Here is a 72,089-nt window from a genome sequence, read left to right on the forward strand (position 1 = left end):
AGTTCCTGGAGAGATCAAGTTAAGGTTTTTTTTAAAAAAAATTAGCTGGCAGTAGGGCCTTTCATTCATGCACACTTGTCCATGATGCGGGAAATTAACTCTTACTCTTGAAAAATACAGATGCAACAAAGTGGGGTGTGTGGCAGAAGCACAAGAGAGCAAATATCAGAGTTGGGCTGTTTGCCAGCCCTACAATTACTTTTGTAACCACTCCAGTGTTTGCCCTAGTATTTAAGGATTCAGATATATTCATAGAAAACAGCTTTACATAAAGAATGGCTGGCATAAGGGCTGGAACAAGTTGCCTAAACTACAGTTAGGAGTGGAGGCCAATGATTTAAATCAATTCAGTCCTTCCTTCCTTCCTTCCTTCCTTCCTTCCTTCCTTCCTTCCTTCCTTCCTTCCTTCCTTCCTTCCTTCCTACCTACCTACCTACCTTTTTCCTTCTTTCCTCCCTCTCTCCTCTTGATCTTCTCTATTCCCTCCCTCCCTCCCTCTCTTTTTCCTGCTTTCTTTCTTTCCTTTTCCCCCCTCTCTCTATCTTTCTCTTTGTTCCCTCCCTCCTCCTTTCCTCTCTCCCTCCCTCCCTGGCAATTTGGATAAGACTAAATCTTTAGCTGAAATTCTCAAAGATGAAAGACACAGGTATCTTGCTTGGAGTCATGAAAGATGTGGTTTTTGGTCCACGGATTTCTCTTTGGGTTGTGACCCTTGTGCATGTTTTCTTGGGCAGATATCAATGGATGAACGTATTTGCCCATCTTTTTCTCCATGTTTCTCCTCTCTTAAGACCGTGCCAAACTCTGTCTTCCAGTTTCCCCGAATTCCGCTTTTTTGCGGTGGGTCTGGGTTGTTTTCTGCCTATCACCGCCTGTTTTGCCTTCTTGCTGTGTAAAGAGAGACACTCTTTCATCTGAAGGCAGCACACAACTTTCACTAGATGAAAAGCCTGAGAAGGAAATGGAAAGCCCATTGATCCTGAAATGCTGATAGTTGGGTGAGGGGGGAAGAGAGGAGCCCAATTACACAACTTTTTGCTTGGTTAATGAATAGTAGCAGTTTCCCATCATGGTGAGCTAGCATTTTAGCCATCCTAAAGAACCCTTCAAAGGACTCCACAGGTTTATCATTGAAAAAAACAGAAGAAAAGAGACTTGTGTCAGCCGCCAGCTGTGTTTTGTCCTCTGTTCTTAGGAAGGTAGCACCTCGGCTGCTGCTCTGCCTTTCTTTTCATTGTTACCTGCACGGCTGTTGGTATTTACTGCATTTCAACACACAGCAGAGAAAGGAGGACTGGGGTGGTCCTTGGCCTTACAGAAAGGCAGCAGCTGATGAGAGGATCTATTTCCCATAGGTTTCTGAGCTGGCGACTGAAAGTGTCTTGTAACTCTATTAGGAAAGACCTGTTGTGATCAATACAACCAACAGGGCCAGAGAAAGCAGCTTTCAGAGTGGGAAGAGATTGGCACATTCCTGGGAATGGTACTCAAGGGAGATCAACTTTTCTAGGCAGAGTCTTGCCTTCCCTATCCAGTCCTTTGTTTGCACCACCGTGCTGCTTACGGAGGTAGAGAAGCAGGCTGCGTTGTCTGCGTTGTCAGACAGATCTCCAGGCTTATTCATTCAAGGATGCCCTTCTGCCTGCTTGGCTTGGATGCCTCTTTAGCCACAGAGAAAAGCATAGGAAATATATGTGTTTTGCCAGCTCTTGGTCCAGCCAGCTTTGGGGGAAGATTGACTGGAGGTACGATGACAGGGAAGGAGTTTTGCTAAAAATGAGTACATTCGTTATTGAGCATTGGGTGAGCTATGGATGGTATTCAAAGGCAGCGAGGAAGAGGTTGGCTAGCGTTTCAGAGGCTGGTTCTCTTGCCTGCCGATGGTATAAACAAAATGGTTACTATGAACTGATTTTATCCACTGTTGAAAGGGGAATCCTCTTCCCTTTTTAGTTGTTCATTCCCATATCGAGAGAGAGAGAGAGAGAGAGAGAGAGAGAGAGAGAGAGAGAGAGAGGGGGGGGGGGAAAACAGAGAGAATCCCCTAGTTTTGAATAGCTAATTAATTTGTGGATGATCTCAGTTATATCTCTCTTAACCAAATCCCATAAGACTTCCTTGGCATTTCTTCAGTAGAAGGTATAACTTAATGCAAATTCTGTGCCTGGTGGGTTCTACTTGGGTTTTCAGGACTGCTGCTACATTCAGTGGTTTTCAGTGGTCCATGATAACCTTTTCACAGCATCACATTTTTTAATTTTTGCTTGGAAATCAGCAAGATTGCCCTCCTTTGTTTGTGTTGAACTTCCAGCTTGGATTCACTCACTCGGCATAGCTGTATTCTGCCAATAATAATAATAATAATAATAATAATAATAATAATAATAATAATAATAATAATAATAATAATAATAATAGTAATAATAATAATAATAATAATAATAATAATAATAATAATAATAATTTATTTACTTTTTATTTTAATTCCATTTATATCCCGCCCTTCTCCGAAGACTCAGGGCGGCTTACAAGCTTAGCAATAGCCTTCATTCTATGTATATGCCTGCTTATTAGGGCTTTCACACACACCCCCAAGCGGCATCATTACAAAGTCAGCTTATTGCCCCCAACAATCCGGGTCCTCATTTTACCTACCTGGGAAGGATGGAAGGCTGAGTCAACCTTGAGCCTGGTGGGACTCAAACCTACACTAATTGCAGGCAGCTGGTGTTACTTAAGGAGGCATTAGCCCACTGCTCCACCAAGGCTCATCATCATCATCATCATCATCATCATCATCATCATCATCATCATCATCATACTGTGTCTTGAGTTCAGATCCAGTAGTTATCTTTTCGTTAGGGTTTCAAGCTAGTAATTTCCAACTAAATGCAAAAAGCTGAGGGAAATGGCTTTGCAGAGATGAAACTCCAAAGTGGGGAGTATTAAAATTGACCCATTCCATTTGTCTTGAGATCAACTTATATAAATGGAAAAGGAATTGTTAACTCAGAGAAGAAGTGGCCTTGGCTTTGACTGCAATGGTCCAGATAAAGGGAGATTTCTACCAAGCCTATGGATTAATCCAAATAATCACAAGAAACTGTACCACCCACGTAGATATGTACTGTATTTGCAGGGTAGTTAGACTGCAATATATTTGAAATAATAGAGCAGTGATTAAAGTGTTGGCTTAGGATATAGCCAGCCAGCCATTGAAGCTCACTGAGTGATTTTTAAGCTATCCCTTAACCCAGTTTACCTCCTGGAATTGTTATTATAGAGAGAAATCTAAAAAAAGTAAATACTACAAGATCACAATCATTTATTGTAAATGAGCACAAGGACATGGGAAGACTTGCAAGTTGCAGAGAATGTATGAGGATTGCATACTATATAGAAGGCTTCTCTTTATAACATCTTACTTTTGGGGGGAATCAGAAGGCCTCTCAAGAGGATGAGATAAAAACTTGGGGGACAGAAACCAAAGTCTTACAATAGGGATAACAAAATTACGGGCCAGACTTGCCCAACTTCCAGTTCTCTGGATTTCAGCAGGTGAAATTTCCATCAATTCTGGCTGCTGGGCAAAACCTGGCAATTGAAGTCCACAGATCTGGAGGTTAGACTGAATTCTTTCAGCCAACAAGAAGGTTTGACCATTAGGCTTGCTTACAATCCTCTTGTTGTGCAGTAGGTATGAACAAACAAAGCCTTGTGTTAGCGTTTTTTTACATCTGTCTCCCTCACTTCAGTCTTGAAGTGTTGAATTACAGCTTCCACAATTCCCAGTCAGCGTGGCTGAAGGGGGATAGGTTGAAAATTGTCGCTGAACACATCTGAGGCACACCAAGAAAGCACCTGTATATAAGGTAATAGGGAGGGACGGAGGGCTTTTTAGTGAACAAATGCACGGAGAGAAAGAGTCTTCACTACAGGCTTGAAAGGACAAAAGAAATTGAGAGAGAGAGAGAGACGTACTCTTGATGGGGAATGTGCTAAACAAATTAGTTAATTTCTATGAGGGATTTATGGGTGGAGGCTTCAAAAGGCCCTGTGTATTTTTTTTTCAAAGAGGCCAACAAATTCTGTAGAATTTGGCAATATGTCCTCAGCCTGGCTGGGCCCTCTCCATGTACAAAGCCCTCATTATGGTGATGATTTGAAATCTTTGAAGAAGCTTCAGAAATGATGAAGCCAACGTGGAGGGATGCTGCACAAATGACACTGTGAGGCAGCCAAAACCCGAAGGGGAAGCGCGGTGGAGCACATCTCTTTTGAAAAAGAAAGCTACCCCAGAGGCACAATTACAGGCGGTAGATTTATGGAGTGGCAATGGAAAAAGAGTATACAGAATCACTACCCTCTTCCTCCAGTTCTGGACAGCCAAAAGCAAGCGAGAAAAAGACACTCTGTTCCCTCCCCCCCCTACACACACACACACACACACACACACACATTAAAACAGCAAGGCAAAACTTTCCATGCTCTCACAAGCATGGGGTATTAATTTATGTCACTGTGATTAATAACAGTTGCTATTCAACAATAGATGCTGATAAACTATCATGTTTATAATTGCATGCACAAAGCTATATCTAAATGGAAGGGGGTGGAAGGGTTGGGAGAAGGGAGAGTGAGCGAAGGAAATAATCCCTGTTACACTTCTACTCTTTTCACTCTTCTTGAATAGAGTGTCTGGGTTCGCCATGCCTCCGCTTCTAAGGTCTGACTTTTACTAGGGGTCTTAAGAGATGCCAGGTGACTCTAAGGATCCCAGTTCTATCCTTGGGAAGTGATTTTGGGTTTCTCCCCTTCTTGTTTTATCCATTGGCATTTAGTTCTGTGGTGTGAAGTCGCTGCTGAAACGATTCACTGCTCATTGAGGGATTTAGGTCATATTTGGTTAAGGGTGGTCAACCTTAACAGCTTCCCTCAGCAAGATTTGGTTTTTTTCCCCTCTCCACAATTTATCCCTTGGGGTCTAAAAATACAGGAACTGAATCACAGCAGGCAGGATGCTATGCCCTTCTAGCTTAGCTGTGTCTTATTGGAAGGGCAATGCTTATGGCTACATTACCTATGGCTCAGCATTCGCTGTAGTTAAGTATACACTTAACCCAGGCAAACAACAAACAGTAAGTTGCTATAGCTTGCCAATCCCCCCAACTACTTAGAGCCAAAGTCAATGTCACAGAAATTCAACTTGTGTGCCATCTTGGATCTCTTATCAAACTTTGAACTAACCAGTAGTCTCTTTCTCTTCAAGTGATTTACACCAAGAGAACATGGCAACTCAACTGGGTCAAGAACTATTCTATCTCTTTCCTCCAGCTTTTGTTTTCAAAATAAAGTTCTTTGTAGACACACCTGGGGGAACAATTCTGCTTTGGATCCAATCCAGCACTTACACTACTTTTCTAGAGGACCAGTGTCTATTGATTCATAATTTAATCGTAGGTCTCTAGGATCACAGTGGCTTGCTCAGTTAGGACACTGGGTTGGAGGTTAGCAAGCATGTGTTTCAGACCCGAAGGCTGCCATGAGGGGAGTTAAGCCCCTGTCCTTTGCTCCAGCTCTTGCCAGGGACATGAACTTGGCGTCCCCTGGGCAATGCTGTGTCACCGGCTAATCCTTTCAACCTGGAAGCACCTTGGTGATTCTGACATGATGCTACCATAGATCCAACAATATACCAAACTATATTATTATTATTATTATTATTATTATTATTATTATTATTATTATTATTAATAATAATAATAATAATAATATAAAGTTGGAAGGGACCTTGGAGGTCATCTAGTCCAACCTCCTGCTCAGGCAGGAAACCCTATACCATTTCAGGCAAATGGCTGTCCAGTCTCTTCTTAAAAACCTCCAGTGTTGGAGCATTCACCGCCTCTGGAGGCAGGTTGTTCCACTGGTTAATTGTTCTAACTGTCAGGAAGTTTCTCCTTAGTTCTAGGTTGCTTCTCTCCTTGACTAGTTTCCATCCGTTGCCTCCAAAGCCTTTAGGTGCTTTGGAGAATAGTTTGACTCCCTCTTCTTTGTGGCAGCCCCTGAGATATTGTAACACTGCTATCATGTCACCCCTCACTCTTCTCTTTGTTAAACTACACATACCCAATTCCAGCAACCGTTCCCTATATGTTTTAGCCTCCAGTCCCCCCAATCATCTTTGTTGCTCTTCTCTGTACCCTTTCTAGAGTCTCGACATCTTTTTTACATCGTGGTGACCAAAACTGGATGCAGTATTCCAGGTGTGGCCTTACCAAAGCATTGTAAAGTGGTATTAGTACTTCACGTGATCTTGATTCTATCCTTCTGTATTCATCTTAATCAAGAAGAATGGTTATGAAATAAGGTTAATTTTTATAACCCCGTGTAAACATGCTTGTAAGTATGGAGAACAGAGTAAGCCTAACCAAAACACAGTCAATGCTTCTTGGCACAGATCTTGAAGTTACAGTATCCTTTTCAATGGAAAGGAACAAATAGGGCAGGTTGGGAGACCAGTGAACACAGCTGACTTGAAAGGCTTATTGGAGTGCAGAAAATGCCATCTGTCCGGTCTGCTCCAGTGCTGTGGGTTCACTGGTCCTTTCTTCATGGTTTCTTCCTTTGAACAGAGGTTCAAGATGGCACACGAGTTGAATTTCTACGTGACATATGCTTTGATTCTAGGTCCCAGCAAGATCCCAGAATTCTAAATTCTGTCTAAATTATTGAATGTAGGTGTTTTTCCATTTAGAAGAAACTGTGGCTTCACAAACCATACCATGCAAACCTGTGGCTTGCTTCATTCATTGTGCCTTATGTCAACCAATTTATTTATTTTTATTTTATTTATTTTAATTCCATTTATATCCCGCCCTTCTCCGAAGACTCAGGGCGGCTTACAAGCTTAGCAGTAGCCTTCATTCTATGGATATGCCTGCTTGTTAGGGCTTTCACACACACCCCAAGCGGCATTATTACAAAGTCAGCTTATTGCCCCCAACAACCTGGGTCCTCATTTTACCTACCTCGGAAGGATGGAAGGCTGAGTCAACCTTGAGCCTGGTGGGACTCGAACCTGCACTAATTGCAGGCAGCTGGTGTTACTTAAGGAGGCATTAGCCCACTGCTCCACCAAGGCTCTTAAACAAAGCATGGCTTACTGAATTACATAAACACTATCTAAGCCTCCTTCCATTAAGTTGTTTTAAACCTGTAAGTTCACTGGGGCAATATCAATCTTGGTTAAGACAGTTGTTGTTTCTTATCTCCCCATGGTTGTGGGAGGGGGAGGAGAGATGCAGGAAAGTCACAAATGAAAGAGCATGAATCATGACATTACAGTGCAAAGTCTCCCTGTTTCTATCTGCGTCATGACATTTTCCTAAAAACTAATTCTGAATTTTATGGAGAATGACGTGGGGAAGGAAGGAAGGCTGCCCAAAGCTTCTAGGGTAGCAGAGGTGGTGATTCCTCTCCACAGTGCTTTAAGCAAAATGACTCTTCAAAACTCTTTTCCTAAGCAATGACTTCTGCTCCTGTTGACTAAATGAAACTACCACATTGCTTCCCTTTTCATGGCTTCTGAACCTCCAACGTAGCTAGTAACCAAGACAAAACAACTTCATCTGCTTGTAATGCAGCAGAACATGTGTAGAAAGTCTTCTAAGACTTCAATTTCTTACTGGAAAGATCAGAAAGTGGTTTACACCCATGTTGTCTAGATGCACACAAGTCTCTTTTGCCTACTAGATATGCCAGATACATCCCAGAAGCACCAGGGAGCATCTTGGTGAAATAAATTGTGTCTTCACTGCACCTTGTCAGAATGAATTGTGTCTCCTTTGTGATGTGGAACACTTCACTGAAGTGAAGTCTTGCTGCTTCAGAGATACTGTTTGGGCAATCTCTCTGAGAAATATCCATTCCTATTCAGACAGAGGCTGAGAATGTGAACGGCACATTTTCTAAAAGGTCTGAGTGACTTAATATGTCAGGTGTGATCGGAAGGTAATGTCAGGCCCAAAATATGTCTTACCTTTCTCCTTTTACTACTTCTGGTTCCATTTGATGAAAAAGAATGCAATCTTAATGTTTCTTCCAAAGTTCTTGGGAGTAAAGAGTAATATTTAAAGGGTAATGACCTTTAAAGCCCTACATGGCATGGGTCCGGAGTACCTAAGGGAGCACCTGCGGCTGGCATCAACTTCCCTCCGCCCAGTGCGCCCCCACAGAGAGGGCCTCCTCAGGGTGCCACCGGTCAGAGAGTGCCGACTGGTGACCCCCAGGGGGAGGGCATTCTCTGTGGGAGCGCCGGATCTGTGGAACTGTTTACCGGTTGAGCTCCGGATGGCTCCTGACCTTCGCTCCTTCCGATGTGATCTAAAGACCTATTTGTTTGAACAAGCCGGCCTGGTCTGATGGGTTTGGGTTTTATTACTGTTTTTATGTAATTTATTTGTTGTATTTGGGCATTGTGGTTTAATCTCTTCTTAATTTTTCTATTTTGGTATTTTGGTATTTATTGCCCTGTTCACCACCCTGAGTCCTTCGGGAGAAGGGCGGTATACAAACAAAATTAAATAAATAAATAAATAAATAAATAAATAAATAAATAAATAAATAATAAAATATTCTTGCCCCCTTTTTTGGCAGTGAAAACTACAAAGTCTGTGGCAGCTCAGCCTTATCTCAGACCTGTTCCAAGACTTGTTTGATCTGGGATGTTGTCTTCTAACCCAGCAGTCTCCTAGGATAGAAGTCAGAAGGACACAAGTCTTGTCTTGACTTGGCAAGATGACCACAGATGTCTGGTCATCTTTTGAAAGAAGAGAAGTAATATGAGCCCCTTAAGAAGAAGGCTCCTACGACATCCGGTGGTTCAAGTGACCACTACAAAAAAGCTCAGCAGATTCCCTTCAGCCCCAAGCAATAACATGGTTGAAGTCATGGCCAATAAAAGAGTGCTCTATTCAAAGTTTCAGATTAGAAACTAAGAAAGGAGAAAGGAAATTTCCAGTTGAAGTTCTTCATATCTCATGTGTGACCTGATGGGAGAATTAGATAATCTAAAGGAAAATGAGAGCGATCTGGTGTATAAGTTCTGCATAGTCAGGGGGAAAAATGCTTCTTTGATTGGAATGGGTCGAAAATTCGAAAGGGACCCAGACAGGAGATAAACAGAAACTATGGCACCGTAACAGCCTTTGAAAATTGGAATCTCTTGCTTCTTCGCTGTACTTGCTGAGTAAGTTGCTATATAATCATAGTCAAACCACCGTTTTTTCAATGCTTCCTTGGAAGGCTTCCAATATTGTTCTATAAGCTATTCATCTCCCAACTGGAGATTTCCCATTGGAGAAAGCTCCCTTGCTCTCGGAAGTAGATCAGCAAGTCACCCTAAGAATCCTTGAGCTTGAGAGAAATTCTCTTAATATCACTTCCTCTGGATGGAGACAATTTGGGGAGGGAACTGCCAGCCAGCTCATGGTTTAGATTTTGGATTTGCAATTGAACAAAGGCTACCAGTGAAAGACAAGTTTGTTTGTTTGAAAAAAATCTAGCAGGAAGCAGAACTTCTCACGAATACAGATTTACTTAGGAAGAGGAAGTTTGCAAAAGCTTGTCTAATAACTTCCAGCCGAGCTTTGGATGAAGGTCTCGTGTTTAAAAACCTTTGGTTTCCAATGAGAAAAAACCTGCTTGCTGGCCTTACATGATGCCTTGTTGGATCCACTGAACTTTATCTGGGATTTGCTTGAGCCAGATAAGAACTGGGCCTAAAGCATGACATGGTATGAAAAATGGTGCAAGAATCCAGAGCTGTTGGGCAAAAAAAGGGAAACAAAACAACAAAACAATCTTCACCCAAAATTAACTGGAAAAGGTTCAACAGTAGGGTTTTTTTGTTTATTTGTTTGTGTGTGTGTGGTATGTGTGTCTGTGTGTGTGTGTAGGAATTCTTGTATTTTCTGAATGCCTCTGCCAAAGGCTGAATTATGAAACAATCTGCAGTCTCTATCTCTAGTTGTTTTACTTATAGTATCTATAGTAGTGTGTACATAGCGTAAACTCTTGCAGAATTAATGTGCCATATAATAAATGTGGTATGGTGCTTGCTTTTTATTGGTCTTGGTGAATATGGTGGAGAAATTGGAGCAGATATAGGTAATTTTCATTTTAAAAGTCACCTTATGTATGTGAGGCAGCATTATCTAAAAGTGGTGTTGCAGATGCTGCTTTTTCAGTATTTTGGGTGTTAGAGGGGAACTTAATCATAATCATAATCATAATAGTAAAGTTGGAAGGGACCTTGGAGGTCATCTAGCCTGACCCCCTTGCTCAGGCAGGAAACCCTATACCATTTCAGACAAATGGCTTAACCTTGTTGTGTTCCTGATTATATCACTCCAAATTTCATGCAGTTTCAAAATTGAGTAGGTAATTGAGTAGTAAGAATTCTCTGATTCTTACTAAATGAAATTCTGGAAATGTTCATATTTGATTCTTGAAATTTCATTATCATGGAACTCTTTTCAAAAACCTTTCTCCTTTAAATCCTACTCATCCACTTGGTTGCAAGTACAGCAACCAATTTTTTTTAAAAAATATGTTCTCTTTAACAATGATCATGCACATTCCAAATTCGATTAAATTCAGCATAAACAAGTCTAGGGCCTTATCTTTTGACTTCTGTATGAATGAAACCAGTAACAGCACTCCTGGATTCTTTCATTTAAACTTTCTCTAATAGCCTTTTGTATTTGAGCATGGACATATATTTATCAATTTATCAAGATAGTAATTAAGTGTCACTTATTAAGTGTCTGTATGTATAAGCATCCTAGGAAAGCAAATAAAATACTCTCACCTTTTGATCAGGACATACTTTTTTCTTCTTCTTCTTCCAGGAATGCAAGAAAACACATTGGGAGTGAACGTGGAAGAAAATTTAGGGTGATCTTTTTTTTTTTTTTGAGTGTGTATGTGTAATTTTGCTAGTAGAGACATGGGAATTTCAAGCTTAATCTCATGATTTGCAGTTTAGTACCAAGTACCTCTGCTGGTCAAAACAAAAGATGCAACGGAAGGGTTTGGCTCTTGAGAGCTGCACATATTTCTCGAGCGGGTTGGGGGGAGAAGAAAGAGCTGCATTTTTCATTGTACCTACACCTCTGAAAGTGAATTAGCCAATACAGATTTGATAAAGCTTATAAACCCTCTGGAGCAGCTTGTGACAGTTTCCTGGCTGGGGCTTTGCCTTCTGCCAGTTGCTCCTTGATAGTGGCACTTTTTATTTATGCTTCAGTACCATGTTATCCTCTGGGCTTCAAACAGAAGGGACCTGTCGGTGAATGTTTTGGATATATAGTGTTAGAAAACCCAACCAGAGCAAAGCACACGCAACATTGCCCAAGATCCTTTCCAGTCAGTTTTGCTTCCCTTGTAAAAAAAAAAATTCCTCCTTTCTTCCCTCCTCCCACTGCAACACCCTTAGTGCTATATACACCAAGCATAGCTTGAGGTGATATATCTATATCTATATCTATATCTATATCTATATCTATATCTATATCTATATCTATATCTATATCTATATCTATATCTATATCTATATCTATATATCTATATCTATATCTATATCTATATCTATATCTATATCTATATCTATATCTATATCTATATCTATATCTATCTATCTATCTATCTATCTATCTATCTATCTATCTATCTATCTATCTATCTATCTATCTATCTATCTATCTACCTATATCAAGAGAGTGGCACAATACTGTTGGAAGAATCCAGGAGAAATCAGAATAAATGTTTTCAATGGCGGAGGTTAAATTGATAAAAGCGGTGGAATACTCTTTTCCTTACCTTCACTCCTGCATTTCATACCAGCTCGTCCAGGGATTGTTGTATTTACTGGCAGAAATAAGATCATGAGTTAGACCAGCCAGTTAATAAACCTCATAACATGTAAAGTAGCCGAATAGGTAAGCAGGTAAATAGGTTAAAAAAGTTGATCAGAAGGTTGGCAGTTTGGCGGGTCGAATCCCGAGTGCCGCGTAACAGAGTGAGCGCCTGTTACTCGTCCCAGCTTCTGCCAACCTAGCAGTTCGAAAGCACGTAAAAATGCAAGTAGAAAAATAGGGACCACTACGGTGGGAAGGTAACAGCGTTCCGTGCGCCTTTGGTGTCTAGTCATGCCGGCCACATGACCACGGAGACGTCCTCGGACAAGCGCTGGCTCTTCGGCTTTGAAACGGAGATGAGCACCGGCCCCTAGAGTCGGAAACGACTAGCACGCATGTGCGGGGGAACCTTTACCTTTACCTTTAAGGAGTTAACTGTTAAATCCATGGGGAGTATTAACTATATTTGACTTTATTTAAATATAAATTGAATTAGGTTTGGTTTGTGTTTTAGTCCAATCCACTGTTTTCTGGGGCATTTTTTTCCCCCAGCAGGTCCAGAGTTTACAGTCTGGAAAAAGTTGTGCATGTCTGATTGATTTTTTTTAATATAGTCTGTAATGTTACAGCATTTCAGTTTGGTTTGATACTGAATGCTGTCAAATTTTCTGGGAAAATGAGCATTTTGGTTTCCCTGTATTTATTTATTCAAAGGCTTGTTCAATTGTAACCTTATCCAAAAATGAGGGCCCAAAAAAATCATTTCATATTTTATTTTGTTATTATGGGCGATGGTAACCTCTTGGTGCTAATATTTGTTCACGTTCTTCTTTCCTGAGCCTTCTGGGCCCAGGGCTTTGCAGATGTCAACAAAGAATGGTATATATATATATATATATATATATATATATATATATATATATATATATATGTGTGTGTGTGTGTGTGTGTTTGTATGTATGAATGAATGTATCTGTGTATGTGTGTCTCTTCTTTAACTTTATGCATCTAGGACAGGTGAGATGGGAATGTAAGTTTTGTTGTCTTACTCCTGTGGCTTTTAGTTTGCTAATATGTTTTTATTGTTTTTATAATGCGGAAGCCACTCTGAGCAAATTCCTTTCTGGACAGAGAAAGTGGTAAAAATATTTTTAAATTGCTTTTCTGCAGGGCTTTGTCACTTCTGATGCCATCATGCTTTCTGTAGGGTTTGGGTTTTATTACTGGGCAGGTAAAGTTAGGCATGCTGATATGCTTGTAGGAATACACATTATAGAGAGCTTCCTTTTTATGTCTAGTTTTCTCGCCTTTCTGCCCCATCCATGATGGACAAGACACGAGGCATCCTCAGAACTGAACTTGTCTTGGAGTGTGATATAGTTTTCTTTTTTATGCAATCTTACTTTCTCTTTCCTCTGTTTCCAGAGAACATATCCTACCCGATGTTCTTTTGGTGTGTTCAAACATAATGGGGTAGGGTCTTTTAGGGGTGAAATAGGTGTCTTAAAACTTCCAGACACTTGAGGTAGCCATTTTATTCTTCCATGTATATCCAAATGTAGGGGACGTGGTGGCTCAGTGGGTTAGGATGCTAAGCTTGTCGATCAGAAGGTCGGCAGTTTGGCGGGTCGAATCCCGAGTGCCGCGTAACAGAGTGAGTGCCTGTTACTCGTCTCAGCTTCTGCCAACCTAGCAGTTCGAAAGCACGTAAAAATGCAAGTAGAAAAATAGGGACCACTCCGGTGGGAAGGTAACAGCGTTCCGTGCGCCTTTGGTGTCTAGTCATGCCAGCCACATGACCACGGAGACGTCCTCGGACAAGCGCTGGCTCTTCGGCTTTGAAACGGAGATGAGCACTGGCCCCTAGAGTTGGAAATGACTAGCACACATGTGCGGGGGAGCCTTTACCTTTACCTATATCCAAATGTATCTCAATCCCAGCCATTTCTCAAGAGAGCTCTTCACATCATGTTCCTTTGTGTTGATAGAAGTTGCTTACCCTACACTAATTCTCTCACAGGCCTTGGAGACAAGGATCCCCCATTTGTCTTGTTTTGATACTGATGAGTTGATATTGTGTTCTTCCAGTCAGTTGTGTTTTTTTTACATTGGTTTTTTTTAACTACAAGCTGTCTAGAGTTATCTAGGATTTGGCGGTCTTGAAATTTGATATACTAATATTTAAAAGAATGGTGCTGTTGGTAAACACTTCATTCGTATCTGCATCTTCATTCTCCAGAGGTTATCCAGGAAGGAAAAAGTATGGACTGAATTTAGGGACCCTCTGTCTACTGCCGGCAACAGAAGCTTTTTGTGTTGTCGGGTAGATATGACTGAATAATTTAGTTTTCATCAGGTGCTGCATGATATCACCTAGCTTGGGGATTGTGGTTTTAACAACAGTAACACAATCACCTTGTGCTTAATGTTTCTCAGTGCTTTTTTTGCAAAAGAAAAAGGTGCCGGAACTCACACGTCATACAACCCGCCTTGCCTACCCTACAAGGTTCCATCCAAAAAAGGTGCCGGAACTCCGTTCTGAGCGTTCTATGACAAAAAAAGCCCTGATGTTTCTTATTATATGTCTTCTCCAAACTGGCCTCATGGAAGCCCACCTCCATCACTCAAGCCCTTGTTAAGCTCCTGAATGACAGCCCAAAGCCTGACTTGCATTTGGGTGAGAATGTCTTTGTGCTGAGGATGTTCAATGCATGGTCTAATGGATTGCTCTGGGTTGCCCGCAAATACACAATTTCCAGTCCAGCTTCCGAACAAAACCAAATCAGCTTTGACTCTGCAAAATGTCGATGAATTCTTCAGAGTAAATCAGCTCTGTCAGGCTGATGTGAAGCCGTCACCTTTTCATGACATAATATAATATGAAATGATATTGAACAACATGCGTTTGGCACTAAATTGTTAGCGGGTTTTAGTTTTGACAGCAGCAAGTTTATTGCTTTAATCCCAAGGTCTTTTAACCCTCTTTGACATAAATTGAGGTTGGCTTTTGCAGAGTGGGTGGGTGTGGGGGGGGAGGGGAAGCCTCCATTTTGCGCTCTCTCTCTCTCTCTCTCTCTCTCTCTCTCTCTCTCTCTCTCTCTCTCTCTCTCTCTCTCTCCTTTACCTAAAACTACTTTTAACAATTTATGCTCATACATCAGACACTCATTTTGAATGACAAAATGAAGGCGAAAGGGGGAGGGAGAAAGGAAGATCTATTAGAATAGAATGAAAAAAGGGTCAGCTTGGGTTAAGCAATAGATGTCTGTCTCAGCAGGCACATCACTGCTATTGCTTTGGGTGGCTACAAATTCTAGATTGTAGGAATTTGCATTCCTGGAACCAAATACAGGTCAAGCATAAGTTGGGGTGCTCCTGGTTTTATTGTGGTGACTCTCTTAGGTAAATTCCAGCAAGATCATCTTGGAGAACGCTTTCAAAGTTGCTATTATGGAAAAATACAGAATCCAAACCCTTGAATCCACTTCATGTTGGATTATTTATGCTATATTAGCTTTCTAATATAACTGGCCTGTTTCACATAAACAGGTCCTGAACTAGAAAATACTGCTTTGAAGCTAGTTCTGTCTGCAATGGGGTTACTTTCCATTCCAAATAACTTTCTCTCTCTGCATAATGAGACACGTGGGAATGGAAGGGAAGGGAAGGGAAGGGAAGGGAAGGGGAGGGAAGGGAAGGGAAGGGAAGGGAAGGGGAGGGGAGGGAAGGGAAGGGAAGGGGAGGGAAGGGAAGGGAAGGGAAGGGAAGAAGCAACACTATGAAAAGAATTGGGCCACGATGAAACCAAACACACATGGGATTGAAGCTGCTGAAATTGGGCTTCCTTAGTGGTACGTTTGGATTACAACCCACCTTGTGGAGCCCTTCTTATTGTGCTACCACGATGACAAGAACCTTTGTGTTACAGCCTCCTTAACACAATACTCTTTAGGCAAAGTTGACATGTTGAAATGTAGGAAGGAAATGTTAAGAATAGACTGTGGAATGTCTAAATGTCTATGAAGATCATGTAGGTCATGAGTTTTCCAGAAGGCAATTGAACCTTCTTGTTGTTGTTTTTTTTAAAAAAATTAACTTCTCATCCCAGAAGCTTCTTCAGCGGAATTGTTAGAGAATTGAAACGTGTTGGTTAGATTTTGTTCTAAATACATTGCCTAATACACCTTGCTCTGACATGGTGTCCTATTTTCTGAACTTTCTGGGAAATATATCTACCTCTATGCAAGCGGTCTGGGGCCCTTTTAAACTCTGCTTTGCAAAATAAGCCACATCAGCTTGGGAACTGTGTCTGCCGTGGTATGCCTGAATCCTAATAATTGGGATAAGAAAACGAGAAATAGTTGGAGCTTAAAAACCACAGCACCAGACAGTGGGCTGAATCAATCTTTCTAAAGGAATGAAGCTTGCCCATTCTTAGAGAAATGGATGCAAAGGTTTTGGAGTTAAATTTTGATGTTTTGAAGGCATGCGAGCACTTGTAACTCAAGTGTTTTGGTCGGAATTAGATGTCAGATAACATTTGCTGCAGGCAAAGGGCTGCTTACGCTCACTCTAGAAAGTCACTCACAGGAAGCCATTCCAGGTGATGAAAAAATTGGCTTCTGAATTACGCATTTTGATTTCTCTTCCCAAACTGGAGTTTATAAAGAAATGAGAGCAGGCTGATTTGTATCTGCCTCTTAGCAGTATCTTCTGCCTTTTAGCAGTGGTCTGAACTATCAAATGCTTATGGTGATCATTCTTTAGAGAGGAATCGTGTCTTGCTTTGTGAAGAAGAAGGAACCGTCTGGTCCAGTGTGAGTCAGGTGTCACAGAAGCAGTTCAAGGAGCAAAATGACTGCCTTGGACATCTGAAGCCGAATGTTGGACAAGGGCAGATATTCTTTCCTAGCTAATCCTGAACAATGGCATGGAATAACACAGCTGGAAGGGACCTTGGAAGTCTTCTACTCCAGCCCCCTGCTCAAGAAGGAAAGCTTATACCATTTCAGACAAATGACTCTCCAATTTCATCTTAAAAATCTCCGGAGACGGAGCACCCACAATTTCTGGCAGCGAGTCATTCCACTAGGTCTGCATTAACAGAGGGATGATCTAACTCGGGAGCCTCTGCCTTCTGAAATGAACCCAATATCTTGAGCAGGACCATTACTACCTGACCTGGAAGACAGTTTCTTAGGATTACACAGTTCCAAAGTCCTCTGGACAAAAGTAAAGCAACTCTCTGCCTGCCAAAAAAGCTCTGCCCGTTCCTGGTAAAAGCTAATTACACTTAATGATTTAATCATCCTTCATAGGATGTTTAGATACAGAGCCTCAATATCCAGCTCAAACTTCTATTTCAGGGAATTTCTTAAAAAAAAAAACAGAAAGGAAAAGCTCCTATCCAATTCAGTGGATGTCATGATGAAAATTGATGTGTCAAAAGGACAGAATGCACACAAGTCGCTGGTGTGACAAATGGAATTGTTATGCTAGTGTATTTATTTTCAGCAGGTATAATTCCAAAGAGAGAGAGAGAGGTGGGGGGAGATAGAGATAGATAGATAGATAGATAGATAGATAGATAGATAGATAGATAGAGAGAGAGAGAGAGAGAGAGAGAGAGAGAGAGAGAGAGAGAGAGAAACAGAGAGAATGAAAGAGAGAGAAAGGGAAGGGGAGGTGGGCTTCATTTTTATAGGCAGGTAATAATAACAGATATTAACTTTGACTATTCATCCATGCACTAGGAGACTCTCAACTGATGTTTAACGGAGGGTACCCTAATTACTTCAGTTTTGTGCAGTTCTCTCCTCTCCCTTTGACACGTTGTGTAAGTCCCCAGGATGAGCAAACCTGGCCAGCCCCGCAAATCTGTCCAAGGAAACACTGATGCCGGGTTGTCACCTAAAGAAAGAAGCAGCACCTTTCCCATCTGAATGGCATGCCTTCGCCAGGTGCTTTTTACCTGACAAGTCCTCCACCATCATCAGCCTCTGGCAGAAATCATGGGACCCCAGAGTCTCTAAAGCATCATTCTGATCTCTGAAGCATTTAATAGAGCCACGGCAAAGCTTTCAATACACTCCCGCCTTCCTGTAAGTGCGGCTGGCGTGAATTCCACAAACATTTCCAAATCCTGACAGGAGGATATAACTTGGGGAATTCAGAAAGAGGGAGATGCGTATGAATCGAGATCTCGTCCAAGGCATTAGAGAGCAGCGTTCGCTTTTTGACAATTGGAAGCCGAGACAGTGACTTGGGTGTGTGTTCCTTCGGTTCTCCATTAACTTTATTTATCAAAAGCTTAATTTAACTTTGAAAGGGGCAGTGGGAACGTTTCCATCTCTCTACACACACACACACACACACACACACACACACACACACTCCAAGTTCATGGCCGCCTTAAGGGGTCAGTAGTTACCTTTTCAGGAGATAAAACTTCATTTTAATTTTCATAAGCAGAAATGGAGGATATGAGAGAAATAAGAGGATTATTTGCTAGCTCCCTTTGGGTTGTTCAATGTATTGCCTTTCTGGATCCATTTGCAAAATGTAACAACTGTACTGTCTGGAAACATTAATCCGTTGCATCTAAAGCAAGTAAAAAGGATGGTAAATATTTTAAATCTGGTTGTCCAAAGAAGTGTTTTATTTAAGGAAAGATGATAATTAGTAATTGGTTTTTTATTCAGCTTTTTATCCAGTGACCTGTCTGTTCCATTTCTATATCAAGCTTCTTTTGAAAGATGAGCTAACGTTGTTCTTGGATATATATTTCTCTGAAATGTACATTTTCATTCTAAAATATCCATTTAGCTCTGTTTTAACTTAAAATATGTGCTTTATGGTCGATGTTTATGAATAATGATCTGTGTTGCAAAATCTGTAGAACAATCACTTTCTTGGTTATAAATTCCAGCTGAATTTCTCTATTGGCTTTATTTGGATTTATTTAGATTCATCCTTGGATTTGTTGTGGAACAATAAGTCCGAAAGATGAGATTCTCTAACTAGAAAGCTGTATCCTCAAATAATTCTATTCATGATGTATTGCAGGCTAATTCTGCAGAGTGCCAGCAGTTCGATCCTGACCGGCTCAAGGTTGACTTCCATATTTCCCAGGTCAGTAAAATGAAGACCCAGATTGTTGGGGGCAAATATGCTGACTCTGTAAACTGCATAGATAGAGCTGTAAAGCACTGTGAAGTGTATATAAGTCTAAGTGCTGGTGCTATTGTCCTTCCTTCCTTCCTTCCTTCCTTCCTTCCTTCCTTCCTTCCTTCCTTCCTTCCTTCCTTCCTTCCTTCCTTCCTTCCTTCCTTCCTTCCTTGTGGTTAGAAAGCAGTATTGCAGGCTAATTCTGCTTACTGCCAACAGTTTGATTCTCACCAACTCAAGGTTGACTCAGCCTTCCATCCTTCCAAGGTTGGTCAAATGAGGACCCAGATTGTTGGGGGCAAATATGCTGACTCTGTAAACTGCTTAGAGAGGGCTGCAAAGCACTATGAAGCAGTATATGAGTCCAAGTGCTATTGCGATTTATCTCAAATAAAAAATGAGACCAGAACACCTCTCCTCAAGTAATGAACACCCAGATAAGCAGGGATTAACACCAGACAAATGATGAAGCACACACACACACACACACAAATACCCTAATTAAGGAATTACCTAGGGGAAAAAAAACATACCCCGACCAATATTGACAGGAAGCAAATCCTGCATTTGCTACTGGAAATGAACAGGGAGAAAACCCCACATTCACTTTTACTGATGATGCTACCTACTGGTAGTTGGATAATGAAACATCTGCAAGAAAACCAAGTTCAGTTAGCATCAAGAGCTCCACATCTTTTTCATTTCCCTTTTGGGATTAAAGCAAAAAAAAGGGTGGGGGGTGTAAGGAAACCTGCAGAAATCTGTTTTGTCTTAGCCTCCCATATACCTTTGGCTAAACAGAACTTTTTTATATACAGAACTTTTTTATATACATAAAAAAGTGATATAGTATTACAAATGTTTTGGCTTAGTGCAGATCTGTTTGCATACCAGTCTTATATGTAGGAGAATGCTGGGAAGCCTGACATTAAAACGAATATTTTCTTTTCACTTAAGCCCTTTTTATAGGGCAGGAAAGAAAAGGCAATATTTTGCTACAAAAGCACCTTCCCCCATCTGGAAAAAAATGGCTTTTTGGACTCTATTGTGGCTCATTGTCTAAAAATAGGATGAAGACAAATTGTTATCATTTGCGAAAGCCCATGGCAATAATGATAAATGAACAATTTTTTTTTACCCTCTGAAGTCATTGCTTAAGGCTTTCTCTGGGATCAACAATGTTAAACTGCTAAACTTGCCTCATCTGCATTTGCAGAAGGTTTACAAATGGCTTTGTAAACAATTTTAGCCAGAGCGTTAATCTCTCTTCCACAAGTAGGGCTTGCATGATCTATGATTGATTTGCAATTTAAAATGACACTGAAACCCCAAAACAGATATGAGAGAAACTTTCAATGAATAATGCTTTGGTTGACAAGAAAAGATAAGGCACATCTTTCATCTGATAGTGGGCTGTTTTTGATAAATATTGTTCATAATGGAGAATCTTGAAACCATTAATGTGTGGATAGAACATTACTAGTTTCTGACTGGAAGCTATAAGCCCGTTTTCCTCAGCCAGAGCAGTTAGTCGAGAGCGCCTTCAACCATGTATCTTGCTTAAAAATATACAGATGCCATCCAGCAATTCTTCTCCTCACTCCATTAATTGGCTCTTTCAGGTTCAAATCTGCACACCCGCAAGAACAGTATAAATGCTGCTTTATTGTGGGCTGGATTCAGCGGTATTGATGCAAGAGGAAAGAGGTTGCTGCAAAGGGCAGGTGTGCAGAATGGTTTCACAGAAAGGAACCTTATCACAGGGGTGGGAAGGAATGAGCCTTACTTTAGGCAAAATGAAATTGTGGCTTTGAGAAGAAAATTGGGGGGGGGTGTCTTCTGGAAGGACAGCAAAAGAATTACTTAATTGAAGACTGCACAGGTAGCCCCGGACGTACAACTACCCCACCAGATTTAGTTTAAGAATCTCAAAATGCTTTAAAAAGCTTCCCAGGCAGATGGTGTAGTTGGCTGCACTGGCTAGTTTTCTGAAACAATAGATGGCAAATTTGTTGTACCAGGTAGTCCTTGACTTATGACCACTATCTAGCCCGAAATTTCCGTTGCTAAGCGAGACTGTTGTGAAGTGAATTTTTGCCACCGCTGGGAAGTGAATCACTGCAGTTGTTAAATGAATAGCCCGGTTCTTAAGGGAATCTGGCTTCCCCAATGAGGTTTGCTTGTCTGAAGGTTGCAAAAGGGGATCACGTGACCTCAGGACACGGCAACCGTCAAAAGTACATGCCAGTTGCCAAGCGCCCGGATTTTGATCAGGTGACCACGGGGATGTTGCAATGATTGTTAAACGTGAAAAATGGTCATAAGTCGCTTTTTTAAAGTGCTGCTGTAACTTTGAATGGTCACTAAATGACCTGTTGTATGTTGAGGACTCCCTGTAGTGGCTTTGGGGTTTTCTGGAAAGACAGCAAAAAGAATCATTTGTTTGAAGAATGCATTGTTTTGTTTTTACTTCCAGGAGTTACAGGTTCTGCCTAATATGTCTAAATAATTCGAGTAGATATTTTTATTTTGAATACTGTGAACTTCAGTGTGAATGAGTGAGGGTGCAAGCTTTGTTTGTACTACACACAAAAAAATTAATGGCATGTTATTTTAAGTTAATTTTCACATCCTTTCCTAAAGGACAGTATTGTTTAGGAACAAGGTGCAGATCAAGATGATAATGAGGCTATTATTTCCTACTCTGCAGTAGTGTATTAAAAATGAAACTCTGGCTACGACTACCTTAATTATGGTTTATTAAATCAGTCAAATAATATGACAAAATCTTACCAGTTGTACTGAAGCTTGAACTAACCATGCATGTAAGTTGCAGCATCGGAGGCTAACATGATTGTCCCATTTTAACAAAGTTCAAGCATTGTTGTCACCTTACCTTTATAACTGTTATTAAATATAGATGTCCCATATTAACTAGAGTTAGGCCTCTAACAAATCTTTGAAGTAGTTCTCTGAACGCATCCATACTTGACACACCCAAATCACTTCCAAAGTATCTGGAAATGTTGTTTTTCCATTTTCTTCATTGGAGAGAGATGGAGAAGAAGTGGCGGATATTAATAAGTAACAATTGAAGAAGTTAACCTGCTTTACCATATAAATACCCTTTATTCTATTCTATTCTATTCTGTTCCATTCCATTCCATTCCGTTCCGTTCCGTTCCGTTCTGTTCTGTTCTGTTCTGTTCTATTCTCTAAGGAGCCATTACAGAATTCTGGTAATTCCTGTGCATTGCACATGCTTTCTACTTGTGGTGAGATCAACATTCAAAATCATGTGCCTTTTTAAAGACATGTAGTACAATGGGCTGGATGGGCTTCTGTTTGTCAGGAAGCCCTGTTTCTATCAGTTCTTGTTTTAATACTGGACAGATCTAGTAGCAGGTTCTTTTCCTGATGATGTGACAATAAACGCCCCTGTTCTTGCTCCTCAAAAATGGTTTTTTGAGGAGCAAGATTTTTGGAACAACTACTATTGGTGATGACTTGTATCTTTCTTGATTTCGGGAAGCTGAAGTTAGTACAGTTGCTAATTTCTGTTGCATAATTTGCCATCATACTGAAGCTCTGCTGGCTGCCTAAACAGCATTGGGAGATATTCCTTCACGAGATTTTTGCTTTGGGATTTACTGAAAGTTGAGAAAGCGGTGGATGAAGACCACTGAGAAACTATTGTATTCCCCAAACCGGGGTATTATACTCTGGAGACAATGATCACAAATACTCCTTGGCAAGAAGTTTTGTACTTGGTGACCAATGTCATCATGCAAATAAGTAATAGCATTATTGGTATGAAGAGGTCATGTTTGTGTGGTCATTTTGACATCAGGGGTTCTTACAGATGTCTATGTTCATAGACAAATTCATTCACAGCTTTATAATTAGGGGCAAGGACACCATGCTTGACACACACAAATTTCATCAGTGTTCTTTACTCCTTGGAAGGAAATTGTGGATATATATGTATCTATCTATCTATGCATGCATGCATGCTTTATGTACCTTTATGCATTTATAGAATATAGATACCTGCACACACTCCTGCCTGGCACTGATGCAAATACTGTCAAAGTCCACAGTCAACCCATTTTCTGCCAAGGTACGCCTGTCACCTTGACAGACATTTGTAACTGTGGGGGAAAAAAATGCAATTATGAATGCGTCCAGCGTGCAGCATTGTCCTTGAATGTTTCTTTGGCACTGCTGTGTCTTTGTATTGGTACTCGGACACGAGGCCAGCGAACAGAGAGTAGAGATCAAGAAGCAGAGTGGATAAATAGAGCTGCCCATGTTTGTTCATAAACAGTCTATAGCTCCTTTCCATCGTTTGGCGACGAGGCCTATTCATTGAAGAAAGTGAAGCTGGTGCTGCTTAAATGAATCAAAGTGGGGTAGGTCACTTGGCTGGAAGTAGGAACAAGAGGTTTGAAAACCATCCATAATTGCTAGTGAGGAGGCTCCATCATTTTGCTTTGTCCTTGCAGTCAAGATTGCCACTGCACTGACAAACAGTTGGCACCCAGCCTCCTTTCTTTGTAGCGAAACAGCTTCCAAAAGAAACAGGGACAAACAGGAGGTAGAAAGCAAGTCCTAGGAAAAAGCAGATCCTTATTTTAATTTCATTTTATATACGTATTCTTCTGTCTGCTTATGTGTTGTAATTTCAGTTCCCATTTTCTGCAGTACTTTGAATGGGAAAGCCAAAAGGTGAAAACCCTGGGGAAAAAAAAAAAACTTTTTATGGTAGGGATGAATAAACGGATACCTTCCGGATGATCTGCGCTCCCTCACCCATAAGCTGCAGCTGGCATGGCTGATGCACAGATGTTTGGTCCTGATCATTTGAGAAGGACTACCTGGAGTTCTTTAGAGCAGGGGTCCCCAAACCCTGGTCTGTGGACCGGTACCGGTTCATAGCATGCCAGCAACTGGGTTGCACAAACAAGCAAAGCCGCATTTGCGGGATGCAGGCAGCACACAAAACCACGCCTCTTCCAGTCCACGGAAAAACCTCCCTCCACGTGACTGGTCCCTGGTGCCCAAAAGGTTGGGGACCTCTACTTTAGAGCACAAGCAGAAAGTCTCCTGATACAGAGAGCTACTTCGAATATAAACCTTCATCGACATGATAAACCATCTTAGTGATGGTTTTTAAGTCCCTACATGGCATGGGTCCGGAATACCTCGGGGACCACCTGCTGCCGGCGTCGACTCCCCTCCGCCCTGTGCGTTCCCACAGAGAGGGCCTCCTCAGGGTGCCTCCAGTCAGAGAATGCCGGCTGGTGGCCCCCAGGGGGAGGGCCTTCTCTGTGGGCGCCCCGGCCTTATGGAATCAACTGCCGGTGGAGCTCCGGATGGCACCGGATCTCCGCTCCTTCCGGCGCGGGTTAAAGACCCACCTGTTTGAACAAGCTGGCCTGGCCTGATGGGGAGTTAATTTGGGTTTTTAAATATTTGTATATTTTACTGTTTTATCTTGGGCATTAATTTAATTCTATTTTAACTTTTGTAGTTTTGTACTTTTATCATTTGCCCTGTTCACCGCCCTGAGTCCCTAGGGAGAAGGGCGGTATAAAAATTTAATAAAACTGAAACTGAATAAAACTGACATAATTATCAATTTTCAAGAGGAAGCTTACAAGTGTTGTACTACAAGGTGTACTGACTGATATGCAGATATTTTTAGTGACCTTGGGGCCTTCCTGCCCAAACATTATGGAATAGCATGAGTGTTAAACAACATGCAAGCCCTTCCTGAATTATGTCACCTGGATTCCAAATTGTGGAGGAGTTTATAAGCACAGGTAGTTCTCAAGTTACAACCAGATTAGAATTTCCATAGCTAAGCAAGGCATTGTTAATTGAATTGTGCCTGATTTTACTACCTTAATTACAAGTATTCTCTCTTGTCTTTCAACAGTCCAGATTTGGGGGCAATTCTTTGAGAAACTGGAAATTAGCCAGAAACTTGTCCTTTCCTATTGATGAAGCTAATTTTTTTATTAGGCTTTAGTAAATTATCTCTAGCAGGCACAGAATACAACTTTGGACCTGTGAGCTGAAAAGATACAAGAACAGGAGCAGAGGTATTGAAAACTCCTCTATGGTATTAACTTGCACGAATTAGTGTATAATCAATTCTGAAAATCAGGTGCTATGTTCCTGTTTGGGATTTGTCTTAAGAGTTTCTAGAAAGATGTATATTTTATCTACCATCTGAATTGTGTTCGATATGTAAAGTGACCAAGGGTGATTAACGATAAATAGATTAAAGTGGGAGAGGGCATTTGAAAAATGACTTAAATGGTGCATGTAAGTCCCTGGCTGGATTCCCCAAATGCAAATTCTGCTAAGTTAATGACCGGAAAATCATGATGGGTTCAATATATAAGATTCAGAATTATTTCAACCAACTTTGTAAACAATATTTTGCACAGGGGTTTCTTAAAATGCCTCCCTTAAATCTACAGGTGATGGAAAGTTGGGTTCCAAAAACTACTGAAGATTTGCTTGCTTTCATTTTTAAAATTGTGATGGAAGAAGGTCTGGTGTTAACCAGTGTATGTGAATATTACCTCACTTGATTTCCTTGTCACTAAAAGGGGTTATGAAAAATTAAAGGAGGAATGCATACTAAATTATGTCTACTAATGTCCTGGATTAGATACTGGTTAATTTTGTATTTCTTTGAGTACCTATACCAGATGTCTTCAAACTTGGCCCTTTTATGACTTGTGATCTTCAATTCCCAGAATTCCTCAGCCAGTGTGCCTGGCTGAGGAATTCTAGGAGTTGAAGTCCACAAGTCATAAAAGGGCCGTGTTTGAAGATCCCTGACCTACATAGAGAAAGACAAAGAAGTTATACATTAGCTCCCCAAATTGGATGACATTTAGGAATATTTAACCAGATTATCCAGATCTTGGACTCCTTTGTGGATGGCCACCATGATCAGAGGACTGGAAACTAAGTCTGTTTAGAAGAATTGGAAGGAAGCTTGTTTAGGGTTGTGGGAGAAAAGAAAGAGAAGATTTGAGGAAGGATATGGGGCCATGATTTACTCCCCTGCTTGGCAAGAAGCCTCATAGAACTTCTTTGCTCTGCTCTTCACTCTACTAGCTGGGTGCAGAGTCTGGTAGGCCTGATGCCACCATTCCCGACTTTATGCCTCTTGAGGTTGACATTTCGGAGAGTCTACTGCAGGGGTCCTCAAACTTGGCCACGTTAGGACTTGTGAACTTCAACTCCCAGAATTCCCCAGTCAGCATGGCTGGCTGGGAGTTCTGGGAGTTGAAGTCCACAAGTCTTAAAGTGGCCAGGTTTGAGGATCCCTGGTCTACTGGAACATCTTCCTCAGTGAGTAAGTCATCTGAGTTCTGACCATGACAGCTTACATTAAATGAGCAGTGGATGAAGAGAACCAGTTTGGTGCAGTGATTGTGGCATCAAGCTAGAATCCAGGAGACTATGAGTTCCAGTCTTACCTTAGACATGAAGCCCACTGGATAGCTTTGGGCCAGTCTGTCTCTCTTGGCCATAGGAAGAGGCAAACCACTTCTGAAATCTTGCTAAGAAAACTGCAGGGTCTTGTCGAAGCAATCACCTAAAGACAATACTGACTCAAACACACAGACACACAGACACACAGACACACAGACACACACACACACACACACACACACACACACAGAGAGAGAGAGAGAGAGAGAGAGAGAGAGAGAGAGAGAGAGAGAGAGAGAGAGAGATTCACTGAAACTTGGGTCCTATAGTGAAATTTCCAGCTAGAATGGAAAGAGGTGTGAAGGCTAGCATTGAGACCTTGCAGGAAGCAATGCAAACCTTTTCTCCCCCACCCAGAGACCCTCTATCTGGCCGTTTCCAATAGAATGCACTCAGTTTGGTAAATTTCTTCTAAATAGGCATGCAGCAATAAAGAAACAACCTGATCAGCTCATGGTGTCGTTCTGATTCCTTGTGCTTGACAAGTCGTCCCTAATGTCTGTGGAGATGCTCCATCATCCAGGTCATGGTTGCCCCAAAGGTGCTTTTTCCAAAAGGCAACTGGACTTCCTTGGTTTTTGCTTTGAAAACGGGTCCTTCCCATCCATTGATGTAAATGAATTCTGTACGTTCTGCTTGGGGTCCTCTGCTTGGGGGAGGCATCATACCTTTTTTCCCCCCTTTGGCAAAAGCCAACTATACTCTCTGCAGATTTGCAAAGTAGTATTGATCACTACTACAGTTAACACTGCTGAAGGAAGCTGTCTTCAGGGTTCTTCTCTCTCTCTCTCCCCACTGTCTACCCCAGAACCACAAAGAGAAGAGAGATGCTGTTGCATTGATTGGCCACTTCCAGCGCTTGTTCCTCATTGTCCACGTAGAGAACATCCTGCCTTTTGTCGCAGCCGAAAAAGAGTTGGTATTTATCAGGGTTCAGAGCTAGTTCAACCTCACATGTGACAAATTATTTGTGGAATTGTGGTATTCACAGTCACTTAAATAAGAATCTGTCAACACAAGGCTATGCTTTGTTGCGAAAGGTCTCACAGATTTCTATTTGTTGTTGTTTTTCTCAAGCACTCAAAGAATGATGGATTGGTGGTAATGCAAATTCACTAGCATTTTATACGCTGGTGCCTTCTCCACAGACAGGAAACACACTCAGTATCATCTTGTAAAATGCCTTGGCTCATACTGTCTTGCTCCGTGCTGGAAGTGCCTTTTTAAAAATGGTGCGTTGGAAGGAAGGAGGTGGAATTCAAATATTTCCCTCACGTCTTTTTGCTTTGTCAGAGCAGGTGCACATTTGAGATTTTTTTTCTCCTTCTTTTGCTCCCAGACTAACTGGGACATATGCTTATCTGTTCTTGGTAATTAAAACAACTTGATAAATAACATTATTGGGTTTTATGGCAAGTTAAAAGTTAATGCTGCTTAACAGGATATTAAATACAGATAGCTCAAAGAGCAAAAAAAAAAGTCTCTTTGGAAACAACTTCTGCATTTTAAGTATCTCTGGAAGAGCCACCAGGGCTGCAGAATGGGTGAATACAAATGGAAAAAAAAAACAACCCCCCACCACCAATCTTGGGTGTCCCTTCAAGACAGGTGACGAGTTTTCCTGGACTATGAACGAGACAGAGAACTTTGTCTGTTTAGGAAAAATATATATTTGTGATTGTACTGAAACATGGAAGGGATCTAGTTTGATCCTCTGCTACTTAAGAGCCGTGGTGGCGCAGTGGTTAGAATGCAGTATTGCAGGCAAATTCTACCCACTGCCAGTAGTTTGATCCTGACTGACTCAAGGTTAACTTAGCCTTCCATCCTTTTGAGGTCTGTAAAATGAGGACCCAGATTGGTGGGGGCAATCATGCTGACTCTGTAAACTACTTAGAGAGGGATGTAAAGCACTGTGAATTGGTACGTAAGTCTACAAGCTATTGCTATTTAGAATTGCATCTGTGGTACATAAGTAAAGGTGATAAAGAAGAGGTGATTTCACATGATCTTCCTTTCAATAATCCTGATGCATGGTGTAGACTCTCAAGTACTTCAGTTTTACTCTGTACTCAATGGTTGTGCTAATAGTAAATTACCCAGCCATGCCCAGCAACCGAAATGGTTCTGTCATTTAGAACAAAGATGACCAAACAATTTTCTTTGGGCCAAATGCAGATCTAACATCTTTAATGCAGCTGATGATAGCAGCTGAAAAATAGTATTTTCCTATCATTCTGAAGAAGGAAAATATGATAATTGTTAAATGAGCCCTGTCAGACATCCTGGGAAGAGCAGGATTGTGAAAATGTAGTAAAAATAGCACTAACAAGTAATCTGATACCTAAATTTCATAATGACATCTTCATAGCATGCGCATAGGATTGTAAAAATGAGACAGGGCAAAATGTTTTACACAAAGTGTTAAAAATCCCTCCACCTGCATCCTACCTCATTGCATTGTATGCTATCTATTCCCATTCTTCATAGAGTGTATAGACTACTAGTTGTTTCAGGACCATCCCTAGCTGCCTATATTGTGATTTTATTCTCCACAGTAGCAGAGTTTATCATGGAAGGTTACAAAAATCTAACATTTGAGGAATTTCTAAAAGAACTGGAAGCTTTAATTACTCCATCAAAGTTTATAAACTGTATTGTGGTACAATAAGGCACCCTTGATTTTTTTAAAAAAATTAAAATCCATTTGTTTAGCAAAAAAAAGAAAAAGACCCCCCACATTTGCAGTGAGTTGATAACACATTTGATAACGTAATGTTTTGAAATATCTGGCTAATTATTTCTAATAGTTTCATGATAATATATGTACAGAATCTTTCTCTTGGATGGGTTCCTGCTTTGAAGATCAAAACACATTTCTCTTTGGCATCCTTTCCAGTTTCACAGAATTACTCCAGTTGCCCGAATCTCTTGCCAAGGTGTTTGCGGAACATATTTTGACAGCTTTCTCTCTAAAAATTATGACTATTCGTTTTTGGAAGGGGTTACAAATTGTAAATGTGATACATGTTGGATTCCTTTCAGCAGCACTGCAAATATATAAAATGATTGAAATTTTTGTTGTGGTATTCTCACGTGATATGTACTTTAAATCAAAGGTGTCCAGTCTTGGCAATTTTAATACTGGTGGACTTCAACTCCCAGAATTGGCTGGCTGGGGAATTCTGGGAATTGAATTCCCCAAGTCTCAAAGTTGCCAAGGTTGGACACCCCTGATTTAAGTTTTCTATTAGCTTATTTCCTGGGTCAGCAGGGCCATCGTGCTGCTGGTGGTGAGCCTTCTTTTGGATAAGATTCTACCTTAATTTTAAATTTATTTTCTTTATGGTGATGGCCTGATGTATGTGTGGTGGAGGACCATACTTTTCTTAATAAATAAGCAAATAATAAATAAAATCTCAAGGAGATTACCTATTTCTTTAGTTGAACCAATTAGACTCAAGAAGAGAGAGAGAGAGAGTTGTAAGCAAAATGTTTTAAAAGGCTGTTTATTTACGACAAATCTGATTTATGATGAAATAACATGAAAAGTGATTTTGTTTTTCTGGCCCAAGCCAGCCAAATTTTTCTAGTGAAAATGCATCGGAATGTAGATGCTTGCTCCCTGTTCTAAACACAGCTAGTCCTCGACTTACAACAGTTCATTTAGTGGTTGTTTAAGTTACAACAGAGTGAGGTCTGAACTGTTTTTCACACTTACGACTGTTGCAGCATTCCCCTGTCGTCACATGATCAAAATTCAGATCCTTGGTGGCAGCTACTTATAAAGAAAATCTGTATAAAATGTTTTATAAATGGCATTTACCACCTGCAAGGTTAGCAAAAATGTTTTAAAACATGTCTAGTAACTGTTGGAAATGTAGGCAAAAGCCAGGCCCGTACTACCACCTTTGGTGGACATGCCCTAAAGCAAAAAAGAAAAAGGTCAAAAATACACATGTGGTTACAGAAAATGTTAAGAAAACATGTAGATTTTAAGCCAGAACTATTTCTTCTGGGTATAATTACTGAGAATTATGGAAAAAAACCTCACTTAACCACAGTTCTGCTTAGCAACAGAAATTTGGGACTCGGTTGTGATCGTAAGTTGAGGACTGTCTGAACATTCAAGAGAACATCTGAAAGCCTGGTGACCAATAATGCCTTATACACAGCTCGTCCAATCAGTTCCTGAAAAATTCACCTTGTTTCACTTACCTGTGGAGAAAGGTAGGCTGAAGTTACCAATATTGCAACTAGCAGTGTTCTGTGTTCAGTACATAGTTGTATCGACAAATGTTTTCCATCTGAAGCGTTTCACACAATCATCGCTCGAGCGTTAACAGAGGAAAATATGTACGTCCCCAACATGCTACAAGAGGAGGAATGAGCATGAGCTAATTGTGGGGAAGAGAGGGAGTGGGGGGAACCTATGTTTTTAGCTTGTGTGCTTGCACTGATTCATTTCCATGTGTTGCTCTTAGTCCATCCCTGAAAGAATGGAGAATAGCTTTAGTTTAGGAGAAATATAAACCAATAGAGGGAACTCTTCCATTTCTCTCTTTAAAAGAATAAAAAGACACATGCGCTCTCTCTCTCTCTTGCACGCTCTCTCTCTCTCTCTCTCTCTCTCTCTCTTTCTCTCTCTCTCTCTCTCTCTCTCTCTCTCTGTGTGTGTGTGTGTGTTTTAAAGATTTTCACTTTAATTATGCAGCACTAAAACATTGACATTAAACTGAATTTGCAATGGAAACTGCTCTTGTTAATTAACTGTTAAATTTATTGTGGCACTGTACTACATGCACTTTTGATATTTTTGTGAAATGCTCTAGGACAGGGGTGTCAAACTCGCAACGTCACGGGATCTGTCGCAAGATATCGTGACTTTTTTTCTACTGCCAGCAATGGGGTGGGTGTGGTTTCGGCATGACGCATCCGGCCCATGGACTGGCAGTTTGACACCCCTGCTCTAGGAGAACTTGTTTACAGGACAGCAAAGGATGCACCATGAAATGGAGGTGTTGAATAGAGAGGCAGCCTTAATCCCCTTCTTTAGTCTCTGGAACTCCTTCCCACTTGAACTGCTGAAGTGCTGAAAATTAATGGTAAAGATGCCCTAATGTATATTACGTTTAAGGTGCCTATCGAACAACCCCTACAGTGGTACCTCGGTATGTATCATTAATTGGTTCCAGGAGGTGTGATGAGCACCAAAAATGATGAGTACCAAACAATTTTTTTCATAAGGAATAATGTAATGAGTCACAAGGCAGCTGACACCTACAAGTTCTAGCTTGTGCATTGAGTACCAAACAAACAATGTGTATTGGGACAAAATTCATTGAGTACAAAATTTGATGAACAGTTGAATACCAATATACCACTATATTTTCCACAAATATTCTGGAATAAAACAAACCCACAAATATTCTGGAATAAAACAAAGCCATGCTGGCTGGGGAATTCTGGAAGTTGAAGTCCACAAGTCCTAAAGTTGCCAGGTTTAGAGACCCCTAGCATAGATCAGCAACCTTTGTTGTGGGGACATCACCTAAAAGTGTGTTGTGAAAGTATTTTAATGAATTGAAGACCACATTTGCACCAAAGCTTTGCACCAAAATGGCCAAGCAACTATCATGCATGTATACAGGTGTTTATTTTAGTGTAATCCCTAAAACATACTTCATGTATACTGTTATAGAGGTAGCCCTTGAGTTATAACTATTCATTTAGCAACCATTTGAAGTTACAAAGGCACCATATTGAAATTGTCCCCAACTTGGTAATCTCCAGACATGTAGGACTACACTGTTCAAAATTTGTGGCCATCATTGTCACAGGTTGGTTAGCAGGATTAGGAAATTTGAATTCAGGCGAAAGTATTATAGATGTTTTCTTTCTGTACATATTAGTATTCTTTTTATCCCTCAGCAAGTAGTTATTTCTTTGGAGTAAGAACCTTTGAAAGTGAACAAAAATGAATGATGTCACAGGTCTTATGATGTCATTGCCCAGAACTGCTTTGTGTGAGATGAGCATGCATATAAATATGATTAATAAATAAATAAAATTGCACAAATAAGACAAATTAGGTACATTTATATCATTTACATCAGGATCCAACTGATGAAATCAGGATATTATTAATCAGAATTACATCTGCACCATGCTGTTACTTCATTATGGTTTCTACCAGAACCTATGGAATTATCCCTTTATAAAACATTTGATGATATAAAACTTACCATAAAAGTTAATTGTAAAGCTGATTCTTCCATAAGCAGCCTAGCTGCCTGTACAGAAATCTTTCTGTGATCGTTACTCAAAAATGAGTAACTTCATTCAGTCTTTCTTTGATTTAGCTTAGAGAGATGAATATTTTTAGAATTTATGAGCGTGTGAAACAGGGGATTACAAGTGAAACTATTAAACAGTGTTAATGACTACAGCAATATATTACTGAGATTTCCCCCCCTTTCATAAATTATAGAGGAAAACATTCTATTTCAAATTAAACGCCCAAAAAAGTTACAGATGCCAAATAAGCATACAAAAAATAAAATATTTTGCCCTAGCAGCTAGATTAAAATATCACCATATTTTCAGTAAGGAGAAAATTATTTCTTTTTCTGAATGAATTAATGGAAGACATATATTCAGATTTAAAGTTGAAAGCACAATTTCAGGCTTTTGACTCAGAGATGTGAAAAGTTGATTTTCTTGATTATCTCTAGATATTCTTCATTCTGTAAAGACATCATGATTGCGAAATTAGGTTCTATCTAAGAAATTTGTATTTCTTCCATTTTGGATGGGATTTCTGTTGCCCTAAAAGTTCCAGTTTTAAGCCTTCATTTCTGTACATATTAGACTTAAGCCTAGTCTCAACTCTGCCACCAGAATCCTTAACTTCAAATAGATTGTCTGGTATAAACAGGGAATTTGGTTGCCATGATTTGTTAAACTTCCAATTTCATCACTGCAATGAATTACAGTATACATGGGGCTGCCATTAAAGTCTACCCAAAAGCTTGTCTTTGTAACGCTGCCAAAGGTTTGGCTGATAGGAATCAGTTCATCCATATCATGTTAATTTTGAAATAAATCAATTAGTTCCTCATTTCCAGTCCCACTTCCCATCTTCTAAACCTGTTCCTTCAATAAAAATGAGGACCATGGTAAAATCAAGTCACATCACAACTTGTTTGATGAATGGAATAACATAGTCAATGATTAAAATCCACTAAAATAAGGCTATATTCTGCTGGTTCCTAGTGTAGATCATCTATAACAGGCATGGCAAACTCGTGGCATCATGTGACATCGTGTGATGAATCACGACTTTTTCCCCACTGCCAGTTATGGTGGGCGTGGTTTCAGTATGATGCATCCGGCCCATGGGCCAGCAGTTTGACATGCCTGATGTATAAAAAAAAATGCTTGTTTTTCAGAACTAGGCTTTAAATTGGGCTGAGATGAGTCTAAATGCTTTGCATTATCTAGGGCAAGGGTCCCCAACTCCTGGTTCCTGGACCAGCCTCTGGCAGCGGCATATCAGAAACAGGTCCATGCAAACAAGTAAAGCCCCATCCATGGGATACAAGAAGCACATGAAACCACACCCCCTTCGGTCCGCAGAAAAAACCTCTTTCCACGGAACCGGTCCCTGGTGGCCAAAAGGTTGTGGGCCACTGACCTAGGGACATCTGGAGTAAATAGATGATCTCTTCCATTAGGTACCATGAAAATTTCACTTAGAGAAAACTGTCCCCCTCCCCCTCCCATCATTTAAAAATTACACCAAGTTTTCCCAGACTACTGCCTTCCTTCCATATGGGTTGGGATTTTGGTAGCCATGATGAGTAGGACCTCTGTGAGATACAGTCCCACCACAAACAGAAAATGACAATGAGTCCTCTTAGATTTGTGGTCATAGTACATCTGGAGGGAACAAACATAGAAAGACGGTATTTCATAATGACTCTGTGTGTGTGCGTGTGTGTGTGCGTGCACATTGGTTTATGAGAGAAATTCTTTTTTTATTCTTTCCTTATCCTAAAAGACTAACGGTGAAATTTCCTAAGGTGAATGAATAGGTTACGTTTTCTGCTTTTAATAATCAGGTAGGTGTTAGCAACAAGCCTTCTGTCATTGGTTGGCCTGTGACATAAACATACAAACAAATGTACCTGCTTATTTTTGCACAGGCCACAAAGGTGTTGAGCTTCACATATGCTGTACAGAGCTCACTCATTTTTACGACTTGAAGTAATCAAGGGAGCCTTTTGTCATAAAGCTGGCATTCAGACCGTCTTGAATGCCCTTGGTTAAAGCTTCAAATAATCTGCTGAAACAAGTCTCCATTCTTTGCTGCGTGTCTAGGGCAAGGTGGGGGGATATTTTATTTATATAAATAAAATGTTTAACATTTACATTATAGCTTGACAGGCAAAATAATAAAGATTGGTTTGGGGGAATTTCTGATCCCAACTGATACGTTTTGAACCTGCCAGACCAATGTGCAGATTGCAGCTGAGTTATCCGTGGTCTCCAAGCATTTCAGCTGTTCCAGTTCTTGTCAAAAAGGTAGAGAGAGAATGTCTTTTTTACAAATGCATATTGCAAAAATTAAATCTGAGACCAGACTGCATGAAATCACAAGGACTTGGGACTTTTCTCCGTAAAAAATAGAATTCTTTGGGGAGAAAAGTGTATTGTCCTTTTGTTTTACAATATTGTCCCTGATTGTACAGTGTTTTTCTTCTTGTTAGTTTCAAAGTAACCCAGTGCTTCATAGTCACATAAAAATAAAGTTCTGTTATCTGCCAATTTCTCTCCCATTTCTGTCTCTACCAGCTAGCAAGCTGGAGGAATAACATTCTAAGTCCTTTGGAATCTGAATGTAACGTTTGAAGCTGTTTAGTACAGAGACTCAAATAGGGTTTATTTGGGGTTGGTTTTTCCCCCCCATTTTTTCTGAATTACTATTCCTTTGAGTTAAAATGGCCATTGAGGACCATTCATCACGATGAAGGCGTTAATTGCATAAATATCTGATTTGCTGATTTTTCGTGTTTGCTATCTAGAAATACAAAGATTAGAGAGACGAATACTGACCTTTTTCATGTTTAGGCTTGCATGTTTTTCCATCAGTCAAAAATAATTCTTAAATCCTGTTGCTGAAAAAAATGAGTAGAATTTGCATCTCTTTAAAGGAAAAAAGAAAAGAAAGGAAACCAAATGCAAATACTTTGATCTTAGGGGTAAAAAAAAAAGGGAATGCAAGCAACATTTTTGCAGTTTGCACTCCAGGTATTCAGAGTGCTTGACATGCAATGCATTAATAATCTTTACCAGAACCTTACAAGTTGGTTATGATCAGTTAAGATCAGATGGAGAACAGAGGTTGAAAGAGGGTTTTTTTCTCCCCTCATTCAAATTTTCCCCCTTTGGATTCTGAAATTCTGTGTGAAAAGTAGCATGGGAAAGTGTTTTGTGCCACATGTCAGTTTGCCCATTTATTGCTTCTCAGTGGTATTTTTTATTATGCTTTACAATTATTTGTATGATGCCTACTCACCAGATTCTGCAGATCTATCTATCTATCTATCTATCTATCTATCTATCTATCTATCTATCTATCTATCTATCATCTATCTATCTATCTATCTATCTATCTATCTATCTATCTATCTATCTACCTACCTACCTACCTACCTATCTATCTATCTATCTATCTATCTATCTATCTATCTATCTATCTATCTATCTATCATCTATCTATCTATCTATCTATCTATCTATCTATCTATCTATCATCTATCTATCTATCTATCATGTATCTATCTATCTACCTACCTACCTACCTACCTACCTACCTATCTATCTATCTATCTATCTATCTATCTATCTATCTATCTACCTACCTACCTACCTACCTATCTATCTATCTATCTATCTATCTATCTATCTATCTATCTATCATCTATCTATCTATCTATCTATCTATCTATCTATCTATCTATCTATCATCTATCTATCTATCTATCTATCTATCTACCTACCTATCTATCTATCTATCTATCTATCTATCTATCTATCTATCATCTATCTATCTATCTATCTATCTATCTATCTATCTATCTATCTATCTATCTATCTATCATCTATCTATCTATCTATCATGTATCTATCTATCTACCTACCTACCTACCTACCTACCTACCTATCTATCTATCTACCTACCTACCTATCTATCTATCTATCTATCTATCTATCTATCTATCTATCTATCATCTATCTATCTATCTATCTATCATCTATCTATCTATCTACCTACCTACCTACCTACCTACCTACCTATCTATCTATCATCTATCTATCATCTATCTATCTATCTACCTACCTACCTACCTACCTATCTATCTATCTATCTATCTATCTATCTATCTATCTACCTACCTACCTACCTACCTACCTATCTATCTATCTATCTATCTATCTATCATCTATCTATCTATCTATCTATCTATCTATCTATCTATCTATCTATCTATCTATCTATCTATCGCATGTCTACCTATATCTGTCTGTCTGTCTGTCTGTCTGCCTATCTATCTGTCTATCAATCGTCTGTCTAACTGTCTGTCTATCTCTTTGACCCACCTTTATTATTTTTACAATTAACTCAAGATGGCTAACATACCTTCCTCCTCCTGTTTTCCTCATAGCAACAACCCTAGGAGGCGAGTTGGGCTGAGAGAAAGGGAATATTCTATTCAGGAAAAGGCTCTTCCCTGTATGCATATACATTTTTTCTTGCCCTCAATTAGTTTCCAACATATTTCGTTCTATTTAGACATTCTGAATGTACAGTGCTCACTGAAAACATCCCAGGTTATTCTGTGTAGATGGGAACCTCAAGAAACAACATTTCGTATTTTCTTTCCATCCTATTTGGCCATGTATGGTTATCTTCATTTTTAAATCTGGAAGTTTGTGGCTTGAAGTTTGACAGCTTTTGTTGGGATATTTTTAACTTCTTTTTATTCAACGTTCCAGATGCAAATACTTTGAAGGGGAGTAAGTTCTTATCCCTGTGAGGATTTACACTTGGAGCCTTCAACAACCCTCCTTGAACAGAAAAGGGATAGACAATAATGAAGTAGTTCATGGTGCAATTAAAATGATGTAGTAAAAGAGCAACATGATACGCTGAGTTGGAATAACCAAAGTTGATTATAAAAGACGTCAAAATTAAATGCTTGATAGAACCGACATAACAGATTCAAGATGCCCATTTCACAATGGAGTCAGGATATGTTGTCAATTTGCTGATGTTTTCCAGACAAATTCATTGATAGATGTAATATTTTTTTATAGTCTTTCAGTAATTTCTTGCAGGCCCCCACTAGTTTTTCCAGTTAATATGTTTGTGGATAATTTAAAGAGAAAACTCTTCTGTTTCATCATAAAAGATTTGTCTGTTTATTTTGAGTGTATAAATCAGATGGACAAGCCAACATACTTGGACGTGTTTTTTAAGGCATTTGTTGACAACAACAGAAGAAGTGATCATAGAGTCCGCCAACAAGTGCGGACATCAATTATTTTTTAATTGTATAGGAGTACAGTACACTAATTAAAACTAGTATATCTTTGCAATGCCAACGGCAAAATTAATTATTAATTTTTATTAATATTCAAAAGCAGCACCAGGAATACATTAAAAGATTTTGTGGTTGGGGTGAATTTTTTTTTAAAAAAGATTTTTTTAGCAAGGGGAAAGAAAAGAGCTAAATCCGAATAGGTAGGAAAAAAATGACATTGCAGGGATTAATAAGCATAAAGCATCTTTTCCCCTTCGTACGGTTGAAGACTTCACTTCAATTATTTGAGTTTATTTCCACATCTTGTTATTACTGTTTGAGTGCTGCAGTTTATACCAACATATTTTACTAAGCAATTTGTGGCTATATTCAAACCTTAAACCAACCAATACTTTGACTTCTTTTTCATTCTATGTTATGCAGTGCAAGATGGATTGCATACCTGCCAGTTTGGTCCTAGTAGATGTATGTGTGGCAACATTTTAGAAAACTATGTTGTTGGGAGGTTGAACAGAGATATCATTTCATCCTCTTATTATAATATTGGAAGTTGGAATGAAACTGATTTGGAAGCATGTGGTTGCCATTATGGGAAACAAAAGAGTAACTGAAACTCTGAAAAGAAAGATAACTCTAAAAGTCTGGCTAGCGTCTTCCTTCCTTCCTTCCTTCCTTCCTTCCTTCCTTCCTTCCTTCCTTCCTTCCTTCCTTCCTTCCTTCCTTTTCTCCCTCCCTCCCTCTTCCTCTCTCCCTCTCTCCCTCTCTTCCTTCACTCTACTCTTCTACCTTCCTTCCTTCCTTCCTTCCTTCCTTCCTTCCTTCCTTCCTTCCTTCCTTGCTTCCCAAGACTTTTTAATTTTTCTTTCTTCTTCTGATACTTGCATGCATTCTTGCACACTTGTATTAGTGTCAGACGCTCGGAAGAGAATGACTCTTCTTTTCCTGGAATGATTATGTGATTACACAACACCATTTGGCAGTAACTCTACTCAAAAACAGACAGTCAAACTGATCACATGAAATCTACATTGACTCACACACTTCCTAACGAATGATGAATGAGTGCGCGTGTGTGTTTGTGTGTAAATGCACACACACAAACACACACCTATGCAAATTCATTTCTATGTTCATATCAGCGCTAATAACTTTCTGAAAACAGATGGGTTGCAATAAAAGAAAAATAATTTACCCAGGTGACCTTTGAGCAAGGATTCTGGTACAATTTTCTTTGGGCAGAACAACAGCTTGTATTTGATAGGAATTCTTGTTGCGTTCTGAGGTGCGAAGATCAAGACTGATCTCTACATATGCTGGTACACGACAGCTTTTGCAGTTGCTTCTGGTGGCAGTAGGAACTGTTACTATTCTGTGTATCACCTTTGCACTCTTACGATGCTTTGAGGAAACACAATGTGCAATTCCATTGATTGACTGCCTAGCTTGTAAACAAGTGGGAACTTTCTCTTCCACCCAATATTTAACTGAAAGAGATCAAGGATAATCTTGCAGGATCCAATCTGGGGTTCTGTCTTCCGAGCTTTCAGACTCTTTCTGGAGCCCATTTTCAGGGAACTTCTCTCTAGCCAACTTCTGAAAAGCTTGGGAAGACGAAACCGCTGATCCCAGTGACCAGCCCAGATTGGATCCTGGAAGAGGTCAAGTTAATTCTGTCTGAGTTAAACATTCTTCTTTTGGGGATATCCAGAGGTGCTGATTTTAGATGTTGCTGTTAGGGCAGTTTCTGGATATGTCGAGGTGAGGGTAGCACTTGGACTTATATACCACTTCATAGCGCATTACAGCCCTCTCTAAGTGGTTTACAGAATCGGCCTCTTGCCCCCAACAATCTGGGTCCTCATTTTACCAACCTTGGAAGGTTGGAAGGCTGAGCCAACCTTGAGCCGGTCAGGATTGAACTGCTGCCAGTGGGCAGAGTCAGCCTGCAATACTGCATCTAACCACTGTGCCACCACTGCTCTTTCCACACTATATCCAGTTCATTTGTTCTTCTTTGTTCTGAGATGTCCTTCTCTGCTATGAAGGAATGACTGGCACCAGCATATTAGCAAATGAACATTTAAAGCAAATCTACCCTCTGTTCTAGTTCACACAGCTTTTTAACATGGCAAAATCAAAACCAAACATATTTCTCCATGATGGCTGTGCTGTGCCGCACAGGCCTCTGGTGTTCTCTTCGCTAATCACAGCTAAATTCAGTTAGTCATGCTTTGTTCCCCAAGCCATGGTTTAGCATGCTGTGTAAATCAGGCAAAGATTTCAAAGTAACAGTGTCAGGAAATCAAGGCTGTTCGGACTTGTTCCTAAAGTCATTTCAAGATGTTGTTATTTGAAAAAAGGGCAAAATAATACCTCCCCCCTTCTCCAGTATTTTTAAATGAAACGTATAGTTGGTGAGAAAAATAGATTACAAAAGGAGAAGGTGGGTTCTGCTGGGAGCAAGGAAAATATACTTTCTTGCCATGTTCAGAAATAGCTTAGCTGACTTTCCAAATCAAGCCTCATTGTTGCTTCCCCCCCCACGAAAACTAATTTTTATTGTCACCCAAGCTGATTCTTTTTACACTTGTGCTGTTATATAGCCCTTGTATCAATTTTTAAACCCAAATCTGACAAAAAAAATCCCTTCCAAAAAACAAAAAACAAAAAAAACAAAAAACAAAAAAGGTAATGACACTTAACTGCACTATTTCAAAAGGTTTTTAAGTGGAAAAAGGTATTTAGTATTTTTAATAAGCATCTTCAATACTATTGAGTTGGTTTCTTTGTTCATATCACAAGATTAATTATGCTGTCAAACACTCCCAAGGCCTGCTTAACAAAGATTCAGTGATATAATGGTTTCCCTCGTGTTACTTTTTTTTTTTCTGCATAGCAATCACAATCAAAATTAGACAATTTAAAACCCTTTCACAAGCCGGAAGTTCTGAAGAGGCTTTTAATCAACAAAAGTAATTTTGCAAACAACTAGATGCAGCATTTTTTTCATATTAACTAACTTGGGTATTGCGGGCCTCTGTGTGTATGCGTTTGTGTGTGTGTGTGTGTGTGTGTGTGTGTGTATGTGTATTTTTAAAAAGGCCTCCCATATGCTACATTGCAGCCTCTCAATTGCTAGAAATGAGTCATTCAGATTTATAAGAATGCAAAGGGAGGATATGGGGAATGCCATTTTTCATTTGTTTGGAAAAATGTTTACAAACCACCAACATCTTTTTACTTCTTACTATTTTAAAGCTGTCCAGAGTAGACCATGATGAGATGGCCTGCAAATAAATTTAATAAATAACAACAACAACAATAACAACAACCCGGTCCTTAGGAAGGACTCAATAGACCAGGGGTGTCAAACTCAATTTCATTGAGGGCTGCATCAGCATTGCAGTTGCCCTCAGGGGGCCGGGTGGGTATGGCCAGGGTGGGCGTGGCCTACTGGGTGGGTGTGGCTAGAGTGTGGGCGTGGCCTACTGGGTGAGCATGGCCAGCTCTACATCGTTCACATCAAGGGTGCCTATGGGGGCCTGGGTAGGAGTGGGACAGATCTGAGGGTCTCTGGGCCAGGGCCAAGGCAGTGGGGGCTGTTCCCTCACTGTTTCCAGGATGGCTTTGCGGGCTGCATGAAACCACTTTGTGGGCTGGATCCGGCCCCCACTTTGTGGGCTGGATCCGGCCCCCTGGATCCGGCCCCCGACCCTTGGAGGTCTTCTAGTCCAATTCCCTGCAGAGGCAGGAAATCCTCTACCATTCCACACAAGTGGCTGTCCAATCTCTTCTTAAAAGCTTTCAGTGATGGAGCATCCAAAAGCCAAAAGCCCTCCTTTATGCAATTTTATTTGATTTGGGTGCCAGTGTTTTGGCCCATCACCCAGTCAGCCAGATGTTCAGACAGGATTTAGCATGATTTAGAGCCAAGGTTGCCAATCCCTGACCTAGACAGCCTTGGCTGAACTCTAAAAAACTCAGGTAGCACTTGGATAATGTTTGGGTGAGAGTCCATTAAAGAATTCCAAGTATTTCGGCTAGATCAGGACGGAGACAACTTTGGAAGAGAGCAATGACAAATTACTAACATATTGCCAAGAAAACGATATGGAATATCCATGAAATCACTTGAGTATAGTTCAATTGAAGACTTTAATCCAGTAGAAATGTTGTTTTATTTGTTTCCTTTGGTCTATTTTTATTCTATTTAATTGGTTGCTTGATTCTGGCATAGAGTTGTTTTTCTTATCTTGTGTTTCTGAGAAGAGTTTTATTCACACTTTGATACAGTGCTCCAGAATTCTTTCTGTGACATTGGAATCAGCCATCTAATTATCTGTTGGACTCCTGACAATGTAAAGTAAGGAAATAGAGAAAACAGTGCAGGGGATGTACATATGAAAGAGTTATGAAGAAAATTTCAGTACTGTATTTTTCCATCCATAAGAAGCACCTTTGTATAAGACACTCTGGCATGCGAGTTTCTCCGTGCCAATCAGCTGTTTGGCGGAGCGCTGAACAGCTGGCAGATCTGGAAGTTCTGCTGGCTGACGATCTTGCCCCCTCCCCCCTCCCATTAGCGGCAAGCCCACGGGGGCTTGACCCCTGCACCAGGCGGCATGGCAACCCACACAGGCATGCCCTGGGCTGCGGAGGTTACCATTACTTTTCTGTGTATAAGATGCTGCACTTGTATAAGACGCACTTGATTTTTGAACAGGGTGTTTGCAGGAAAAAAATAGCGTCTTATACACAGAAAAATATGGTAAGTATTATGAGGTGCCAGGTGCCAGTAGATTCAAACTGGCAGGTTGAGATGTTGCCTCTTCTTCCTAGCCTAACCTACTTTACGGGATTATTTTCAGTTTATTTCAGCTCCTTTCATAGAACGGTGGAATAACAAAAGGAATCAAAACAATATTTTTGTGCGTTAGAATAGACCACAAATGTGTTGAACCAACAACTAGATCTAAGGGGGACAGACAGATTGGCAGATAATGTGCCTATGTTGATCTCTGTAGACACACGCACACAGAGATAGGAATACAGAAATAGGAATAATGAATATAGTTTAAAGAGAAATGGAATGTATCAAAGAAGCATATATTTCTTTTTTTGTAATTGGAGTTTTGCTTATTTTTCATCATTAAGACTATGTGGTCTTGGGACCTACATGGGCCGCTGTTCAAGATGCAACTTTCTGGAAAGGGTGACTTCAAGAGTTGTTTGCTTTAGAGTTCAAGTCTCAAAGGTGCTTGTTCAAAAGCCGACTGGACTTTGGTTTGAAAGAGGGCCCTCTCTCAACAGAGGGGAGGGGTATGACACCACCTATCTCCTGTTTACAAAACGGTCCTTTCAACAGTTCCACACCATTTGCACTATTCAGGTGACTCTGAGGGCACAGATCAGCCTCCAAGTGGCCTCAACGACTCTCAGAATGAGTACTAACAGCAAGATGACTGCAAGGAAATATAAATTATTTCATCTTCCACCATTCAGTCAGAACTGAAGAAGCTTCTTGGATTAGAAGCGAAACATCTTCAAGGAAAAACAAAGTCCAGTTGCCTTTAAAAAAAAGCACCTTTGGGACAACCATGAGAATCTTGAATCTTGAGAATCTCCATAGACATTTAGAGTTCAAATGTACTTGGAATGACTATTATTTCGGACACAAGATTGTCTTCTGTTTGACACATGGTCACCTTAGTTGCCTCACGTGCTGGTCCTTTTTTTAAAAAAAAATGGGAGAGACCAAAAAGTATATACGTAGTCTTCTTCCCATGGTCTGGACTTCTGTTTAATGGCAGCATCCTTTGATATCCTACTAGCCATAGAAGTGACTGCAGGACGCTAGGGAGCCATGGAAGTGAGTGGAGTAACAACTCCTGTCAAAAGAAATAATAGGGTCAGAAGATATAGTTAATGAAGTTATAGCAAGTGGGGTAAAGCACCAATCAAAAGAGGCAACAATCTGTAAATGAGGATATAATTAGCAGGAAGGGATGAAATTAACATGCTTTGGTTGAAACTCTAGGAAAGCCCGTAATGAAGGAAATGAGTAGGTATTGAGGAAGATTCCAAAAGATAAGAGCAAACATTTTACAACAAAGACTACCTAATTAGCGGGTGAGAGAGGAGTGAATATTCTTTAATTAGAAGAAAATATCTGATTGAAAGATACTAAGTGCCTTTAAAAAAAAACAAGAGGAGAGGATAGTAATGAGCTTTAGCCTCAGAGTCTCTATTCCATGCTAGGAATCAGAACTGCTGTTTTGGCTCTTTTTTTTCTCGCCCTCTTCTTTTTGTCTTCTCTCCTCTGGTACATGATCAGTGCGTCTGATAGGAAGCATTGTAGCAACACCACATTCCATAACTGCAACCAGGCAATTAAACGAAACCTAATTTCTGAAGCCATCAGGTTGAATGACTTCCCTGGATTTACTACACGTTGCTAAAGTAAACAATGCAACGGGGTGTCCTTTCAACTGCAGACGGCCATTTGTAAACATGTAAAGGAGAAACGAGTGAGGGAGAGGTATAATTCAGGAAGTCCATAGATCCTAGAACCCTGATTGTTCCCCATGGGAGATCTTTAGAAACATGATGGCTTGCCACACAGGCTAATTGTCTGCACTTCGGTCAGAAGAAGGTCTTGGTCTATTCGGGGAAACGTTCTCAATTTGGAAATATTTTTTTTTTAAGAATCGCAAGTAAAATCTAGATTTTTTCACAGTCGTGGCTGCTAGGCCTCTGTTAAAATATGCTTTGAATTATCTTCTCATTTCTTTCTCTCTCTTTTTGAGAGAAAGATACTATGGAAAAATACGTGTGGATGGAGAGGATTTTGATCAAGGCCTAAAGTCAACAAGACAGTCCATTATTTTCAACATTATAGAACTCGAGAAGGGGGAGGGGAGAAGACAAAGCATAAATTGCACAACATAATGTGTGTATATGTACACACGCACACCCTCTTGTTGTTTACCGGTAAATGTATTGAAAGGTTTAATGTTCTCCTGGTTATCGTTTTATTATAATAACAAAAGCAGGAGTCCAACAAACTACAAATGTCTCACTTTTATAGACATCTATATAATATTTCCTTCTTTCTCTCCCAAAACAGTGCTGAAATATTGATTATCATTAATCTTCCTCTCTCTCCGTCTGGGAGGGGTGGGGTGGGAGACAGTGCTCTGGTTATTTAATTGTCATAATTAGCAATCTACCTCAACTTCCCAATCTTAAAAAGCTTCTGTCAATTTTCCCGGATATTTATAGATTAATTTTAATATATAATTTAATTTATTGCTGCATACCTTTTGGCTTGTCTGTAACATTAAAATACTTATGGTACAGAATATTTTAATTAAAACTATTTATCAAAAGAGGGCCAGGTAGCCAGTGTCTCCTGTTTTCAGTAGGGGGTGCTGGCAATGAAAGCAAGCAAAATAATGGGTCAATTAAAAGAACACACATACACACACACAAAGAATCTAAAGAGAGATTCTTCAGCAATCTGTGTTTCGTTTTTTTTAAAAAAAATACATATATTGAGAGAGAGAATATAGAAGCTTTCTTTCTTTTTTTTGTCCTTCTAACAAATGAAATTATACATTTCATTTTTACTTACCGACTTTACTGTTCACGGGAATGCCAGTAAAGTGAACAGGATAATAAACATGGTTAGATTTCAGCCCGGAAACAGCAGTGAAATTAAGTGCTTTATTACAGCCCTAACAGTAAATCACATCAGTATGAAGAGTTATCTTTTTTTTTTCTTTACATGATAGGTCTCTTAATTCTTTTTTCACTTTTGATTTTTTTTTAAAAAAATCTCAGTATTGAGAGCCAAAAGGCTTAATTTTCTATTCTTGAAATAGATCAGATTCAGAGTCTTGACGTGCCAGCCTATATCTTTGCAAGGCAAGCGCTATAGGTGCTTAATAGCAATTAATAAGTCAATGTTGTTGGATACTTCTGTCTGTAATTAATTTGCCTTGATTCTTTTGTGAGATATATAGAAAGCTTAGCTTAGCTTTAGAGATTCTGCTACTTATTAGCCACTCCCCAGCCCCCAATGTTCACACTGCCAAAGAAGAGAATTAGCTGACAGCTTAATTCTTCAGCTAGTATGCAAATATTCTGGCAATAATTCGCCACTGCTTCTGAATATAAGTTCAGGAACATTTCATTATACCATTAATAATAATTCTTCTCTTTCAGTTTCTCCTCCTCCTCATGCCTTAATTCTCTATTTCTGTCACAAAACAGATGGCTTAACCTTAATGTATGCTGAATTCGTGGCAAGTGTTTGCCTGAGTCCTATTCAATTAGCATGGAGATTATTGCAATGCGGTACAATATTACAATAATTATTTATGTTAATCTGCAGATTAGAGGGGCCGATAACACCAGGCACACAATAAATTACTTTTGTGCCGAATAACCTCCCAAATTGCTCAGGGAAGCATAAAAAGGTCACCCTGCCTACGTATCACGACTGCCTCAGAAAGCTGATTTGAAGGCTAGTAAGGAAAGGCGCAGAGGTGGCAGGAGAGAGGACACCCAAAATGGTGGGTGGAGGAGAAGAAAAAGAGAGAGGAATGGATAAAGTGCATTTGGACCAAGGGAATCGTGGATGATTTTGGAGATTTCAATATCTGGTTTAAGAAGCCAGCAGAAGAGGGTTTTATAGTGCAAAATGTCTTCCTTGCCATTTGAATGTCATTCCTCCCCCTTTACACCTAAAATTAATCACTTAGATTATATGGAGAGGTGAAGATGTCAGAAGGCCTTCATCAAGTCAAAAAAGGGTTGCAATTCTACAAGATGTGAGGTGATCTTTGATGGACCACCCAACTAATGGCTATTGCTGACTTCCAGATTTTGCTGAAGGCCCTGGTGACTTGCAGATCTGACCCCCTTTGTTTTTTTCTTAACTGTTTTAAACAAAGACAATCTGGAGACATGCAGTTTTCCAGTATGTTCTGGGGATATAAAAAGGAGCCATACGCAGTTGCCTTGGGTGTTGTTGTTGTTTTGAAATAAGCTGTTATTATTATCAAAAAGAAGTTACTGTAGATGTGATGCTTTATTGCTAAAAAAATAAAGCTTAAGGAAAGAAAAAAATCACTGTCAAACAATGCTCTGAAGAGGGGGTTAATGAAAAACAAGTAAGTTCGAAGTTCAATTTCAAATAATTCTCTGGAATTATTCCCATGACATGATAGTTGATGAAGAGTTTTATGGGCATCTCTCATTGCTTCCCTGCCCTCCCCCAACAGGGTCATCCTTAGAAATGGCATATGCTTAGTCAAAGAAACAGGAAAAATTGGCAAAAGGAAATTAACACAGCTTCAAGAAGAGGAGGCTTGTAGATTCTCTTCTGGTTTGCAGCATCCATGCTGAGCAAGAAACGGAAAAAATGCCATGAAAGAAAATGGACTGTGCCATCTCAGAAGGTGGAGAATACATTTTTAAATATTTCTCCTGAGACTGAATGAAGGCAAATATTAAATAATAATATGCATTTTCTATGCAGAACAGAATATTTTAAAAAACAAAAAGAGAAGAAATAGTTCATCACATTCCAAAATTAGAAGCTTCTGTGTCTGGGATATCAAAACCAAACCAATGTTATTCATAGCCCCTTTACTGCAAACCTTATTTTGCTCACAGAGTAAGTTCATGAGCTTACTCCCGGGTAAAATATTATTAAAATTGTATATTGTGCAGCTTAGTGAGGTCCATAATAAAACATTTACAGCCATGTCTTCAAGAATGACTTCTATTTATGCTCTACCAATCTGCCTGTGTTCTATTAGATAACCCATCAGTGGAACTGTTTGGAGAATGCTGTACAACTCGACATTCTATTGTCTACCATCAATTGCCAAGGAGCTGGAAAAGTAGCAAAATAAAGATGGCACATGTCATTCTGTTTAACCAAACAGCATGCTCAACGCTGTAACTTTGTCAGAATACTGAAACTTCTTCTGCATCTAATAGTTTATTATTAAATAAAGAAGCAGCAGCAGCGGCAGCCACATCTCTCCAGCTTCAAAATTGAAGCTTGTATGTGATCTCTTCCTCATCATAGAGAAATATTGAAGATGCCAAGAGAATATTACTTTTGAGAATTTGGCTTTGAATTAATAGAAGATGCTGGGCTTTTATGACATAGCTCTGCCTGAATGGAAGATGTGATAGTTTTTTTTCCCCACCCACTTGATCAGAAGTCCAAAATTCTGCATACTGATACCACCTATGGTCTTGGTAAAACCCTGGGAAAAAAGGAAGGTTTCTTTTTAAAGCCTAAAGAAAGCTCTCCATCCATTGGAAGAAGATTTCTCTCTCCCATAAATATCTGATTTACACCTGCACTGAGAAACAAGATGCCTTTGGCTCTTTCACATTTTTTTTTAAATTGGGATGCCTTTTCCATTAGCAGGAGAAGAAATAGGAAGTGGGCTATTCCATAAAAGAAGGATGGAGATCTTATCTCCCTTGACCGTTGGAGTGCCTGTCGGATTTCTTGACTTCTCCTTCTCACCAGCTGAAGCTCTTGCTTCTAGCTTCTAAAAAAGAAAATGGGAAATAAGCAATTCCTTATATTTTCTAAGATTTTTCTTCCCCATTGAAATGATTTTCTATCTTATTCTCAGGCTGCTTGAGAGTTGCTTCAAATTTCTCTTGGTGGGATTTTTAAGCTGAACGTTGGAAGGGACAAGGAGGGGAGGCATTGCTGCTTTCTGTGATATATCTTATCATTTCTCTGCTGCGGATGTAGAGCAGGGGCTCCAGACTTGACAACTTGAAGACTTGCTCCCAGAATTCCCTAGTCAGCACCTAAACTAGAGCTGGTGGGAGTCTCCCATCTTCAGACTTGTAAGATCCTGTTAATGTAGCCTTATAATAAAGTAGAAGTACCTCATCTGGTCTCTTTCTCATCTGATAAGCCTGGGAAGGCCAACATTAATTTTGCAAGTCTGAAAGGACATATCTCCCCCTGCTTCCTTCATAGTATGAGAAGATAGAGAGGATGTCTTCTGCACCTCTTTTTCTGCCTGTTATGCAACTATGGACTGTGCCCTCTCCTATCTGAGAGTTCCTTAGGCAGTGTCTCTTTGTTACACATCTATGGTCTTTCCCATTGACTGTTACAATGATTTCGGAAAACCCTTTAAACCTATCTGAAAATCTGATATGCTAAGAGTCCACAAAGGCCTATACATCAGTGTTTAAGTAAGGAAAAGCGTAAGTAACACTTTGAGGCCAAAAACATCCCAGCTACAGCAACACCTGCCAGGCACAAATAACGAGGAGCATTCATTGAGTTCAAAGCAGAGAAGAGTTTATTATTGCTACCAATACACAATAATATAGTCACCTAGTGGTCAAAGATAAATTGGTGCTAGATAAGGGTTAACAGAATTCATGGAAGCTGGCTGGACGTGGGTCTCTTGTGGCCGTGCAATGACTTCAAACTGATGACATATTTAACGCCACTTTCCAGCTCAGCCCATGTTTCTCCTACAACACCCTTATCAAAGAGCAAAAAGATTAGCCAAAGTAGGTAGGGGGGTTCTGTAGCTAGAGATAAAAGCTGCCATCCTTAAGTACTTATTGGAGTAAATCCTGTTATATTTAATGGGACTTATATTAAGTAGACACAACATAGAGAAAATGGCCCTGTAAAGGATGGTGTTCTTTTAGTTTACTCAAAGGAATGCTTCCTTATGACATTTCAAAGGCCACTTTTTTTGTAAAAAATAAGCTAGAATAAATGTTTAATAAGACCTATTATTATCCCTTGAATCCTAGCAAGTCATTCATAAACGCTATTAAATGCTAATAATTATAGTTGTAGCCATAAGGTTGCTACCTTTACAGCTTTTACACAGTTTTTATTTAGAGATCCAATGAGGACAAGGAAACAATTTCTGGAAAAGGCTACCAGGAACATTTTTTTTTATTCCAAACAGTATTATGTTAGATTAAACTTCTGTTCCGGAAAACAAAAACAACTGGAGAGTGAATGATGGTAATGTGGCTGATTACTGAGAAGCCTTTGGTTTTAGGTCTATATTTCTCTCTGAGGTTGCTTCAATATGTGGTGATGAAACTGGGGATGTTCTCACCATATGTAACCCTCATTCTGATGAGGAGAAGCATCTGCAACAGATTTAAAGTGATTTTTAATAGGCTGTAAAACTCTTATTTCTTGCTGTTTGGGAGACACCGTGGGTGTGTTTGTAGTAACACAAAATGAAAGGAAGTCAAAGAGGACTTGCTTCCATCCCTCCATTCCTCCCTCTGTCCATTGCTCCTCTGTCCTCTGTCCTTCCTTCCTGGGGCTTGGTTATTTGAGGGCCCCATGCCAATAAAGGGCTTCATAGGTAACAGAATTGCACTAGGAAACAAATTGGCATCCAGTGCAAGCTCACAAAGTACAGGTGTGTCATGGACAAATAAGGCATGTCCATGAGAGCCTGGGCCACAAAATTCTAAACCAAGTGAAACTTCAGGGTGATCTTCAAAAGTCAGCCCCAAGTAGAGCATATTGTAGTAGTCAAGCCGTGAAGTGACTAGGTCTTGAATGACTGCCTGAATGGCCTCCTGGTCTAGGACAGAATGTAATTGGCATACCAGATTATGCTATTCTTCTGTTTCTAGTTTCCTGATATGCGTCTTCCAATGGTCATCTTTCAAAATAATTTCTTAGATATCCCTTCTTTGCTGTACATTTTTTTATCTCACAATTAAATTGTGTTCACTTTCTGCTGCCTATACTGGTTTCTGAATCAGGAGATTTCTCCAAACTCTTTTATTGAGTTAATAGTAGAAGTTGAATAGCAGTAGAAATACAGAAGGTCTTTGCATAGCATAATCTAGTATGCCAATTACATTCTTTCCTAGATCAGAAAGGCCTTTTAGGCAGTCATTCCAATCCTAGTCACTTCACGGCTTGACTACTACAGCATGCTTCACTTGGGGCTGACCTTGAAGACCTTAAAGTTGTGGATCTCCAACACTGGAGGTTTTTAAGAAGAGATTGGACAACCATTGAAATGGTATAGGGTTTCTTACTTGAGCAGGACTAGAAGACCTCCAAGGTCCCTTCCTACTTTGTTATTCATTTTAGAGAATGTCTCTAAAGACTGTATCTTCTCTTTGAAGGTAATTTAAGGGCTGATCAGTCTAAATTCAGTTCATGTTGGCCAGTATTAGCACGACTAGCAAGCCACATAGATCACAGGGTATAATTTTCCCCTTGATGGTGTTTTTGCCTTTCTGTGTAAATTCTACCAATCATTTCTACCTTTTGTATCTATACATAGAAATGAGTATGTGCATGTTTTCCACATTCCTGATATTTATTGGCAATGCATAAATAGCCAATCTGGGCGTTGATATTTGGAATGTAGCATTTCTGCTTAGCACAGCAAACAGTCATTTGTTCTCTGCTAAATAATGCAGCACGACTTGCTTAACTTCCCAAATCATTTTCATCTCTTTTGCTCTCCAAGATTTGCATGTTAAGTTCTTCTCTTTGCATTTCTTTTCTTGTCCATTCCCTTTATTCCCCGTGCCCCTCATTTTGTAGCTGAGATCCAAATGAATGGAATGAGTAATATTTGGCTTTCAGAGCGTCTTGGGTTTTTACAAGTGACACATCCATATTCGTCAAGAGTTCCTTGTTCTCCTTACTGTTCTTCTGAATATAATCAGAATAATCTGAAGGCTTTTGTTCTTGACAAACCTCTTCTCAATGCCAGAATAGGTGTTAGGCATTTTTTTTAAGTGAAGTGTAAGATTATAAAAAAAGAAAAGTAAAACTGAGGTAAAAAGAGGTGTATGCTTAGAGTGAGGCAGGATTCCAACAGAAGACAAGATGATATCTTCAGAGCAGAGGAGACTAGCTGTAGATTTCCCTTTGCTGTAAAAGGGAATTCTATTTTTCTACTTCTTTGCTCAGATGCTTTAGAAGTTCTTTGGATGTCGATTGTGAGTTTTTGTTTATTGCAAGTGGGCAGAAGCACTCTTATTTTTTGTCACACGTCTCTCCATCGTTCTCGGTCAATTAAAATAATGATGTCTTCTTCCGTTAAGATATTTAATTCAGTAGCTGGAACAGTAAAGTGTATGATGGGCCACAGTTGTAGCTGATTGATTGGAGAGTGCTGGCTCCTGTATGAGGCAATCTACGCTCTGATTGGTTGCTCTGGGTGTAAAGAGGGAGTTTCCCTTTTTTCCCGCCTTTTTCTTCTGTGTGTGCTCGGCATGCTGTTCTGTCATTTACCTGACGGTTTACCTCATGATGTTAGTGAATTCCTGACTAACATATTCGCTGTAAATATAAATGCAACATATATTTATTTATATAAAACTACAAGTTCGGGTCAGCATCCCTGACTTCATTTGGACACCTGCTGCGCAATTCCCTGACACATCTTCACTTGGAGGTGATTGGAGCCTAGGAAAGAAGAGGCAGAGAGCTGGAAAGAGAACCGCAAATATCCTGCCTTCCTTTGTACAAACACCTATACTTAGTAAAAATCCCTGAAAGAACATCTCATTCATGTTAAAATTCCATCCAATTTTTCTTCTTTGAATACAAGAGAGAAAGCCGTTTCCTGCTCATCAGATTGATGGAGGGTTGAAATAAGAACACAGTAGTACTATTCATTCCCGGAATATTTTCCCTTCTAGCTCAGTCTGACTAGCAATGGCTCCCCAAGGCAACTTGTTATTCAGAAATTGACCAGATTTGTTTTCCTACCAGGCCCATAACACTCCCAAACTGCATTCCTTATGTTCACTGACACCAGTTTCTTGTCCATCTGGCTAAGATTCTTAAACCACCACAATTATTTTCTCTTTTTCTTATTGCCCACAGCTTGCCTTCTTCTAAATATAGGGCCATCCAAGCTTCGTATCACTTGAGATGTGACCTCAAAAAATTATTAATGGAATTTCTTTTCAACCAGGACTGAACGCCGAGGCTTCGAAGATCTGTTTGTAAGGGGAAATATTTCTTTTCCTTTATATATATATATATATATTTAGAGAAAGTGATAAGTTGGAAGAAAAAAAGGATTTGTTAGATTAAGGTTAAAATATAATATGCTATTATTTCTAGTAGCAATTAACAGACTTTTCTGATTAGGATTGAATGATGATGTTTTACAATTTGATTATTGATAAGGGTTGGGAAGAAAAGAACTTTTTAAAAACTGAAATATTAGAGAAGGTTACTGAAGTTATTTATATTTGTCTTGACTGTGAAATGCTCAGTAGAATCAATAAAAGTGATTATTGGAAAACAAGAAATTGTGGACACAGGGCCAGCTCAGTTATGAAGTGGCCAAACAATGGAGAGGCTGGGTATTATAAAAAGACAGGAAATTCTTAACTATTTACTTTGATACTGTTGTGCTTGTACTAATAGGGACAAAAGGAAATTTGTGCCTTGGGTGCCTAAATCGCTTTTCATTGTTGGGAACTTTGTACTTTAAGTCTTCTGCTTGTTGCTTTTCCTAGCTTTCCCCCTTCCCCTTGCTCCCAGTTCCCTTCCCCTCCTCCCCCTTCCTCTTCCTCTTCCCCTCCCCTCCCCTCCCCTCCCCTCCCCTTCCCTTCCCCTTCAGTCCCAAGTGTAACTAAAAGCCTTCATCAAAATTTTAAGAGCTCCAGAGCTTTTAGTTGTTGCTTATACTGATTTATTGACATTGACATACCCTGCAACTATGAACCCTGATGAACAGGGTCGTAATAGACCAGAAGGCGGAGGAGAAGGATGCAGCAGCAGCAGTGGTGGGACGAAAGTTAAAACACACATACAGATGCACGTAGACATACACACCCGCACGCACATACAAACTCCAAAGTACAGTAGGTGCCACATAAGGAGAAACTGCCCACTGATTACAACTCACTAATTTGTTATGCACTCTGGCAAATCAGCAGTGATTCATATGACAAATATGGAGAAAAAATTAACAGCTGTCATGTTGTGATGTGTTAATTTCCTGACATTCCCTGCACTGAAGCCAATTACTGATTTAAGGGCAGAGAGAGAGAGAGGGGGAGAGAGAAAGAGAAAGAGAATGTGTGTCCTGTTTGGGCTTCTAATTAGGATTCTTCAAGACTAAAAGGATGTAGCAAAGGAACTGGGAAATAGATGAACAAGAGAAGAAGGCAGCTAGCCAGAGAATCCAATTGTACTCTCTCTATGCCTCCTTCCTCCTCAAAGCTTCTGATTAAATTGTTCAGATGTGTTGAAGCAGAAGTTTCTAAAATATTCATTTACTTTTATGCATGACTCTATATTCTCATATTTTGTGTCCTAATTGGGACGTTCACCTAAGCCTAGAGTTTCCATTACACTTAGAAGCCAACAGGTCTGGATACGATCTGATAATCATACCTGAGTTTAGCTGTGTCCAAGCCATTCAGCATGGAGCTTCAGACAAAAATGAAGCAGGCACCTCGACAACTTCCAGGGCTTCTAAAGTGATGAGCCTTTACAATTTCAGAGACTCTGCTCTTAACTGGAAGGACTTGATCTGGCAGCCTCACTTGATACAAACCATCCACAATCCCAAAAGGGGATCTATCAAAGTCAAGGAAGCAGTTGGTGAAGACTGCTCATTGTACAATGGCCTGCCAGACTTGGAGGTAGAGGTGAAATCAATTTGCCCTACAATATTTGAGAAAAAGATGACAGCGCACTTTCCCCTTACTCTTGCAGTTAGCAGGTTAAATTATCACATATCCTAATTAGTATCAAACTGTCCATGCTAGCTGGACAAATTGGGCCAATTTGTTCCCATTGAAAGCCATATTGTGAGTTTATTTTGCATCTCTTTTGCCACAGTCATGAAAAAATAATGCATCACTCTCCGTTATCTTTCATTCTTAACTTTAACACCTACCGGCCAGGCATATCTTACTTGTTACCTGGTGTGAAATTAGCCTCTGGAGCATTTTTGTGGGTTGGATCCTAAGCCCATTAATGGTATGATTCTGTTACATCAGTGTGATGTATATACAAGGGGTGGGTGGGGAATAAGACAGGATAAAGAAATTGCAGAATAGGACTTCTCTCCTTGGAGAATTGGAGAATTGGAGAAAAATGTTTTAGAGAACATGGGAACTGAACACAGAACTTGCCCGAAACTCTTTAAAACGACCACCTTTTTAAATACCCCTTTTAAAATACCCCTTTTTAAATACATACCTTTTAAAGAGTTTTAAAATTTAAAAAGGTGTAAAAATTTAAAATGTTACACCTTTTAAGGATAAGAGATAGAACTTTTTAAAACAGCCACCTTATTTCCCAGAATCATGCAATTGCCTTCTGCATAGGCCATCTGATCCTGAGGAATAATAAGGTTGCTTTAAAGAGGGAGTCCATACATTTGCCAATACACATGCATCATGGTACTGGACCACTTCATAATTCATTTGTAACCTATTTTTCCCTGCAGAAAGAAATTCAATTCTGGTAGGGTTATTATGCAAAAAACAACAACAAGCCCTCTCCCAAATTAATTATACAGTCACAAAAGACAATAGTATAAAAACAAATTATATGATAATGAAAATAAACCAACTTTTGTTAGGGACACAACACAGTTAATAAACGCAAAATTTTCTGATATTATTTCTCTTCCTCAGCTAATATTGTAAAAGTCATTATATTAACTGTTTAGGTATGCAGTGCCATTCAGAGAGAGAAATCCACTGATAAACTAGCAGAAGGCAGGATAAAATTAGATTCCACCCATTTATATACTTCTTGTACTACAGAGACAGGGAAGACCAAATTCATGTAGTAATAAAATCCAGTGGGATTTACCTGTTGAGCCCCACAAATTTTAGCTACATCCTGCCCTACTTTTTTAAGTTGTGAAGAGCTCAATTTTATTTATCCTTATTTGTGTACTGTAACTCAGTAGGATTAGCTTCATTAAATTAGGAATAAACTGCCCTATGCTGTAGTGTGATTGTGTCTGTGTGTATTGTACACCATATGTTTGACCATTAATATTCCCAGTTCAGTAATAAATAAAAGTAATCTACAAACATGTATAATATATAAAGACAATAATATTCAAAGGCAAATTTTGCAATGCCAAAATCTTATGTATTTGCTGAATCTCTTGATAAAACTTAGGAGATTTGTACAAATCAGAATAAATCTTTAAATTGATCCAATTAAATTCTCTGCATGGTTCAAATTCATTCTTTTCAAATCTTATACATCACTTTTAAGATTTTTTTTTTAAAAAAAATGGGTTTTTTCCCCCTCCCATCTATGATCCTCTGAAGTCTGGGTTTGCTAAAGCTTTATCTAGTTCTAGTGCATTACAACTCCGTGGCACAGTTGCTTGAGAAGATATATATATATATATATATATATATATATATATATATATATATATATATATATATATATATATATATATATATATATATATACATACACATACTTTTTTATTTCTCATATATTGGAGCTGACTCATCTTCATAACTGCTTCAGGGGGCAAGATAAGGAGGATAGCCATAGATTACTACATGCAGGATTTATAAAATGAGAAGGAAGAAATATGCCACATTTAAAAGAGCAATAGAACATGTTTCTCTCTCTCTCTCCCCCCCCCTTTTCTTTTAAAATCCCTTTTGCTGATGGCTTGAACTCCTGCAGGTGGGTCTATATCACAGCCTGCATTAAAGGCAATTAAAAAGATCACTCTTGTTGCTATATTTCACCTTTTCTCCATATTTTTACTTCCTCGCCAGGATGAATAAATTAATCCCATTAATGCATAATTAAGTTTTCAGCCAGGAGAGGAGGGGAAAGCTTAACCCAAACCAATTATTCCTCTCTTGCCACTGCTTCCCTTTGGATCATGTGATTTTAATTGTTTCCATCTGACCAGGTGACTGGGTGGCTCTGCATAAGAGTAGAGAGGAGGACCGGGAAGGGAGACCAAACATGCAGATTAATTTTATTCTTTAACCTTCCTAATGTGTCTGCTTGCTTGCATCGTGCTGCAGACAGCAGATCATCGCTTGATTTATTGTACTGACCGTTGCCTGCATCTCTCAGGCTAATGACACATACACTAAAGTCATTGATTTGTATGAATAGCCTCCGCTCTCCATTTATCACAATTTAATGTAAGAGTTTGCAATGCATAAAAAAAAAAATCACATGGGAAGCATGGACCCAAGGGCCTGGCCACTTAGCAGTTATGAATCATTTGCTGCCTTGTAATATATAGACTGTTCTTTTCCTGAAAAATGCCCTATAAGGTCATACTTCTTGAGAGAACATCTCAACAATTAAACCCCAATGTAGACATTTTAAGATAAAACATATAAGGAGTACAAGTGAACAGAAGCTTCCTTTGTGCCCTCACTCTGTCTCCTTCATCCTTTTCACGTACCGTACCAAGCCAATTTCATCCCCCAGGTGTAGGCAAAGCGAAATCTCTGCAGACTTTGCTTAGGACTTTGTCGCTTGTATAAGGTATAATTTTGGCCCTTAAACTTTATTGATTTGCCTTTGAACCCAGCAATGCTCTAATCAGGATAAATCTCCTAGGAGTTGGCCAATCACCTCTCCCTGAAGATCATTTACTTAAGATTAGATCTTCTCCACAGAGCCACGCAAAAGAAAACAACAGAAGTCACTGGCAATTATTCGGTAGAAATATCAACCAGTAAGAATGGTACAGATCACCAGTCTCTGTACGACCCCCTATTTGCATTGACTTATTTGTGGTTTGGCTCAGTTAGCATTTATTTCCCCCCAATACATAACAGCTTAAAAGAATATGAACTCGCCAGACCTTATATTAACTGCTATCTCTTCCTTCCTTTAAGACGACTAGACTTCTTAGTAGTCCTTGACTTATGATCACAGTGGAGCCCCAAATTCCCATTGCTAAGCGAAATAGATGTTAAGTGAATTTTGCCCCAATTTATGGCCTTTCTTGTCACTGTGGCTAAGGCAATCTCTCTTCCCCACTGACGTTGCCTGTCAGAAGATTGCAAAAGGGGATCCCGTGACCCTGGAACACTGCAACCGTCCCGAATACACACCAATTGCAAACATCTGAACTTTGATCCTGTGATGCTGCAACAGTCTTAAATGGGAAAGATGGTCATAAGTCCCTTTTTCAGTGCTGTTGTAACTTTGATAGGACACTAAATGAATGGTTGTAAGTCAAGGACCACCTGCAGTCATGAAGCCATTTACTCCAGCAGTTTAGCACAGCTGAAGCTCTATTAGTTCCATTGCTAGCATCCCCAAATGATAGAAATATTCCAAGGGAAGTCTGAAATCAAATCTTCCCATTGATATATCTGACTCTTCTAAGGAGTAGGAATTGGAGCCTTGAGTCTTGACTTGATTGATGATCTCCACATGGCTGAGAGCCCATTCGTGTCCACTGGTCGATTTCTTTTTTCAGAGGTCTAACTGAACATGCAAATGCGGGGAGGCAGATAAATGTCCTTTGTGCATCTGGAAAGCACATCATGTTCATCCAGCATATCATCTGCAAGATTTTTGGAATTCAGGAATTCAGGCCATTAGGTGCAGACACCATTGCAATGAATAAATTTAACATAATTTACATAAGGTACATGTTATTGCTCGGCCCAAAATTGTCCTAGGTTGGACCATAGATACTCATCTGGGAAAGCTGGACAGAGCTGGCTATCAGAATAGATCTTTGAAGATCTAGATGAATTTAAGAAAATGAGTGTAGACTGCTTACCTCTCATTTAGAAAGTGGCTTAAGGCACTTTTCTCATTTAAACAATCTAAGTAATAACTAGATCATTTGGTTTCTTTTTACAGCAGTCCTAAATTTATACTGCTAAAGTTTTTTTTTAAAAAAATGCTTATCTTTAATTATTTGCTATATTGTTCACAGTCTAATATAATTAGCTTATAGCTGTGTAGAGTGGAAAAAGATACTAGATGTGAAATCCTTAACGAAGCTCCATTTAGATTAGGAGTCTTCAGACTTGTTCCTTTTATGACTTGTGGACTTCAAGTCCCAGAATTCCTCAGCCAGGCACGCTGGCTGAGCAATTCCGGGAGTTGAAGTCCATAAGTCATAAAAGGGCCACGTTTGAAGACCCCTGATTTAGATGAACTTATTCATTTCATGTAAACATGTAAGCTAGATTTTGCATAGCTTTGCTCTGATACCATGCAAGGAAAAGAACCCTGCATTGTGTGCCCACATATACAGGTAGTCCTTGACTAATAGCCATTTGTTTAGTGAGTCTTTGAAGCTTACAATGGCTCTGAAAAAAGCAACTTACAGTGGGTCCTTACATTTATGACCATTGCAACATGTAGATCAAATGCGAGGCTACATCAAACCCTTGATGATTTGTTACTTGTCTAACATAATAAAAAAAAATCTAGTGGATAGAAAGGACTAGGTGTTTTCTGCAATTGTATTGGGATGGAGGCATAACAAGAAATCACACAATGCATATTGTTTGGAGAGGATTCTTGTTCTCATCATTGGTGGTCTCTGGGGTGAATCTTCCTTGATAGGCTCTCTAAACAGAAAGAAAATACCAGAGGGTTTAAATTTGTGTTAATTAGTGGAGACACTATTTTTTTAAAAAGAAAGAATCCAATTATATGCCCAGTAAAATGAGCATTTTATCACCATTATAATTATTTTGTCATTATTTATAAATGCTTCATTCCTGACTTCTCAAAATAGTACTGCCACTATTCATTTTCTTAGTTAAAAAGACTTTGAGCAGGCAGGCTTCGTATTTTATTTAAAAGTGGAGGAGCTGTATGGTTGGGGGCAGCCTGCCTGAAGAACAATCTTACAACTCAGGCCAAGCTATTTTGAAAAACCAACAAGGTTTTGAAGTTTGGGCTTTCCATTTGATAATGTGTGAATGTGCCACTGACCTGTTATAAAACACACAGCTCTTATTTCACTCCTTGCAGCCACATTCAATTCACTATAACAGAAACATCTCACTTAGCAAAGTCATCTTTAAAGTTTTCCTTTTCTGAAAATTTGAGCTCTCATATTCATACTATCACCATCTCCTAATCAACTATTGATGGCAGAAAAATGAGGAAGGCCATTCCCAATAAATCAGAAGGGGTAGTAATTTGTCTCTTTTTAAGGCCTTTCTCTCACCCCTTTGTCTTTTTCCAGCCAGTTAAAGTCATTGTGGTTGTTACTTTAGTGTTCTGGAGCAAGTAGCAGAACTTGAATATTTTACTTTGGCATTTATTTGGTCCATAAAAATTAAATGGGTTATTCTTTGCCATCCTCCAGGTCTGAGAACTTCTCCAGAGAACAATTACACCCAGTCCTTATCTTGACTACAGGCATTAGGAGAGCAATCAAGTTATAGGATTTGCAGAACAGCATTTACTTGAGACAGAATAACAGAGTTGCAAGGGACCTTGGAGGTCTTCTAGTCCAACCTCCTTGCTCAGGCTGGGAACCCTATACCAGGGGTAGGCAACCTCGGCTCTTTTATGACTCATGGACTTCAACTCCCAGAATTCCTGAGCCAGCCAAGCTGGCTCAGGAATTCTGGGAGTTGAAGTCCATGAGTCATAAAAGAGCCGAGGTTGCCTACCCCTGCCCTATACCAATTCAGACAAATGGCTGTCCAGACTCTTCTTAAAAACCTCCAGTGTTGCAGCACCCACAACTTCTAGAGGCAGGTTGTTCCACTGGTTTATTGTTCTAAGTGTCAGGAAATTTTTCCTTACTTCTAGGTTGGATTTCTCCTTGAACAGTTTCCATCCGTTGCTTCTTGTCCTGTCTTCAGGTGCTTTGGAGAATACACTGACCCCCTTTTCTTTGTGGCAGCCCACAAAGATATTGGAATCCATATTACCTCTAGTAGGAGATGATGTAACAATCAAAATAGCAGCCAGAAGAGTCAAAACGTTGTTGAACATTGGCACATTAATTAAATAACCTCATGTAATTCCTTTGTCTGATGCAAAAATAATAAAGGGGGACAGCCTGTATTGTGAAGATATTGCACCCCAAAATTAAGAGAGATCTGGTAGCATTTTCAGATGAATACATTTTATTGATGATCATACAGCTCATTCAGGAAGCTGTGCCTTTTAATAAAACCACTAAGTTAAAAATTTTAAATTGATACAAATTACACTGAAGAGGGGGCTCAGGACCCCTCAGAAAAAACTTTGGCAGTTGCTTCTCAACATCCTCCCTAGTCTGAGATGAGGCTCTCAAGAACAATTTGCTATACAAATCAAAAGCAACCTTGAGAAAGAAGACATACTGACAATTAAATTAGATTAGATTACCTATTGTAATTTAGAAGTATCAGGTTTTGGATAGTTAAACGGAAAGATCATAGTGAGGGAAGTTACCGTTCAGATTAGATTATTTAGATAAATAATTATTAGTATAGTAGCATTTGGTGAAGGGCTGTGATGAATGTATATTCCCCTCCCTTTTCTTGCATCTAGAATATATTAAGGAACGAGCTCCAAAATGACCACAGACTGATTGTTCAAACCAGTTATTTAGGATTTTGCTGATGTCTTTCATAATATTCATAGCTTTCAACTCCCTGTAAATTTTCAGCAAGTCATTAAAATTCCTAAGCTCTTTAATTAGGTCTCTCCTGAAAGCTATAGAGGTAGTTTCTGTATATTAGCAGTGTATAAGCCTCTCTGGGGAAGTGCAAGGGCGGGCATGCTAGTATTCCTCTTTTGTGCTGTAGAGTTTTGTTCTTTGCTCTCCTATGCTTAGCCTAATGACTCCAGGAGGCTTTGAGAAGGTAGGAACACAATTATCAAAGACCTTTGAATAATCATTTGATCGTTTGCTACTTCAGAGCGGCGACAGCCGCTGCTTTTGGTTGCAAAGTTCCTCCCCCTCTTCATCGGAGGTTATCTCTGCATTATATTGCAGGGATATTTGTTCTGGCATGCACCTACTTTCTGCTCCAATTTTGCAGCTCACCGGGGCCTGAGGAGCTGTTTAAACTTTCTTTTGGTTTGGACCATTTCTAGATATACCAGTCTAATATTGTAGGAGGAAACCCCACTTCTCCATTTGTTTAGCCACTAAGTCATGTTCGACTCTTTGTGGTCCCATGGACCATAACATTCCAGGCTCCCCTCTCCTCCCCTGCCTCCTGGAGCTTGCCCAAATTCATGTTCACTGCATCGATGACACTATCATAGATCAAAATAGATACTTCTCCACTGTAACTTGGCAACTCCCTGTCCTTCGGGCCACAGTGAGAACTGTTGCAGATGCATGCTAAAGAGAAAAACAACGTGAGTCCTGATTGAATGACTTTCAGTAAAGGAGAATATTTGTAGCTCAGGGTAGAAATGAGGGATCCTTGCTGCTCTTTGGTTGTATTGTTGCAGAAGTCTCAATACCCACCATCAGGTAGGTAGCATCGTCATTGCTACTAGGAGTAGGATTTGCCCTCAGTTTATATTCTATTGACTTGCGCTATGTTGGTCTTAGAGATTCTTTGCTTGGGCTGTTTGCTGTTGGCTTCTTTGGCAGTTCCTTGATTGGGGTAATGTTTACTTGGTTGATGATCTGGTGTTAATCTTGGAGTTAATGTATGCTGATCTCAGTGCTGATTGCTGGTAGGCAGTGGCTTTCTTGATTCTTATATCCGAAGGTGGTTTTTCAAAAGGCAACTGGATTTTGTTTTTCCTTGAAGACGTTTTGCTTCTCATCCAGGAAGCTTCTTCATTTCTGCTTGCCTTTTGAAAAAGCACCTTTGGGACCTGGATGGCTGAGAATCTCCATAGACACTTGATTCTTATGCTTTTCAGGCATGGCTGAAAGCAGTCCTACCGATTCTTTCCCATCTTGTGTTTCTCATTGCAGAGTGGAGGCACCACTCTGTCCTTCTATGAAACACATTCAAAAAGAATGATTACTTTTCTCAGTTATATGAGAAATCTATGCAGATTTCATCAATGAACCAATTAATTGATGGTAATGTTCAATTACTCAATTACTCAACTAAGATTTCAATGTCATCAGTTTTTATTTGTTTGTTCTGCAGGATCAATATTTCATCCTCTCTCCCCCATTGTAGCCTTGCCGTAAGGTAGATTAGGCAGAGAAAAACAGAACATTTCAAAGAAGGATTGTAGTATAGATTTGAAGTTGATTTGGCCTTTACCCAAGTCTGGTTCTTCAACCTGACCTTTGTAAAGAAGAAAGAAAGGAAAACTTTGGAACTGTGAGATTGTGCTAAAGGTGACATTAGAGTACTACTGTTCCATTTTAGCAAATATTTTTCAAGAGACATGTAGTTGTGGTTTAATGTTTAGATTCCTGGGTGAGAACTAAGAAGGCCAAAATTCAAATCCTGGGCCATAAGAAAAACTTGGAATATTCAGCCCATTCTCCTTCAGAAGGATGTTGTTACAATAAAATCAGAGATAAGAAACATGTATGTCATTCTGAGTTGCATAGAGAAAAGACAGAATATTGCTATAATAAATAACTCCAATCACAGCAGCTGAAAATCCTACTGTTATCTCTGGACTGACCTCCCTTTGAGCTACAGATATAAACCTTGGTATCCTTGGGTTAAGAGAAGAAAGATACTCAACTTTAGAAAGTGGTTTACGGAGTTTGCGAGATAGGAGAGTGTTATCTCTTTACCAGGTCTTTATCCCATCTACAACCCAGATGTAGTTTTAGCAACTTCAGCAGTCTCATGCCTGTGATTTTTGTTTAGGCCTAACAAAGTACTAGATAATGAAGATGGAAAACCAATAAGAGAGGGCGGAGAAAACTATAACAAATGGTTTAAGATGGATTTGGTGTGTAATTACTTACATTTTTTCCTGCTAACTATTACATAAGCAAACCATTTAACGAGGCAAATTGGTCTCTGGAAGATGCATTCCACTTGCCCAAAATTTCTGCATAGGCTGATAATACAAAACTTTGGGGAGGGGCGAGTTGTCTATTTGTGTGTATACGCTTCTTTTCCTTCTTTTTTTTTTTGCTGTGTTGCAGTCAATTTTCCAAAGAGTTCACTTTGCGAATATGTGATTAATCATATGTGTGCTGGACTTGCCAATAAATACCAAAACCTTAAACTCTTAACAACTTCCTCATTTTGTGTGGTCATTCCAAATGGCTAACAACCAGAAATAGTCAATATATGCTAAAATCTATATTCGGGGGGGAGGGGTCTCTACATAAGATTGATTTTGCTCTCTGAGGACTTCATTTTGCTCATCAACAAAAACACATTGTCTTCCACAAATAATTGAATGCTGGTGAAACTTTAAGAGTTCTCAAGAGGGTGGATTAATCAGTACCTGTAAGGGTGGATTCTTATTTTAGTAAGTTGCAAATTTACAACTAGTCCCAAAAGGGATATGGTGCTGATTCGGAAGCACTTAAAAACAATTAATTTGAATTTGAAAATTAGGGAATTCAGTCCTAGTTTCCAATGAGTTAATAGGCATGAGATTAGTGAACCTTAATAAAGAAAACTGTCTCTTATGAGCTAAGTAATGCTAAACATTTTTAAAATATGGAAAGAGGCGGGACCCATAAAATGAGTGACATTTTAAAAACAGGATTTTCTAAATCTCCTTTTACTGGAGTACTTAAACGGATGGCCACAGTTAAAGTGGAGAGTTACTTTAAGGTGGAAATCACATTTATTTCTTTTTCCATGCTACACAGTATCTGTTGCTATTTTATTTATTTATTTTATTCTTTTTGAGAAAAGGGTAGTTTGCCCAGAGAAATTTTGAAATTGATTAAATTGTAAAAAGAAATATGTGCTACTCAACTGCTTTAGATTGTAGTTGTCACTGAATAAGTTGAATATAGATGCAAAATTCTTATCAATAACTGTTTTGTTCATTTTCCATGTTATTGTTAGACGCTAAGTGTTCTAGGATTTTCTTGCAATTTTTAAAATGCCTTTTTATAGTGATTCTATTGTATTGCTAGTCTTAGTACTGTGTTTGGTCTTGGACTATAAATACATTTTGATCAGTGGTGGGATTCAGCCAGTTTGCACAAGTTTGGCAGAACCGGTAGCTAATTTTTTGTTGCCCAGGCCCAGAATGGACTTCCAGAAGCAGCATCCACACAGACAACCGGTTGTTCACATATTTGAATCCCGCCAGTGGTTTTGATTGCTTGGTAGCTAGAATTTTTTCTCATTTAGCCCAGTTTATGTAAATCTACATAAGAAACTACATCAAATTTTATTTCCAAATGCATATTTTAAAGCCAAAGCAAAACTCCCATCGGAGTATTTGTAGAAATGGAAAATCAGGTAGACAATTCAAAGTTGTTCCGTATACTGGTCTAAGGAGCTAAATTTGGTATTCTTCAAATTCTCATTTGTGGAAAAGAGAAGATATTCAGGAAATCCAGAAAAAAAAGAGTTAGGAAATTCTTCAGAACTGAATTATCCCACTCACCACAAATACATCATTCTGGCATCTCTGATGCAAAATTCCTTGAAATATGGTATTATCTCAAACTGTACATTACCACAGATAAGAGTTACAGAAAAAATAATGGGTTCAATATTTGTATTAACTCACAATCCTGAGTGGATTAAATGCAACTGAGTAAATCATGAAGTAAGGTGTAATTTACTGTGCAAACCTCCCAAAATTAGACAATTGCATTCCTATTGGAATACTCATTAGTTACAGTTCTAACTTTTCTAATTAAAAAAAATATATTTTCCTGTATTTTACATGAATGTTTGGCATACTGATGACTGTCCTCTCTAGCAAAGTGTTAGCAATTGGGCAACCTTAATATCTTAAAATGTTGCAAAAATGGAGAATGTAGATGTGATAGGGAATGGAAAAGGCTTTGTTCTTCAGGAATCTAAAAATAGAGGGAAAGGGTCCATAATACTCTCAAGAGTATTATGGATTTTTGGCTGACATTAGTTCCTCTGAAGTGAATGTCAGACTTACTCAGAACAGTTATAAAAAACAAAGAAAGCTGCCCTGTTACCATTATTAGAAGGGCAAGACAAATGAAATGCCATGATAGCCATTAGGGGAGAGAGAGAGAGAGAAAAAAGAAAGAAACTGTAAAATATATTTGTATATTATCTGGTAGCAAATGGAGGGTCGGTCCCATGTTAAAAGTGGCTAAACAAGGAAGAAGGGATATCATATTATATCCTTAAGGACACTCTTTACTAAATCTACCTGTTTGCCACTGGAGGATCTACTATGGTTTGTTGCACACTTTAGAGAGTTCAAAGACATTCAAATATAATAAGTTAGTTTAGCATCAGTACGCTCTCTGCCTGGAGATGGGGGCCTGTAAAATTGGGGAAAGAATGCTGGATGTACATGTTGCAGGAAACAGAGAGATTTTTGCTCTTAAGGAGGCTTGGAAATTCAAACTGAGTGCAAGAAATAGGGAGAAGAATTAAGGGGGAAATGCTGTATATTTTGCAGCTGCCAATACATTTAGAGGTCTGGTCTGTAGGTGACTTTGATACCCAGCAATTCATTTTGGCTAGAGCTTTGCAGTACCTTAGCCTGTACCCCACATCTTTATCTCCCTGTGTGTATTGTGTGTTTTCCAGAGCACTTAAGGGTAATTAGCATGGGCAGCCTGAAAGCAGAATGCCTTTTGTTATTCCAACTTTCGAGGCAGCTGTTAAGTGAGTTTGGCCCCATTTTGCTACCTTTCTGGCCACTCTTCTTAAGTGAATCCCTGCAGTTGTTAAGTTGCTAAGTGAATCTGGCTTCCCCATTCACTTCGCTTGTCAGAAAGTTGCCAAAGGTGATCCCTTGTCCCTGAGACACTGAAGCTGTCATAGATACAAGTCAGTTTGCCAAGTGCCTGAATTTTGATCACCTGACCCTGGAGATGGAGCCTTGGTGGAGCAGTGGGCTAATGCCTCCTTAAGTAACATCAGCTGCCTGCAATTAGTGCAGGTTCGAGTCCCACCAGGCTCAAGGTTGACTCAGCCTTCCATCCTTCCCAGGTAGGTAAAATGAGGACCCAGATTGTTGGGGGCAATTAAGCTGACTTTGTAATAATGCCGCTTGGGGTGTGTGTGTGAAAGCCCTAATAAGCAGACATATACATAGAATGAAGGCAACTGCTAAGCTTGTAAGCCGCCCTGAGTCTTCGGAGAAGGGCGGGATATAAATGGAATTAAAATAAAAATAAATAAAATAAACAAATGCTGCAACAGTCCTAAGTGTGAAAAAACATATGTCACTTTTTCAGGGTCGCTGCAGCTTTGAACGGTCACTAAACAAAAACAAAAAAGGTATGTCGAGGACTATCTCTATATACAACAGCAGCAGAGGTAAAAAGTAGGACACCAGGTGACCCTTCCTCTGTTCTATGCCATGAAGGGAAGAATGGCTTTTTGCCTAAGGGAGAACTAGAACTCACTTTCCTGGTTTGTAGCCTGGTGCCTTAGCCACCAAACCAAATTGGCACCCATGTGTTTATTTAGCAAATTTACACATCAGGACTTGACAGAGATGTAAAGCTCCTTGTTTCAGCCTTGCATCTTTCTACCACACATTGTGACCCACATAACCAAGGGTTGTGATTTCAATCATATGGTTGCCAATGCCCCGTGCTCCAACAGTTTAAATCTTAAAGCCATTGTTTACTGTTGCCTTCTGCTCCATGCAAAAAGATAAAAATGCCAGGATTTGCAGCCCATACAATATTTGCTTAAGTGTGTGCCCTTTGAGCATAACACTTTCCGATGAGCGTGGTGGTCCTTATGAATATTTCATTATTGGTTAAATTTTATCGCCTATTCCAACATGCTAGTTAAAAAGAAAAAGGAAAGGAAAAAGATGGAACCATTAAAGGCATATGTCCAACGAGTGTGCAGACTAGCGGACTGTAATACTTAACCCTTGATTCATTCTAAGAACTTATTTCCTCTCCTTTAAGACTTTTTGAGGATGTATGTTATATGAAACTGGAAGTGGGCTGGAAAAGCAAAACCACTGGACTTCGTCCTCAATTCTCAGCTATGAATAAAGCATTTAAAAATGCTACTTAAAAAAAGTAACCGAAGAGGTACTGAAAGTTGTTATCTAATGACAAAAAGTTACCTATGGTCACTGCGGGTATATTTAGAAATTTCCCATGCAGATATGTTTCGTTTCCTTCCTTCCTTCCTTCCTTCCTTCCTTCCTTCCTTCCTTCCTTCCTTCCTTCCTTCCTTCCTTTCTTCCTTCCTTCCTTCCTTCCTTCGAACAAAAAATGCAAATGGAGGGACGCTGCGATATTTTTCAAAACAGACAAAACCTAAGCATCCATTCCCCCCCCCTTGTGTTCCCCTCCTGTAATTGTAGATTTTATTTCAGTTATTGGTATGAAAACAGATTACCAGGAAAGGATGTCACCAGGCTGGGGTGGGGTAGGTAGGTGGGGAAGGGAATAATGCCCACTTTGCAACTATAAAACAATATTTTAAACAAGGAGGATGCAAATGGATTTTTAAGAGTATAGAGCGGTTGTCCCAGGTAGCAAAAATCCAGACGGTGCTTTCCTGTCCTTGCTGTCAAACAAACAAGACACGCACAAACCCAAACAGAACAATATTATGATTTTTTCCCCCTCCTCCTTTATTCATAGCTGCTTTCTGTGTCCACTTTTTAAAATGTGGGTGTTTTTTTTCCACTCTCTTCTTCTTCCCATCTTTTTTTTTTTTAACTGACAAGCCCACAATTTCCAGAAAAGAAAGCTAGCATTAATTAAGACAGTGCCAGCTGTAATTTTCTTGGGAAGTAAATTTCTGCACAACTAAAGGTTACAGAGACCTTTTCACTGTCAAAATTTACTACAGGCTGTGAATGTTAATGTTTCTAATGAAGACATGTTCTCTGTCCCTGAACTTAAAAGTATTCGGACAGAAAGGCAAGGAGGAAAGAAGGGAAGGGAGGGGGAAAAAAAAGAATGAATGAATGAAAGAAAACTGTGTTTGACGAATGTATCTAGAGCTTCTGCACTAATGCAGGGTTATGCTTGCTGATTCCTCTAATAATGATGGTGTTTGGATAGCCTTGTTTTCTAAACAAGGAATATTTCTATAAATTGGCAATTTTGTATGACATGTCAGAGGGAACGCTTTGCCACGAAGACAGTGGTATAATAAGCATTTAATCTCATAGGCCAGGGAATTTCTGAATGGAAATGCAGAATGTCTGGGAATGTTCATTGAACAGGATTTCATTTCCTTTGCCCACATCAGATTAAAGGATCTGGGATCATTTTTATTTCTAATGTTTAAAAAATGATCTTTGGCCTTTTGGCATAAATTGTTGCCTGACGGACTCAGGTTGTGACAGAGGAGCAGTCCAATGCAGCCAGAATTTTGATTTCCCCCCCCTCAAGAAGTTGGCTGTGAGATCAGGAGAGAAAGGCCAGAATTTTAACAGAATGGCAGAGTTGGAAGAGATCTTGGAGGTCTTCTAGACTAACCCCCGGCTCAAGCAGTACCACTTCAGATAAATGGTTGTCCAATCTCTTCTTAAAACCTCACATGTTGCAGCATCTACAACTTCTGAAGGCAAGTCGTTCCACTAACTAATTTATGTCAGGAAATTTCTCCTTAGTTCTAGATGGGGCCTTTTGAGCCTTTCTACCTGTTTTTGAGTAAATTTGTTTCATTTTTTTAAAGGTGACCTTGACTGTGGTTGGTTGCATAGCAGCTAGATGTTTAGGCTGGATTTGGCTTCTTTTATGCATCTGTTAAATCCTTCCCAAGGACCTGGAATAGGCAGAAGCTGTTGTAGATGTAGACCTTGTATATCTTTATAGGGGAAATAGAGAAAACCACACTAATTCAGCGTCCCTAGGTAAGTTCCACCTGGTGCCTTCCCTGACTTGCATGTATAGAGGCAGATTGTCTATAGTGGTGATTGTCTACTTTTCAAAGGAGTTCTCCAAGACCCTGAGAGTTGACACTTTTTAGATGACTCAGCACTGGTTTCTTGTTCTCCGGCTTCCGTTTTGTCACCCCATGCTATCTGCTGAGAGTGAACTCCGTGGTTTTCAGCTCTCAGTGAGACGGCCTGTAGTCAAGTTACAGTGAGAAGGATTATTCTGAAAGGGATCCTGCCAAATTTTCCAAAGAACAGATAGATATTTTGGTCTTTGTGGATCACTCTATCTCTGTTTCTTTGTTCTCGTTCTCTCTCTCTCTCTCTCTCTCTCTCATTCTCTCTCTCTCTCTCTCTCTCTCTCTCTCTCTCTCTCTCTCTCTCTCTCTGTGTGTGTGTGTGTGTGTGTGTGTGTGTGTCTATGGAGATACTCAATTATCCAGATCATGGTTGTCCCAAAGATGTTTTTCCAAAAGGCAACTGGATTTTCTTGGGGTTTTTTTTCCGTCAAGACATTTCTCTTCTCATCCCTGCCATTCAGTTAGAACTGAAGAAGCTTCTTGGAAGAGAAGCAAAATGTTTTCAAGGAAAAAAACAAGAAAGTCCAGTTGTCTTTTGGAAAATTGCCTTGGGATTTCTCGCTCAAACTATTTTATGTCTGCCCTGTGGGAAATTTGTCCTCTCTCTCTCTCTCTCTCTCTCTTTCTCTCTCCCTCCCTCCCTCCCTCCCTCCCTCCCTCCCTCTCTCTCTCCCTCTCCCTCTCCCTCTCCCTCCCCCCCTCTCTCCCTCTCTCTCCCCCCCTCTTTCCCTCTCTCCCTCCATCTCCTCTTCTTTATATGTGCAGGAGAATTTGGATATGATATTCATTGTCCTCTGCCACAGGTTTATTTTCTGTGTCAAGTGCGGCAATGAATGTGGGTTTCTCATCCTGCCCATCAGCATTAAAGAGAGGAAGGGAGCTCTGGGACCCAAAAAGTGGGAAATCAATGTCTCAGTAAATATCTATATGGACACTAGAATAATCTATAAAAAGCCATGACTATCTTATATCAGTCGAGAGATCAGATCTCATTACAACTCCAATCCCTTCCCTGAACATGTAAATTGGATTTATTTAGACATTCTCTCTCTCTCTCTTTCTCCCTCAGCACAAAACTACTGCCATATGCTCTTCTGGGCTTAATGTCTTCTTTCAGTGTAGGCTTACTAAATGTTGGAACAACACTTGATCTAAGCTCCCAAGTTTCTCCCTGCCCCTGGATTATTCATGTGACTCTTTTCTGGTTCAGATTAGAACATAAAAGCATAAGAGCCTCTAAAGAGTCCTGATGGATTTGCCTAACAGCCTATATATTTTAGCAATCTGGGTTGTCCAGCAGCCAACCAAAGGGATTTGTGATTAGATCAGACTGAATCCTGAACCTTAACTTTTGCTTTGCTTTGGAATTTTCTCATTGGCTTATTGGCTACACAGAGCATAGATAAGGTTTGCCCAGAGATTTTTCTGTAGCCTCCAGGAGAATCCAGTTCAGTTTAGAATTCTGGGAGTTGTAGCCACTAACAGGTTGCAAGACAGGGGAAATGGGAAAAAGGAATACCATCCAGCAGGCTATTTCAAACTATACATCATGGCAACCCACAAGAAATCATGAGCAAGTATGTGGATGGATGTTGCAAACAAGGGTTGTGATGTTCTGCAGAGAAACCTACGTCGCTGACAGAACTCACTCTCACTTTGTCTAGACCAGAGTTTCTCAGCTTGGGAACTTCATGATAAATAGACTTCAACTCCCAGAATTCTGGCTGGCCATGCTGACTGGGGAATTCTGGGCATTAAAGTCCATAAATCTTAAAGTTGCTAAGGTTGAAAACACTGGTCTAGGGAAAGTCCAAAGTAAATTATGATAGGGATACAGGTTTTCCATGCACTTATGCTTTGGATGCTTGTAGCT

The sequence above is a fragment of the Vipera ursinii genome (assembly GCF_947247035.1).
Source record: "Vipera ursinii genome assembly, chromosome: 10".
Lineage (NCBI taxonomy): Eukaryota > Metazoa > Chordata > Lepidosauria > Squamata > Viperidae > Vipera > Vipera ursinii.